Source organism: Gordionus sp. m RMFG-2023, chromosome 1 (assembly GCF_954871325.1).
Source record: "Gordionus sp. m RMFG-2023 chromosome 1, tfGorSpeb1-WG-v2, whole genome shotgun sequence".
Lineage (NCBI taxonomy): Eukaryota > Metazoa > Nematomorpha > Gordioida > Chordodea > Parachordodidae > Gordionus > Gordionus sp. m RMFG-2023.
The window spans coordinates 6,015,553-6,078,500 of NC_088775.1; the positions used below are offsets into that span (position 1 = coordinate 6,015,553).

At 27.3% G+C, this 62,948-nt stretch overlaps 3 protein-coding genes and 1 non-coding gene across 4 annotated transcripts; 3 read left to right on the top strand and 1 right to left on the bottom strand.

Annotated features, from left to right (window-relative positions):
• The first annotated feature begins 22,599 nt into the window (after positions 1 to 22,599).
• LOC135923068 (U2 spliceosomal RNA) lies at positions 22,600 to 22,794 on the top strand. The gene has a single exon (XR_010571126.1). It is a non-coding gene; the product is annotated as a U2 spliceosomal RNA (small nuclear RNA).
• Positions 22,795 to 29,767: 6,973 nt separating this feature from the next.
• LOC135930944 (uncharacterized) lies at positions 29,768 to 31,418 on the bottom strand. Its single transcript, XM_065467748.1, has 6 exons — positions 31,383 to 31,418; positions 31,011 to 31,169; positions 30,671 to 30,957; positions 30,255 to 30,619; positions 30,095 to 30,194; positions 29,768 to 29,873 (listed from the first exon to the last, which is right to left on the bottom strand). Exons 1-6 carry the CDS (start codon positions 31,416 to 31,418, stop codon positions 29,768 to 29,770), a joined length of 1,053 nt encoding a protein of 350 aa, XP_065323820.1.
• Positions 31,419 to 36,209: 4,791 nt separating this feature from the next.
• Positions 36,210 to 37,096, top strand: LOC135930952 (uncharacterized). Its single transcript, XM_065467757.1, has 2 exons — positions 36,210 to 37,027; positions 37,090 to 37,096. Exons 1-2 carry the CDS (start codon positions 36,210 to 36,212, stop codon positions 37,094 to 37,096), a joined length of 825 nt encoding a protein of 274 aa, XP_065323829.1.
• Positions 37,091 to 37,685, top strand: LOC135922613 (uncharacterized). The gene is made up of 2 exons (XM_065457019.1): positions 37,091 to 37,425; positions 37,479 to 37,685. The coding sequence occupies exons 1-2, from the start codon at positions 37,116 to 37,118 to the stop codon at positions 37,667 to 37,669; spliced, it is 501 nt and encodes a 166-aa protein (XP_065313091.1). The 5' UTR covers positions 37,091 to 37,115; the 3' UTR covers positions 37,670 to 37,685.
• Positions 37,686 to 62,948: the final 25,263 nt, after the last annotated feature.

Genomic DNA, 62,948 nt, shown 5'->3' on the forward strand with positions numbered 1-62,948 from the left:
TATGCTTCGACATGGTTATTTGTAATTGACCCTCTAACATTATATTTGTTTCACATTTCATATTTGAACTAAACATTACTGTTAATCCATGTATTTCAAAATAATTAAAATAATCAGAAATAGAACTTAATTGAAAGATTGCGCTTAGCGAGTTAATTACTTTATAGATGGACAAATGTGTCACTAGCCTTCTATTTTATACTTTTTTAATTGAAATTTGCAAACTCAGAACATTTAATTGTTAGCAACCTCCATTGACAACTGTCATTACACTTATATAACGTTGTGTTACCATTTAAGACAATGTTTAATAACATGGAATAGTAAGGAAAAATTTGTACGCAATACCATATCAATAATTCCTGAAGAAAAGAAAAGAAACGACTAGTCCAAATTATAAATATATCCTTAGATGCTATGCTAGATAAGTAGAGAAAATTAATGCGAGATATTAAATTTCTAAATTATCCTACAATTTTAATAATATATAAACGATTAGACAGTATCATAATGACTCAACTAAATTATGCAATCAGATGCTCTCAGCAGTACTATAATAATAATCTTATACATCGCTACACAAATAATATATGCTGTTTAATTTGTAGTCATAGCCATGACACTCATTATGTACACATCTATATTATAATTTTCCGATGTCCTCACTACGTCATTGTGACGTCATGTCATCGCTATTTCATGTCATCGCTATTTCATGTCATCGCTACGTATTTATTTATTTTTGTTAATTTATTTATATTTTATAAAAGCAAGACTCAAATTAAAAGCAATATCCTGGTAAATAATATTTATAATTTATAAAAAATTTTATTTATTTACTTTTTTTATAGGTGAAATATTTTGAAAAGAAAATCCAAGAAAGCATGACTCAAATAAAAAGCAACTATAATCCTGGTAAATAAAACAAATCCACAAAACAAACCATATTTATTCAAAACAAACCATATTTATTCAAAATATCAACTTTATTCATAATTATCTATACATTAAAAAAAATACATAAATATTATAAATCATATTTATCCCGATTCACATGTTCTTCACTCCCACAGGTCCATTCTTCATTTCTCCCGGCTAACATCTGCTCCAATTAATTCAAAATTTTCACTCCAAAATAGCTAACAAAGGAATCCTTAAAAATCAAAACATGTGATGATCCCCTTTTTCCCCTATCCACAAGAAAAAACTAATTCCCCTGTCAGAAAATAACTGACATTTGATGTATTAAATTAAATTTATTTCTTCTTTTTTTTAACAGCTTTTAATTTATGATATCAAAAATTAAATATCATTCAATTATTAATTCAACCCATATTCATTTTGAGAAGAAAGGGTAAATAATATTTTTTATTTATAAAAATGAGTTTTTACAATTCAAACAATCATACACCATTATTTTCCAAAAAATGAGTTGTTTTTACAACGGCTAATAAATAAATATCATTCAATTCTTTCAAGTAAATTAAATTATAAATGCTTATATTTTTTTTACATTTAGCAATTTTAGCATCTGATTATATTCCCACTCTTTCTAGAGAGTTGAACCTAATATTGATTCCTTTTCAGGTTTAATACATTAATATTTTTAAAATTATTCTTATGTTTTTATTTTAGAAAACAACCCCTGTCTTAACCTCTCTTAATAATTGTACAGATGATAATTAAACAACTATTATCCTGGTATTTTTTATTTATTGAAATGAGTTTTTACAAGGGTTGATATCAATAAATAAATATCATTCAATTATTAATCCAGCCCATAGTTATTTGAGAAGAAAAGCAAAATAAGGGTAAATAATATTTTTAATTTATAAAAATGAGTTTTTACAAATCAAACAATCATCATACACCCTTAGTTTACAAAGAGTATAACAATAATTTAAACTTTCCCATTCCAGCTACACACATTCAAAATTATTATAAATATTTATGAAAATAGTTTCAAAATACAAAAGATTAATCCTACCTTTTTTTAAACAAAAATGTGGTATAAAACAAGGATATGCCCCCCCCCCATTTTTAATCTACTAATTAGTGACATCATAAATACCAGTAACCTACAAGTAGACTGGTTATGCTACGCCGACAACATACATTATTGAAGATGTCACTAACATTAATTATTTTAACAATAGTCTCAAATAATGTGTGAAATCAGCCTGATAAAAAATTTAAAAAAACTATTCTATTTTCCTTTCCTTTCCTTCCCCTTTAATTTCTTTTATTATTTTAACCTTTCGCAAACTTTTTAATTTCCTATTTCTTTCTCTTTAGCTTCCTTTCCCATTTAGTTTTCCTATTTTCTTTCCATTTACAATACTTAGTATGATATTTTTTATAATTTAAATAAATTTTATATATCTATTTTAAGCATCCTACGTATTTTTAAAGCTATCCATTTTGTCGGGCCGCAATATGCCCTTTTATCTCTGATGAATATTTTGTCTAACTAACAGAAAAATATCCAAAGTACATTATTTTTAGTATTTATATATCAATTTTTAAGCTTCCTACTTTTTTAAAAGCTTGCCTTTTGTTAGATCCACAAATGCTCTATTCTCCATGCTGATTATTTTGTATAACTCACCAAAAAATAAATACATTATTTTTATAATAAATAATTTTAAATAGGATTTTATATTTATCCAAAAAATCGATATATATATTACAATCTTTTTATTCAATTAAAATTATATATTTATTCTTAAGGATCCTACCTTTTAACAATACTCCTTTTTATTCTTACTAATTTTTTTGTATAAATCAATAAAAAAGACAAAACGGGGTTTTCTATCTTTACGATTTTACATTTATTCCAAAACAAAATACTTACTACGGTATTTATATTATTTAAATTATTCTATATCTATTCACAAGGTTCCTATTTTTTATTTTAAATTTGCCAATTGGACTTTCCGAATGGTATTTTATTTTAATCCTACTTTATAAAATTAACTTGAGAATTGTTTTGTTTTTACTTTAGTTAACTATCCCCATCTTATTTCCTCTTTATAATTCTTCAAATATTGATATATTAGTCATTAATAATGAACAAATGTAAAATAAACCTTTAGAAGAACATGATAGGCTTGATAAGTCCCTCAATTTTTTTTTTTGATTATAGCCCCCCAACTACTAGAAATATACTTTCGACTCCTCTACAGGTTTACAGTATATTAATGTTTTTTTAATTTCAACAATAGTTTATTTATATTTGTGGCTGATTTATTTATTTGTCTAGGCTAACCCAATCTTAATCCCTCACATTGTTACAAAACATGATGAATCTTTTATTAAAGATAAGCAAAGAAAAAAATGGCGATTCAACAAACGCCTTACCCGTTCTAGAGTTACTGGTGGCCAAGATAATAAGGAACTGTGAACTCCTATGGAGGTTTATTTTGTTTTTTATCTAATGTTTTATATCTATATGTTTATTTTGTATTCACCCAGTTGCCTCCAAATGATATTTCTATCACCACTACCACAATCCCTATGCCACCTCTGCCTAATTTTTAACAAATATAAGCATTTAATTCCAAAATCATTCACCCCACTAGGAGTGAATATAAGAGGGATGTTCAAACGTGAATGTGTAGTGCGGCCAATTTCATTAACATTATTAGAGAAAATATGCGGTAGTTTTGTCATGGCCTTTATAACAATACTTACGACCGTTTTATGGTTGAGTTGATAATGTTCTTCATGATTCTATTTTAGAGGGGGATACCAAAACTGACACTTTGGCAGAAATATCATTTTGCGTTCTTATTTTACAGTAGCCCAAGGCCTCAGCTTTATCAGGACTCAATGGGTGTTGTACACTGATTTGGTAATCCGTCATTATTCATGACTTTCAGCTACAACCCTAAATGGGATGATATTATACATTAATTATTTCCTCTGCAGACGACTGCCCAGATTTATTTTGTCGCTTTTTCCATCAAAAAATTAAAATTTCATAAAGGATTTGCTCTTAATTTTATCAGACACACAGAATAATAATTAATCCTCATCGTTTTTTCAAAATTACCTAAATTTATATGGCAAGAAAAACAAATTTCTTAAAAAATATATAAATAAATTGCATATAAGTTTCATTAGTATTGAATGACATTTTTGTAATTTAAAAATAGCATTTGGTAAATCCGAGATTTCCCCTTCATGTGATGATAAATTATTTAGAAATTTAACTATCTCCGGGTTTGGGAAAAAGTTTTGAAAATTAATATGGGGTGGACTGGGCTTGAAAAATATTCCTCAAGATTAATATTTGCTTGCACCTGACTTGGGAATATCTTTTACAAATTATTATGAGCCGGGCTAGGAAAAATTTTCAAAATTATTTTGGGTTGAGCTAGGCTTGAGAAATTTTTTTAAAAATTATAAGGTCTTGGACGCTTAGAAATTTTTTCCAAATATTATGAGCTTGGACCTGGCTTGAAATTTTTTAATGTTAAATGTTAGTCTTATGTAATCAGTAATATATTTACAAAGAATTTTGATATTGGGTACAAGCTCATTTAAATATATTTTGACTCAAAAAATAGTTTCCACTCTTAGTCCTAATGGGTTGGACTCAATGACATTGGTTGGACTTGACCTAAATGGGGAGGGGGGGGTTAAAAATAATATAAATTGGATATGATTTTTAAATAAAAGGTAACATCTTTCTTAAAAAAAAGGAATAAAATTCTCATTCTCCGTCATTTTTGACGGGCAATCTACTAGTATCAATAATGTTAGATAAATTGATAAAAAGAAACACTAAAAATCTTTAGAAAAAATAATTCAAATATATTGAAGCCATGTGTTAGAAATGAATCATATTTTTTATTATTGTCACACCATCTCTAGTTGGTATATAAAAATATAATCGTATTAAAAATTTAACTCAAAACTTGTTTTTCAAAGAAGATACAAAAACACATAAAAAAAGAGAAGGAAAAAAAGATATCTAATAAAGATTACATCCATTATGACAATATTATGAATAATTTTTAATTTTATGTATTCTAAATAAATAAATGGCGTTAAAGAATTGAATGCAAATTGTTACTTATATTTATTATCAAAAGTGTTGATTAGTAAAGTTTATTAAAATATTAACTGTTTTATATTCTTTAACTGTCAAATATGTCTGTAAAAGTAGCATTTTATCTAATATTTTGTAACCAATTCTATATAATAAAGGATTATCAACTATATGTCTACTTATTTTTATAAAGAAATTGTACTTGTTGGATGTAAAATATTTTTAGGAAGAGGCATGGTCATTAAATTTAAAAATGAATAATATAGTTTAATAGTAATTTTGAATTCCACTAAGAAATAATAATAATAAAGAGATGATGCTGACGCCAAGATAGATTACAGAGATGGTTGTTACGAGGGCATTTTCGATGCAACTCTCTATTTCAATCTAATGTCTTATTAAAGTATAATTTAAGCTTATTACGACTGCGTGAAGAAATGAATATAACAGAATACTACCAGTGACGCTAGAAACAGCATGAATGAGAATGGCAAACGTTTAACAATAAAAAAATTAAATAATGGTAATAATGATAATAAATTTGTTGAATCCTTGAGATGTATTAAAATTTGCTAGGCATATTCAAAAATACTTCTCCTTACTCCAGGAGAACTCCGACTTCAAAATAAAAATTGACGACCAAGCCTAAATCTCAAGATATAAAAAAATTGTAAAATAAAATTATGATCCTTAATTCAATTATAAAAATATTTTTAAACCGAAACCCTGAAAAATTATCTCCGGTTTCAAACACCTGACAAAACAAAAATAAAATAAGTAATATATGAACCCTCTAAATTAATAATAATTCTACCTATGCCTTAAAATTTTAGAAATGTTGCGTCTAAAAATTTCAAAAGAGAGGTATGCGGTTTCTAATTCCAATGATTTGATTTCGTTATTAACTCCTTAATTTTCATTTACAAAATTAAGGAATAACATGACTTCGTTTTATTCTTTATTTAATTTGTCATTTAAATGTTTATCTAATAAAGTAAGTAACAACTTGCAATGTTTTGATTTAAAACTTGTAATATGGTGTGATTGATAATTCCCAATCCTGTGTGTGTGTATCCTATAATATTGATTAACAATTTCCTGATAATAATTTAAGTTTAACAAGAGACACTGGAAGAAGACGTTAGTTAAGTTATCATAATAATTATTATTAGTGTTATAATATAATTAGTTATCGGTAATTGATTAATTTTTAGAAAAGTTAAATCTTTAACTATAGTGTTGTATTAATTAGTAAGACTAAATATCTCTAAGGAAACACTTTATCTAGTTATATACACGTGTTTTAATTGTAACTTGAAAATTTTTGAATAAATTTATCCATAACTAAATTTATACCAAAGGGTACCAAAAAATATTGTCAATTCATCGAAAAATGTTATTTTTATAAATAATAAGTGTCTTAGTATGTTAAAAAGATGTATATATATATATAAGCCTCAAATGTCAATCAGATGGATTGTAGACTTCTGATTGGAGGAAAAAAATTATTATTATTTAATGTAAAAAAATAATAATAATTATTATAATAATATATTTTTTTGAAAATATATATTTTTGTAAAATTAATTCATTGAAAAATTTTTGTTAAATTTATAAAAAAAGAAGAAATAATAATTATATAATTTTAGTTTTTATTTTGTAAAGATTAATTCATTAAAAAAAAATTATAAGAAATAAAGAAATTTTGAATAATTTAAATAGTATTTTGTTATACTTATTTTATCGTTTAATACAATTCAATATCAACTATGGGTATCCAGAATACACTTAAAAAGTGTTGACCGTTCTCCCAGGATTCGAACCTGGAAATTCAAGGTTATTCATTATTTTAAGGTAAAAAAATAAAACTTTTTTTTATTTTACATATTATAGGTTACCTTAGGACACAACGCAATAATAACGTTTTTGTGGTTTAAATTTTTTTTTGTGAATTTTAATTAACAAAGTAGTTTGGAAAAATATTTTTTCTTTTTGTAATAACGTAATTTTAAAGTAGAAATTTGTAATATGCGATGGTTGTGTATTTCGATAAGTATTCTGAGCCTACTTTTATTAATAAAATTGCCATCTTTAAGGATATGGGTTATAAAATCTTGTATCAGAACCTTAATGAATTGGATATAGGTCATCACTTAGTTACATTAGGATTAATAATAATTCTATATTCAATATATATACTTTTGAAATTTTTATGTGGAAAATGTACTTTGGTTGCGACCAAGGTATATGGTAATTGGAAAAAGGACACTCTGGTGTCTGTTAATTGTTTTAAAAGAATTTCGGACTTGGAAAGTAGTTTAAATGGAATTTTAAATGAAATCAAGAACGGCAAACCAGGAATGGTTGAAACGATGAAAGATAATATTGATGATCGTTTGGAATTTATGGAGAGATCAGTGGTTATCCTCCAGGAATTAAAAGATATAAAAGAATCTATTAAAGATATTTATAGTGATGTATCCAGGTTGATTAGTATGAATAATCAAGGGGATAAGAAACAATTCGGTGATAGAATTATTTCGAATGGAAAGAGTTTTCCAAAAATGATTGCTGACATAATTTGTAATCGGTGCGGTTACAAGGGTCATTATGCCAAAACCTGTATTGTAAAGGAACAGAATTTTAGAATGGGTTTTCCATTGCAAAAATCTAGTGGAGAAAATTCCAACGTAAGGAAGATTTCAGGCCTAGATGTAAATCAAGTTGATTCGTTGAAATCGGATTTGGATGGGTCTCGTTTATGTTTTAAATGTAAAGAGACGGGACATATAGCTATAAATTGTGCTTTACACTGACTATATGATAGCAAATGTAATCATATAGCAGTTGGAATACAGGGAAATAAAAATTTTAAGAAAGTATATTATAATAAAAAGAGATGGGATTCTCATAATTTTAATGGTTTTAATGAAAATGTTTGTTATCATGAAGATAAAGTTAAAACGGATTATAGTTTTAATGTGAATATAATGAAAAATAATGCTTTTAAATGGGAAAGATTTCCTGGGAGCATTGTGAAATATACAAATAGAAAAAATGTTGATAATTTTAAATGGGAGAAATATCCTCGGGATATTATGAAAAAATATGTTATATTAGTAAAAAGCCTCGAAATTCTGAGTTGAATTTAGGAGGAAATTTAAATTTTAATGAAATGCATATTTCAGAGGGAATATATAGCGATCAGCCCCTTAAAACTTGTGAAATTTTAAGGACTGATGGAATAAATAGACTGAGTCAATGTCCTAGGGTTAACTTGAGAATTGACTGCAGGTATATTGATATGCTATTTGACACTGGTGCGAGCATTTCGATAATGTCTTGTGAAAATTTTTATAAATATTGGCCTAATGGCGTGATTATTAAAGAAAATATGTGTTTAAAACAGTTCGATCGTTCTGAAATTGAGGTTTTGGGTAAAACTCAATGGTATGTGGTTTTTAATGATACTATCATAAGTTTAGATTTATGGATAGTGGGAAAAGCAGTAGAAACTATTATGGGGTGGGATTGGATTACCACAATTGGACCCTATAATAATTATTGGAATTTATTTATTATTGATAGCGGATTAGCTAGTGATAAAGGAGATTTAATGGCGGATAATATCCGAGATGAACTTCAGAAAGAAGGGATATCTAAATTATTGAACGATGAAAATAGGATTGTCGGTAATAATAATTTTATTGAAACTCCTGAAAGGGTAGGGATCAGTTCTGATCATACAGAAATAAATGGTAAAATTGATAGGGATCAATTTATGGAAATTGAAATCGATGGATTAAAAAAGATCGATCTGGCTATACCTGTTTTGGTTAGAATATATGGTATAATTTTTGAAGAAAAATTAGGACGTTTAAATGATTATCAAGTAGACGTTAAACTTAAAGATGGTTTTTCACCCATCTTTTTGGCTTGTCGAAGAGTTCCTTTTGAGTGGAAAAGGGAAATCGATGAAGAATTGGATCAATGGGTTAGAGATGGCATCATTGTTCCTGTGGAATATAGTGAGTGGGCCACACCATTGGTACCTGTTAGAAAATCGAATGGAAAGTTAAGGCTATGTGCTGATTTCCGTGTAACGTTAAATAGATGGGTAGTGGAGGTAAAATATCCATTGCCTAGGATTGAGGAAATTTTGGCCAGTTTAAAAGGTGCCAAGTATTTTTCCAAGGTTGATTTTTCTTCGGCTTATTTGCAATTGCCTTTGAAAGAAGAAATTCATTAATTATTTACAATAACGACTCCGAAAGGATTATTTGCCTTTTGTAGGCTACCGTTTGGATTAAGTGTGTCAGCGCCGATATTTCAGCGCACTATGGCATCAGTTTTTTAGGGCCTAGAAGGAGTTTATTATTATATGGATGATGTGTTGGTGACTGGTATAACACCAGAGCAACATAATCAACGTTTGGAAGAGGTTTTCAAGCGGATTCGTGATAAGGGTCTGAGGGCCAGCAAGGAAAAGAGTGTTCTTGGGGTAACGGAAGTTATCTACTTAGGACATCGCATAAATGGAATGGAGGTGAAACCTCTGGAAAAAAATTTAAAAAATATAACGAATATGAATCCGCCAACCAATAAAGCGGAGTTGCAATCATTTTTGGGAATGGTAAATTATTATCATCGTTTTGTGGAAGATTTTGCAAAATTGGCATCTCCATTGTATGGTTTATTAAAGAAAGGTGTTCATTTTGTGTGGAAAATTGAACAGAAAAATGCTTTTGATATTTTAAAAGGAAAAATTGGTGAGGAACCGATTTTGGTATGTTTTAATAATGATTTAGAGATAAAATTGGCAGTTGATGCATCCAACAAGGGGGTTGGAGGTGAATTGTTACATTTAATGGATGGTGTGGAAAGACCCATCATATTTTTTTCGAGAGTTTTCAGGGAAGTGGAAACTAGATATTCGGTTATTGACAAGAAGCCCTAGCGGTTATCTTTGGATTAACCAAATGTCGTGAATATTTGATCGGTAAAAGATTTATAATTTACACGGATCATAAGCCGTTAATTCATTTATTTAAAAAAGATAATAAAGAGTTAATGCTGTCTCCCCGGTTGCAACGTTGGTTGTTACTGGTGGGAAGTTTTAATGTGGAAATCAGATATCGCAGGGGCAAGGAAAATTGTTTGCCTGATATTTTATCTAGGTAGGATCCAGTGAAGGGGATCTTGACGGTAACAAAAGTATAATGGTGAATGAAGACAGGGTATTAATTTGTTCTTTATCACATATGTTAAAGGGTGGTCCTACGAATTGGGAGGATCTTAAAAGCAATACCTTAGGGGATAAGGAATTGGGTCGAGTAAAATTATTTTTGACGGGACAAGAACCGTGGAAAAATAATAGTAAAGTTTATAAAAAAATTGAAAAGGAATTGTCCGTAGTGGATGATTGTTTGATGCGGGGTAATAGAGCCGTGATTCCGTTGAAATTACGGAGTAAAATTGTACGATTGTTGCATGCAGGACATCAGGGTCGGGATAAAATGAAATCTTGGGCTCGTGAGTATGTATGGTGGCCTGGAATGAGCGATGATATTGAAAAGATTACGAGGAGTTGTATTCCATGTAATTCGTGTGCCGTTATGCCCCGGAAGGAAATAGGCAGTTATTGGCCGAGACCTGAAAGGCCGTGGGAGCGTGTTCACGTGGATTTCTTTGACTTAAACAAGAAGTCGTATTTTTTAGTTGTTGATGCATATTCTAAGTGGATTGAATATGAAGAGGTTCATGGATTAACCACTAGAATTGTTATCAAATTGTTACAAAGATTATGGGCTAGATTTTGGATTCCAAAGACAATAGTGTCTGATGGAGGTCCGGCCTTTGTAAGTGAAAGTTTCAAAGATTTTTGTAATGCGATGGAAATTAAACACGTATTAGCTCCACCATATCATCCCAGTTCCAATGGACAGGCGGAGAGAATGGTAGCTATCGTGAAAAATTGGATTAAAAAGGCCAAACAAGAAAGTAATGATGTTTGGATGGCCCATTTATATTATAATAATTCCAGAAACCGAGAGGGAATTACTCCGGTAGAGTTATTTTTGGGAAGAAGGACCAGAATGCCGTTGGATTTCTTAAAATCCAAAGATGGAACTGGTGTACCTTCGGTTGATAAGATTGTAATAAAATATCCTGTGGGAAGAATTATATGGACCCGTTTGTTTGATAACAAAGGGAAGAAATGGGAAAAAGGTCGTATAGTAGAAAACCTTGGTTCCAAATTAAATGAAATTTTGCTAATAAATGGAATAACGGTAATCAGACATAATGATCACGTAAGGTTAGGAGAAAGTAAGAAAGGATAAAGATAATGTGAAAATGCTTAAATATTAATCTTATCTGATTATTTTTCCAGAATCTTAGATTATTGGAATCATATAGCATAATATGTTAAAGATGAATAATGAAATTTATTGTAGTAATATAGCATAATATGTTAAATATGAATAATGAAAATATTGATTCTTTTGGGATACTCTGATAACGATACTTGCGTAGTATTGGGAGTAAGATACTATCATAAAGATAGGGGTAGGCTTCTTTGTGATTAAGTGTTAATGGAATCCATTAGAGGATGCTTAATTGAAACTTTGAAAAGCCTGGAAAATAAAGGGATTTTTATATTTCGGAGGGAGAACTCAACATCCTATAATTATACGGGATTATAATTGAGTCTCAGGGTATTGAAGGGCAAAGACAATTTTTTTTGTTTTCCCTTGAAGGAAGAGATTCCTTTGGTTATTTAAATAATCACGTAATTGATAAAATTAGTGGATTACAAAACAAAATTATATAACTTAATGAATTAGTTGAATACTGAACAACTGGGGGTGTTTTGGTAATTTATGCTTCGGTTAAATGGTATTAAAGTCCATCGGAGGAAAGTATTTTATTAATTTATTGATTATTTTATATACTCGAGTATCCTCATTGTAGAGTGATAGGAGTATAATATAAGTAATTAAATGGTATAACGAGGGAATCGTTTATGATTATGTTATATACCGAGCAGTTGTTTTTTTTTTCAAGGAAAGTAAAGAAAAAGTTAATAAAAAATGTAAATTTTTGTGATGGATGGTCAGTGGAAAAAGAAAGTTATGTTTTTTTTGTTTTCACGGACGGTTTACTTTGATGTTGCTATGGTATAAAGAAAAAAGATTCAAATTGTGTTAGACAATAAAGAGACTATTAACTTTGACCTTATGGTTGAACTAAGACTATAAACTTTGACCTTGTGATTGAACCAATGGGATTCACAAAAGTGAGAAGACAATTCGGGAAAAATTTTCGGTCGTTTCAATTGATGTTATGGAGGGCCAGCGTTATTCAGATCAAGCCAACGATTAAATGCTGACTATCGTTATTCGAGTCAAGCCTGCAATCGCATGATGATTATCGGTACAACTAGTAATCAAGCTCAAGAGTATATAAATATGGAGTAAAAAGGGACAACTGGATATCCGTATTTTTCCTTATGAATACATTCTAAAGAAAAAAATTCTCTTATTATAACAACATAATTAATAATATAATATTTTTCAAAATATATATTAAATATTATATTTAATGGTGAAGAATGTCGTTGACCCATAAAGGGGTGACATGTCTTAGTATGTTAAAAAGATGTATATATATATATAAGCCTCAAATGTCAATCAGATGGATTGTAGACATCTGATTGGAGGAAAAAAATTATTATTATTTAATGTAAAAAAATAATAATAATTATTATAATAATATATTTTTTTGAAAATATATATTTTTGTAAAATTAATTCATTGAAAAATTTTTGTTAAATTTATAAAAAAAGAAGAAATAATAATTATATAATTTTAGTTTTTATTTTGTAAAGATTAATTAATTAAAAATTTTTTATAAGAAATAAAGAAATTTTGAATAATTTAAATAGTATTTTGTTATACTTATTCTATCGTTTAATACAATTCAATATCAACTATGGGTATCCAGAATACACTTAAAAAATAAGTACTATGCGTTTATCTAGAATCTAGTATATATAATAAAAAGACTCGCATATGATAATAAAAAAATACATTTAAAATTAACATTCATTTATATTCGGTGAATATCGCAAAAATTCATAATTTTTCATCATTTTAAATAAGTAATGTTTTTAAAATATGCTAAACTCTCTCATTGCACTAGATATATACATTATATATTCCATTTTATATTATACAATGCTGATGACGAATAAAAAAATAATTAGCTAAATTATCAAAAAAAATTCTGAGAAGTTAGTCTTCAAAGGATTGAGAATTACTGTATAATCGACAAAATTTTATTATATCTTCCCCATATTTGTTAAAGTCGCCGCAAAGATTTTTATCACGAATCCATACTTTAACAATGATAAAATCATCTTCATCCCCTTTTATTAGAAGGTAGTTAGTGGAGGAGACAATTGTACATTTTCTGCCATATTAAATAAAATGATAAGTCAAAACATCTCTTTGAAAACAATTCCACCTTTATTGTTTATCCTACCGTTTAACTAACAATTCCCAACTAACTTTTATTCTTCACATTTATTTGATTTAAAAAATAGTGAGGGTGCAAAATACCCATCTAATAAATTTTAACGTTCTACCTAATTATTATTCCATAACTATTTAACTGAAGAAATGAATGGACAGATGATAGAAATTAAACAAATAAAAATAAAACTTTTAACAATCAGTAAAATTATTTCTCGTAATCTCTGATCTTATCTAAGATCTTGGCACACCTTTTAAAATTGCATAAGAGGATAGTGATAGTGTTGTTAAAAAGTCGAGTTCACCAGACTCCGACTCAGAGTCTCGAGTCGTTAGTCGAATATGTCGACTAACTCAAACTCAAGTCGTGAACTCGAGTCGTGAACTCAAGTCGACTCGAGTCGTGAACTCAAGTCGACCCAAGTCGTGAACTGTTCTAAATTCGTCCTCTAGTCAACTCGAATGAATATCGTGAACTCAAGTCGACTTAAATCGTAACTTAATTAAATATTCATCCTCTAGTCGACTAGAGGACGAATATTTTATGAACTTGAGTCGACTAGAGGACGAATATTTCAGATATATTATTATTGATATTTGTTGTTATTTACTTTTTACTTTAGATCCAACTTGAGTTGTGAATACAAAATATATAGTTATCGACTAGAGGACGAATAGTTCTCTGAACTTGACTCGTCAATTTAAGTCGATTAGAGGACGAATATTTCAAATTAATAATATTTATTAAATATTTTTTCTGCTTTTTACATTTTTTACTTGACACTTCTAATTTGAATTGTGAAAACTGAAAAGAATTATATAAATGAGTCGACTATATGATGAATATTCCAAATTAGTTATTATGAAAATATTTTTTGTTTTTTATATTTTTTTACTTTAGACTTCCAACTTGAGTCTTGACGTGAATAAGAATTATATATTTGAAGTTGAGTCGACTAGAGGAAGAAAAGTTCTATGATAGAGGACGAATATTTTTAATATTATTAATTAAGATATTTTTTGTTTTTACAATTTTTACTTTAGACTTCCAGTTGAGTCGTGAATACATATATAGTTGAGTAGATTAGAGGACGAATAGTTCAAATTAATTATTATTATTTAAGATTCTATTATTTACATTTTTGTACTTAAAAATTTCAACTTGAGTCGTCAATTTGTGTCGACTAGAGGACGAATATTTTAAATTAATTATTAAGATATTTGATCTGTTATTTACATTTTATTACTTAAGACTTCCAACTTGAATTATGAATACCAATTATTTACTTCATTAACTTATTCCTCATTTTACTTGATCAAATAAATTTATTAACATTTTTTGATTGAATACTCAAAAAAATTCTTATTTACATTTATTTGATTGAATATTCTCAAATAATAAAATATTTTGCAAGTATCTGAATATTTTGAAATTATATCTCAACCATATTTTGAATTTTATATAAGACAGACATGTGATAATAATCAAAACTATGAGATGACGGGTGAATCTTCTTTAGCATTCCTCCTCATCTGTATTTAATATATATTAAGTATATTTATAGTCCCTCTTTTAGGTAATTTTTTTATTTAGTCATTAATGGTTAATAACTATTAAAATATTTTAATAATATCAAATGTACTTGTCCAAGATACATATATAAAATTAGAAGAAAAAAATAAATATACGTGTTTAAAAAATAGCGATAAAATTAAACAAATCTGGCCAGAAAGTTCGTACTTAATTCTGAACTATGATAGGACATAGCGATACTATTAAATCTAGACATACTGACACATTTAATGAAGGTGTCATGACTGGTCTGTTGTTTTGAATCCTCTTTTTCTAATACCGGAAATTATTTTAAAACTCAAAAAATAGAAGATTTATTATATTTAAATTTATAAATATAAAAAATAAGAAAAAAAATTCTATTATGATTATTTACTAGATTAGATTGAAAATATATTTTATTTTTAAACAAAATATTTTTATCTGGGATGGCATTGTGTGTTTTTATTGATTCAATCGATCCTCATGTGTTGAAGTTGAGTCAATTTTATGACATTTTTTTAAAAAAATTTTAAATATAAAAAAAACAAAAATGCATGCATGTGTTGTATATATTTTATACAATACCATATATGGTATTGAATCTTTTTAATTAAATATATTTAATCTAATAATTAATTTAATAAAATTCTAAGATATAAAATAAAATTAAAAGTAATTTAAAATACCATATTTTGTATTAATATTTTGTTTTAGATTTATTATTTATATGACTGCAGCATATATTAATTTTAATCTTATTCGAATAAATACTGATATAAAAAAATAAACAATAATAATTAAATTTTAAATATTTATTTTATTAAAATTCTAACTTATAAAATAAAAAGTATTTTAAAATTCCATATTTTGTATTGATAGCTTGAAGATTTATTTTTTATATGACTGCGGCGTATATTAATTTCTTATTCGACTCTGTGAATGACTCAGAAAATGTTAGTAACTTTGACAAAAATGAGGACGTGAACGACATTACCCTAATGCCTGATGATATAGACCCTTATTCGGAGGTAAAATTATAAGTTTCACGTCAATCGGCGGAAAATTCGGCGCACGACAATTCGGCGCAGAAAACTCGGCGCGGCGTTAATTCGGCGCATCGTCAATTCAGCGCGGAGACAACTCGGCGCAACGTCAATTCGGCGCGTATCTAATACAGTTGCAATTTATTATAAATTTATTAGTATAAAAAAAGGATGATTAAATAGAAATGATTTTGAATGTTTATCATATTAATTATTTCTTCATATTTTTTTTACAAAATCAATAAATATATTATATTATATTGTAATTTTTAGGGAGGCATATGAATTCCCTGATCTTATAAAAGATGAGATCAAGGATTATCTCGATGATAAAGTAGCGTCCCCTACAACGAATATACTAGATTGGTGGGAAAAAAATAGCCTTATCTATCCTACATTGTCGCTGATTGCAAAAGATTTTCTTGCCCAGCAATCATCAAGTGTGCCGAGTGAGAGAGCCTTTAGCAAGACAGTGGATTTCCTGACGAAAAAAAGAAATAGGATGTCACCATCCACCTTAAAGCATTGTTTATCCTTGAATAACTGGGATATCGATATATGGCAATAATATTTATATTTTTTTCTTATGTTATACCATACAATATTTTTTTCTTATGTTATATTTATATTATTATATCTTATTTAGACAGCAAAATAAAGTAAATTATGTAATTATTGTTTGATTAGATTAAGATAAGATAATTCTTTACTAAAGAGATGATTTTTTAAATATTTTAAAAGCTATTAACCATTAATTATAAAATAAAATAATTATCTAAAAGAATGACTAAAGAGAGACTATAAAAATACTAAATATATATTAAATACAGCTAAGGAAGAGTTTTAAAGAAAATTCACCCGTCATCTCGTAATTTTGATTATTATCACACGTATGGTTTTCTTATATAAAATTTAAATCATGGTGAGATATAATCAAAATATTCAGATACCTGCGAAATATTTTTTGAGAATATAGTATTCATTCAAAAAATGTTTATAAGAATTTATTTGATCAAATAAATAGAGGAATAAGATAATGAAGTATATGAATCTTAAATAATAATTAATTTGAAATAAAAAAAAATAATTACCTAAAAGAAGGACTAGAAATACTAAAAATAAATTAAATACAGATGAGGAGGAGTGATAAAGAAGATTCACCCGTCATCTCATAGTTTGATTATTATCACACGTCTGTCTTATATAAAATTCAAAATACGGTTGAGATATAATTTCAAAATATTTAGATACCTGCAAAATATTTTATTATTTCAGATTATTATTCAATCAAAAAATGTTAATAAGAATTTATTTGATAAAATTCTCAATCCACTTCCGATTCGGATTCACGAAAAACTGAGAACTTTATTATTCGAGATGACTCACTGGATTAGGAAAAAATAAATTTTATGCCTAAAGACATCATGACTTTTGTTACTTTTGAAAATTCACAATCTCGGCCAACTTCCAATTTCGATTCAAAATCTGAAACTTATATTCAAAACGACTCATATGAGCATACGGTATCTCAATTAGTGATCTGCATCGGGCCTAATTTTTCAAGCCCGGCCCGAAATTTTTTTAAAAAAGTTTTGCCGGCCCGGCCCGACCCAAAATATTTTTAAAAATGTTTTGCCGGCCCGTCACTAACCCGAAATTTTTTTAAAAAAAATTTACCGGCCCGGTCCGAATTTATTTAAATATAGAAATTAATTTTTATAATTACTCAAAATAAAAGACATATGTTATATGTCGTTTAGTTTCAATAAATAAAATCAAATATTTTTATTTTACATAAAAAATACAATATAAAATTGAGAAATATTTAAAAAAAATACCAAGGTCCGACCCGAGCCGGCCCAAATTTTTTTTGAAAAATATTAGGCCCGGCCCGAACCCTATTAAATTAAATAGAATTAGGGGCCGGGCCTAACTTTGCAGATCTCTAATCTCAATACAGTGTCTTAAATGCCAATGATCGAATATTAGCGGACATTGCAAATCAATTCAAAGAAAAAACTGTTAATAATAATTCTCGAATTTTAAAAGACTCTAATAAAAATTTTAAAAGACGCCTTGCTATAAAGTTCAGATGAAGACTAGGCAATTTTATATAAATCATAATCGCTGTTATGAATATCATCATAATTTTATATAAAAAAATATATTTTATAATTAAAATGTTGTTTATGCTTTATGTATTTACCTAATATGGACGATTTATTATTAAGAATTTTATAGAAAAATCAAGATCTTATTTGATCTTAAATTTGTATATAATAATCATCTACATTTTAAAATCGCTTTATATATTAAATAATAATTTAAATGGCTATTTGTATTAGAATGATATAAGAAATTACAAAAAAATATTATTTACATAATAAAATATAGTTTTTAAAATATTACAAAACTAAATAAGGTTAATTAAAGTTAACAAAATTTGATTTAAAATTAAAGTGTTTCAAGAATAAATTGTAATAATTAGAAAAATAAAATATAAATAATATAGGCTGAATAATGAGCAAATTAAAATAAATATATATTGAAATTTTAAAAATTGTATTTAACAATTTATTATGATAAAAGTTTCTTCCTTACTACTCGTGTTAAGTACTTCCTTTTCCAACCAATTCTCGTAATATTTTTCTTGTAATAGCAGGTTACTTCGTCATATTCGACTGCTCGCAAAGTATCAAAAATGTTTTAGACCTCGTCAAATCTACGATTAAAAGTAAGAATAACCCCATCATTAATAAGTCACCAATAACATCGCTCAAAAATTTAATTCAGGCATCATAATTTAGCATGAGCGTGTATAAAACTTTATGTAGACCTGTGCGCCGACGAAACTTATGGCGGTCGGCAATTTTCAAAAATCTAATCGACGGCCCGTCTACAAAATCGGCGCATTATAAATTTTTATAACATAATTTTTTAATTGCTTAATAATTTTAAAAAAATATAAAATAAATATTCACTACTCTACAGATATCTCGGCATATTTTTTAAATATTTATTCAATAGAAAACTAGTTATAAATCCAAAATCTTTAGTTTTATAATTATCATATATAAATATTATTTATTAAAATTTTTGGAACATAATGATGATCTCCTTGAATTTTATGTCATCCAGCGGTAAACTCTTTCACCAGGTATGCTAGTCGCCGGAATGCAAATAATTTTTATGGCGAGCCTGGATAGATTGGGAAGCCTCTTCTTTTCTCTCCAAAAATTTAAAACGTCCATATTGTGAATGTAGTTTTCCAAGAAAAATGTGGCATTCTTGTTCTAGTCGCCTAATGTGGAATCATAATTTATATTTGTTGAATGTTTATTTGCCAATTTTGTCAAATAACTTGAATTTTATAATCCCTCTTGATCCTCAATTGCTATATTTACTATTTGAATATCATAATTTTCTATAAGTTTAAAATGTTTTATTATAAATTCTAAAGCTGAATAATTTTGCTCTATTATATACTGACACAATTGTCAATTTTTGAAATCTTGGATCTAAAAGAGAAGCTAATACCTATATAATTTTAAATAAAAAATAAATGAATATACTTATATATTATTACCTGCAGATCACAAACCATAAATCGTAATGCAAGTTTTTTTAGCATATTTTTCTTAAATGAAATGATAACGCCAAGTTTAAAGTAGGCCCTTTTGGTACTGAAAGAAATTCGATAGTTTCTTTAAATTTGGAAATGCCAATAGTTCTTCTACCAGATTACATTCATAGTTTGATAATTTGAGAAAGTGTTTCAATTCTTTTCAAAGCATTATTAATTAAATTCTTATTTATTCCAGATATACTTTCTAGCATAATTATTATACTATGCCACCTGGTTGGGACATTTAATTTTAAGGTTTTCACATGCGTGGTATTATTGCTATTATCCTCATTAGAATTGCCAATTTGAAAAAGAGTATCTGGGTATGTAACATTGCTATAAAGATATAATATGTCTGATTTAAGATCTATTTCTATTGTATCAAGGCATCTTCTTTGATCTGCCTCGAATTCAACTCTGCAGTTTTATATTTGAACAGTAATAATTTCTCTAATTTTTTAGATCAGATTTTTAACAAAGAGTACCATTTTAATACCATCTACTGTAATCAGATTATGTAAACCACAACCCAAACATATGTGGTGTTCACAATCACCTAATTGAACACATTTTCTAACATTAGGCTCAGAATCTTTGACCATTTGTATTTTTTTAAAAAATTAAATTCCTCTTCTATTTAATCAATCTCAGTTAGAATAGTCTCACCTGTGTGTTTTTGGGTTATATAATGAGTTGCTAAAGTAAAGTAAATCATTTCAAAATTATCATTTATTAAATGTAGTTTCTTCTTCTGTATTGATCTGTCCATATATCAAATGTAATTAAGCAATTTTGGCTCTGAGTAAATTTGTTCTTGTACATGTACTTTCATTGATAGGTAAACATCATTAAGAGCAGTACAGCTTATTGATGTCCTGTCTAGCAAATCAGAATTGATAACTTGATTAAAATAAGTATTATAACAGAAAATCATTATATCTTTAATTTATATTAGACAACAAATTAGAGAAAATTTATCAAGAAGAAATTTATTTTGGTTGCAGAGCTACACAAAAACAGAGATGATTAGGACAAATGAATAAGCAATTATCCAATATTATTTAAATCAATTGTTAACATGGCTATGAAATTAACTATTGTAAATAGCCAATGCTATTACAATAGAACAAAAAAGTCATAAAGGTAAATCTATTATTATAGATAATATATAACATCATATTAAAATTTTGTCTAAACAACTTTAAAATAATCATTTTTATTACTAATTTTAAAAAACTTTTTTTATAAAAATTATTTTGAAGATCAAAAAATAAAATATTTTTTTAACAAAAGAATGACAATTTTTTCATTATATATAATATAATCTCTAGAGATTTTAAATTTCGACCAAAAAGAATCTTTTAAACATGCACTATTTTTTTTAAGAAAATATTATTGAATTTTAAGCAGTTTAATAATGAGTTCCAAAATTAATCAAAATTTTCTCAACCAAAATGAAATGTTTAATAAAATTAAATATTTATTTCTTATAATTTAATATTCTCCTTAGAAACTCATACCAGCCTTCATAACCATATTTCCAAATATATCTTTTACTCTAAATTATAAGGCATAGCTTTATGGTTTTAATTAAATTATGATAAATAACATAAATCCATATTTATTATTTTTATAGTTATTACATGGAATCATTATATTGCATAAGATACATTTTACAATATATTATTAATCAATTAAGTGTAGATATATTATATGAAGGGCTAATCAAAATAATATACTTTCCATAAAGTCAAAATAATTTTAATTCTATAATGGTAGAATTATAATATTTGGACTCTTTTCTAGTGTGAATAAAAAAATTATTTGCAGGGCAGATACTCTTAAGACATATGATTCAAATGATCTTTTAACATTAACCTTGTATAATCAAGTCATAATTTAATATAAAAAATCATTTTCATATCTATAAACCGTAAATTTTGGTTTGACACATTCGATTTGTTTTGAAGTTTCTATTTTCATGACTAGGTCTAGTTCGAGGAAATTAATTTTAATCACATGATCTGTCAGATATTATTTGTATAAAATGATAAAAATTTATTAAAACTCTCTAAAATATATCTCGTCCCTAACCCATACCTCACCAACCCTTAATAAGCCTAACCCATATCTTTCTAACCTTTAATCCTACTTGTTTAGCATTATATATAACATCCAGTTAAAAAAAAATTGAGTTGCTGTTTCCTTGAGTTTGGTTATTATCATATTTTTATATCATTAATCAGTATATAAATATAAATTTTATAATAATATATTCAAAAACCATTTATATAAAGAACCAAAATGATATATAGTTTAACCACCATAAAAGACTAATATTATCGGCAAAATATTGAAATATATTATTTTTGAACTACTAAAATGGCAAATATAGTTATTTTTAATGGGATTTATAAATAAAAATAACAATAGCCCAAAAAATATTATCTAAAATATTAATATATAATTAATTTATTAAAAATTAATCCTATTTATTTTTACAAGTGTTCCTAGTTCATCAATAATAATTTATCGATAAATAAATGTAAAATAGATGGTGTTCGTTTTTAAAAAGGTTATATTGTGCTATAAAAATTATTTATTAATAGAATAGTAACCGGTTTAAGCGATTCAAAATTATAAAATAAATATTTTTAGGATAAAATTCAACTCATAATATAGAATATCGATCGAAGTATTTTATTTCATAAAAATCTCAAATGCAACTAGATTCTAGGATAAATAAAAATGACATATATTGGAGATGGGTTTCTGCAATAAAAGTTATCGCTTCTCGGCCTCTTGGCTAAGATCAAAGTGTAGTATCTGTTCTTATCAGCTTAATATCTGGTACGTCCCCTAATGGGGACCAGTATATTAAACTCATTTTTGGAAATTTTGGGGAGGTGCTCTGGGCTTGCTCATCCCTCCCCTAAGGGTCAACCTGGTATTGCAGTACCTCCAGGAGTGGCCCAAACAATAAAAAAAATTAATTTAGAAATTTAAATAAATTATCTATTTGTTATCCATTTTTATAAAAAAAATCTTTAGTTTTATTTATATATGAAGTTTTTTAAAATTTTATTTATATTACTTCTAAACTAATTTGTTGGGACCAGGGTTGCCATGTCTCCCCCCATCAGTGGGAGTCTCCCACAATTTTTTAGTTTACCCACATACATCTCACTCCAACAATTAGAAAGCTCCCACAATTTTTTAATTTCTCCCACAATTTTTTTTTTAGCATTTTAATGTTTTTAATATATAAATAATAATTTTGAGAGACAGTATTTGATTATTTTTATATTTTTAAAATAAATTTTAAATATTTATTCGAAAAATATATCTAGTTCTTTTATTTTATTTTTCCTCTCTAAAATATATTTTTTATAAAATTCTTCAATTCTCCACTCGACATTTTCAAAATTTTTGTGTTAGAAAGAATAGAAGTTAGAACAGTATGTATAATTATTTTAAATATATTTTAAATTACTTAATATATTTTATATCGTTATCTAGAATTGCAGTGCTCCACTCGACATTTTCAAAATTTTTGAGTTAGAAGAATAGAACTTTTAGAAGTGGATATTATATCCCATATACCAAACAGATTTAAATAATAAAATGTTCTATTTTGCTAATAATTTTATCTTACTGTAAAATTAAAATAATATATTAAGCACTAAACATTGATAAAATTTTCAGAATAAATGATTTCAAATGGCTGTTCTGGCCAAATTAATAGATATTTAATATAACTTTGCAAGAATATATTCACAGGGCATACTTTTTAAATAATTTTTTACTTTATTTTAAATTTACAAAATTTCGATTTAAATCAATTTTGTATATGCCATATACTGCATAATTCTTGCAAGAAGGCAATGAATGTACTATCTGTAGATGTCGAAGTAATTGTGATGAAATGTTTTAACGAATTTAGTTCATCAACTGAAAGAGTCACTGAATTAAAAGAATTGGTGGAGTGGTCTGATTTGGAATGGTGTGAGTTGTTGCGATATGTACCTATCAGGTAGTTATCATTAATACCAGCCATCGAGAGAATTTTAAAATTTTACGAACCCTTAAAGAAATACTTCTTAAATAAAGATTTTAAAAGCTGTCCTAAAATTTTGAAAAATTTTTTCGAGGATGAAATGTCAGAAGCATATTTGGGATTAGTTTCACATGTAGGAAATCTACTTCATGTAGTTAATATTCAGTTGCAATCAGAAGATTCTTTATTGATAAAGGTTCACAAAATCATGCTACAGCTCTGTTCATCTCTACAGTTAAAAATAGATAATAAATTTTATGGCGATATTGCTAAAAATATCATATTAAAATGTTCAAATATTACTATAATTAACGTATTTTTAAATGAAGCAAATATTTTTATTAAGGCAATTTTGGAATATTTACAATCAAGATTTGATTTTAATAACTCTATTTACAAGTGTATAAATATTATGACCTTGGAACAGAAACCATCATTTGATGGTTTTTGTAATTTAATAAATATATTAAAATTACCGGTAGACATTGAAGCCTTGTTTGAAGAGATTGTAATTTTTTCCATTTTTTATGATTCGCCAGAATACTTAAAGTTAGATGGTCTAAAAGCAGAGGAGAAATGGGTGGAATTTTTTCGTAATAACGATAAATCCCCATGCTTGGAAAAATTTGCGAGTAAGTTTTTTCCTTACCTCATTCTAATGCCTCATCGGAGAGCATTTTTAGCCTGATGAGGACTGCCTGGAGAAAGGAGAGAAATCGAATTGCTTTAACAACATTAGAAGCCGAGTTAATGGTTAAACAAAATTATAAAATGTCATGCCAGGAATTTTATAAATATTTTAATAACGACGGTAAACGTTTAGTTCCATTATTTAAATCTCAAATAAAATATAATTAACTATAACTATTTGACTTTCTATATTTTATAAAATCTTATTTATACATTTGCATAAAATCAAATAAATTTATTTTTTACATTGTAAAATTAATATTTTGGCAAATCATAAAAATAAAGAAGCATTACAATCTCCTCAAACATGACATCATATTAAATCTTATTAATAATTATCCAATAATAGTAATAATATTCTTACTTTGGTATTTCTGCAGCATAATTTAGTGAACCTTTATTAAATTATATTCTTCTGATTGCAACTACATATTAACAGCATATAGTAGATTTCCTATATGTAAAATTCCTAAATATACTTCTGCCATATATTTTTGAAATTTTTTTTGAAAATATTAGGACAGCTTTTATAATCTATTTATTTTTTAAAGGTTTGTAAAATTTTAAAATTCTACGATGGCGCGTATTAGGAGGAACCTGTCAACCAACATTATGCTGACTCAATTCTGTAAATACACTCTGGTTTTTGCCAAATTCACTGAAGAAATATCAGATCAGAAAGCTGCCATGCAATTCATTGGTAATGCCAAATCTGTCATATTTACCATTATATATGGTTAGCTATGTCTTTAGATATTTCATATCCGGAGAAAATTTTTTTAATAGTTTTATTGAAATGACATTAATTTTGTTGAAATAGGGGAGGATCAAGGGAAATGTTTTGATATCTCCTTATTAGATGCATCTGTTAGAATTGCATATGTTTGCACATCTTTCAAATCGTCAAGAATTGACCTTCTGGATTTATATCCTAAAACATTGATGATAGCCTTGCTCATTTGTGTTCTACAAAGTATACTTTTTATTTATATTAGTCGTTAAATATTATGGGGAAAGATTCTAACAACATTGTGATGTTAAGTAGCTCTCTGAATGTTGTACTGCATGATAGGTATTTACCATTTCCGCAACTGTAGTTGCATCTGTATTATTTCTTATTTTTGAAGAATATTTTTGTTTTGGATGTTGATAGACTGTCCTGTACTGATTTATGCTTTGAAGATTTTTGATGCCTCAAAATATCATATTCCATTCCCCCATTGTATTAACTAAATACTGTAGAACAACTTCCCCGCACTGATTATTAATATTTTTTACATTGTAAATTTAAAATTGTTTGTTTTTTTATAAAATCTTATTTATACATTAGCATAAAATATATTTTTTTACATTGTAAAATTACAATTTTTTTATAAAATTTTATCTTGTTTACATTCTTTTGTATTTAAAAAAGATCGTTGGTTATTATTTTAAAACAAAATTAATATATTATAATAAATCAATATGTTATTTTAATAATAAAGATAGTATTTAAGAAATTTTGTGTCGTACTATAATTACCTATTTTGAAAAATAGTTGCGTATTTTATTTTGGAAAATAGTTACCTATTTTATTTTGAAAAAGAGTTGGATATTTTATTTTGAAAAATAGTTGGCTATTTTATCTTGAAAAATAGTTGGCTATTTTATCTTGAAAAATAGTTGGCTATTTTATCTTGAAAAATAGTTGGCTATTTTATTTTGAAAAATGGCCCGCAAATTTTTTTTTTTAGCAATTTTCATATTTCTCCCACAATTTTTATATTACTCCCACAAAATACCGAATTTCTCCCACAATTTGAAAATTTTGACCTGGCAACCCTGGTTGGGACATGGAATTATGTGGGATTCGGAATCCCCACGTTTTATTCGGGATCTTTTTTTTAATATTCCAAATCCCCATGAAAAAAAATAATAAAAGAATGTAATTTCTTTTTCTTCCCTATTTTGATGCTGGCACCATATAATTAAAAGGCCAAATTAAGGGATTTAAAAAGATAATTTACAAAAAAAGTAAATAGTATAAAATTAAGGCATATAATAAATGAAAAGGGATGAGGTTAAGACTTTTTTGTTTTAAAAAATATTAATATATATTTATAAAAAATCCGAATTTGAAAAAAGTATTAGATATATATTTTTGAAATTTAAAACGACTATAAAACTAATAGAGTGGAACAGAATGAGATATTTGCTATAAAAAATGATAAAGTACTTTTAATTTTAATAAGGTTTGCTTTTTAGGGCTCGACAAGACCCAGGTCTCCTCTAATGAATGAAAAGGGATAAGGTTAAGAAGACACTTTTATTTATATAAATTTATATAAAATCTTTACATGAATAAGTTGAACCGAACCTTTATAAATTTCTTCTCAAGAACCTTAACCAAAACGTACCATTATAATTTTTTACATACTGAATCATAACCAAACTGAACCGTTATAAATATCGATTCGGGGGACCAGTGTCCCCTACAACTTTGAGGGTCCGAAGCAACTGCTTCTAAAAATTTGAATTTTAAAAAACAATTAATTTAATTCTTTTATTGTTTTACTTCCACAACCAAGTGATTTCTGGTTTATGATATAGGACTCGACCTCGTGATTCCGTATACATATTAAATTAAATAATTAATGGGGGGTCTTATTACATTTTAATAAATTTTGGTCGATGTTAGGCAAATTAGGTTGATTTCTTGTCATAAAATTATTTTACCAATTTCAAAATATGCCTAAAAATATTAACCAAAATAATACAAATGCTTATTTAATAATTGAACATGGCATAATATAAGAGATGATAAATTCTTACTACCTCATATACTGCCAAGACTTCTTAATACCATGAATAATAATTTGACCATTTTATAAATGAAAAAAAATTTATCTAAACAATTAAATATTGATTAGAGGTGGGCGCGGGTCGTGAAATTACACTTGACTTATTGTGTAACGGTGGGTCACGGAGGCAGTGTGAATAAATTTTAAATTATTAGAAGTGACGGGCCTTCCCAAAATTTTTCCCGGGCGTGATCGAGCGTGAACATGAATTTCCCGCGAATCACGGAAATTTTTATATTTTTTTAAAATATAAATTTGCAATTTTATAATTAAAATACATATTTTCTAATTTAATTTATCTCTTTTTAAAAAAAGAAAAATTTTTAAAAATAAAAAATATTCCAGCATTTTATAATCAACATCCGGTGTCACGCTCCTAGTTCTATTTTCTTTTTATGTTTAGATGTTTTGTCGCGAGATTTTTTACTTAAACTATAAAATTTATTCTTAAGCACTTAAGGTAGGCTTATTTCTAGATCCTAATTTCAAAAGCCTTACATTTATTTTTTTTTACTATTAAAACCATTTTTTCGAGTATTTAAAGATTTAAAGCATAAAAGTAATACATAATAAATATAATACATATTAAATATCTCTAAAAAAATAAAATTTTATGGTGCCAGCCAGGCGGCAAAAAAATATAATTTAATTCTTGAATCCCCTTAAATATTTTTTTTTAAAAAATTTATTTTTGTTATAAATATCTGAACAATAACCGTAACCGAGTATAATTAACCATTATAAAAAACAGTTAAACCGGTTTAAACCGGTTCAGTTTTTATATTTTAGAAATGGAAATAATTTGGATATCCAGAATTATATAAACGTGCTCTTATAGTACTGTCGGCTCCCGCAACACAAGTTTCTATGGAAAGGGCTTTTTCGGGACTATTTATAAATTTCTTTTCAAAAACCGTAACCAAAACGTAACCATTATAATTTTTTACATACTGAACCGTTATAAATAACGGTTAGGGGTCCTGCTTAAATATTCAACGAAAATTGTTGCAATAATTCGGATTTTTTATAAATATATTTATAAATATTTTTTAACAAAAAAATCTTAACCTCATCCCTTTCCATTCATCATATGCCTTAATTTTATACTATTTACTTCTTTTTTTAAATTATCTTTTTAAATCCCTTATTTTGGCCTTTTAATTATATGGTGCCAGCCGCAAAAAGAGAAGAAAAGGTAATATATTTTAATTTTTTAACAAAAATGTCTTAACCTCATCCCTTTTCATTTATTATATGTCTTAATTTTATACTTTTTAAATTCTCTTTTTAAATCCTTGGCCTTTTGATTATATGGTGCCAGCCGCAAAAAAGGGAAGAAAAAGTAATTATATTCTTTTATCTTTTTTTAACAAGTAATGTTGTTTTCATTGTATTATATTTTAAAATATAATTATACCTGAGCACCGACGAAATTTATTTTTAAAAAATATAATATACACTACAGATATCACGGCATATTTTTTATTCTTTATTTAAGAGAAAACACATTACAAATCCAAAAATCGTTTTCACAATTTTCTAATTATCATGTATAAAAATAATTGTATTTTAATTTTCAGAACAAAATGATGAACTTCTTGAATTCAACGTCAATCTAGCAGTAGAAAAAATTCCTTCCACTGGGTGTGCTAGTTGACAGAAATTTGGAGAGCTTGGAAAATCAGGAACTTCATTTTTTTTTTCTATCCAGAAATTTAGAAATACATATCTCGTGAATGACGTTTTGCCAATTTTGTCAAATAAATTTAATAATTTACTGAAAATAATCATCCTCTATAAGTTAATAAATTACGAAGCTGAGCAATTTTGCTTTTTTATGTACATTGACACAATTTTCATTTTTTGAAATCTTGGATCTAAAAGGGAGGCCAACATCTAACTAATTTTTTTAAAATAAATTAATTAAATAAATGAACATCATACTTATATATTATTACTTGCAGATCACAAAAAGGAAATAGTAACATGTTTTTTTGCATATTTTCCTTAAGAAAAATTATTTTTGAACTATCATTATCATTTAGGGGAGACCGGGGTAAAACGATAGGCATTTTGCATATTTACCATAAAAATTTTAAACAAGAGTCAAACACAACAAATTATAGATCAATGTGTAGCCCCATCCCTCTTCTACAAGATAAAAAAAAGTGTAGCCCTCTATCTATAATATTTTAGGAGCTATGATTTGTTATGTAAAACTACTCATTTTCGCCATTTTACCCTGGGTACAGGGTAAAATGGATAAGCACTAGGGTAAAGTGGTTAAAATAATATTTGACACATATTTATTGTTTTATTTAACAAATATTACAAATTTAAGATTTATTTATGATTTTTATTTAAAAACTAATCGATACAATAAGGACATGTAAAATAATTATCATAATTAGCACATTTAGAATGTGCCCATTCAAGGCACATTGTACATTTTAGCCATTCATCGCCCTCGCGACTATTTTTATAGTTTTTATTACAAATAACACATAAACAATTATTTTTTGATATCTTTTTTTTCTCTGAATTAATAATTTTTTTTTATAAGGTGTAGATGTTAATATTTCTGAATTCTTTTTTTTAGATATTTTATCCGATGAAATATTGAATAATTTTGGAATAGGTATTAAAGATGAAGGATTGAATACTTTATTATAATTTTTTGAGCATGATGGTAACATATCATGATAGGGTTCATCAATATCATCTGGAACATTTTCGTTCAATAATATAGATAAATCACTATCATTATTTTGAGTCACTGTAAGATTTTGAGTCACTGTAATATTTTCATCATTATTTTCAAATTAAATATTTGAGCTAGCATTTGAATTATTACAGCAGATATAATCTTGTTCTGTAAATATATTTGGGTTTAAAGGAAATATGCCACATGCTAAGAACCCATTTAATATATTATTTGGTGTCACTGCCCTTGGTATTTCATTTTTTAACACTCCTGGAATATCATAAATCTGAAATTGTTGCCCCACATGATTTCTCATCCATGTGTCAATAGCTCCATTATAAAACTTTTTCAATGGCCCATAAACTGCTTTGTCTAATGGTTGGAGTTTATGCGAGCAATGTGGTGGAAGTGTTAGAATAACAATCCCATTGGAGCGACAATAGTTTATAACGGAAATTGAACAATGAGAGCTATGGTTATCTAAGATTAATAAGACATTTTTCTCATTGGATGCACTAGAATATTTTTTAAAGTGTTCCAAAAAAGATAAAAATTCCTCCTCTTACATGCAACCCGATGTGTTTCCCACACCCTTAGATCCAATAGGCCCATCACGAATAAAGTGATCTTTGTATCGTTTTCTTGGAAAAATAAAAAATGGTGGAATGCTATGGCCTATAGCATTGATGGCTAAACATATTGTAACTAACGTTCCTCTTTCTCCTGACGTTATAGAGCCGACTTGTTTGGCACCCTTCTGTGCTATAATTTTTGCAGGAGTTTGAACGGTGGTGAAACCACTTTCATCTGCATTCCATATATTATGTGGTTCAAAGTTATAAGAATTATATAGCTTAATTAAATTTTCAAAAAATTTATTGACATTTGTGGATTGAAGCCATATGCTCTTGCTAGACTAGTAGCTTCAGGGGTACGAATCGAAAGTTGGGAATGTCGTTTTCTAAACCCCATAAACCAGTTCTCTCCAGCCATACCATTAGTTGTCCAGCTTTCTGGGAAAGATTTGCCATATTCTTTAGCAAGCTGATATGCAAATCCTCTTATCTTGTTTATTTATAAAATAAAACTATTTCATTTTAATAATTAACAATACCAGTTCCATAGAGTTAAAATGATATATAATTAATTAAATAAATTGAATTAATTTCATAATTTTAATAATGCTCAATTGGTAACTTTAATATTAAATATCAATATTTATTTGATTATAATAAATGAATGAATGAAAAATTTAATGTGAATAATTTATATTTTAACCGTTTTACCCATAACAGCTTTACCCCTAGGTGACATATATTATATATATCGTTATTGCGTGACTTCTAATATAGCTAAAGATGTCAGATAAATTTTATTTTATAGTTAATACATTAAGGAACATGTGTGCCAAATTTTGAATCCTGAGGATATGTAAATTTTACTAAAAGCAAAATATACTAGAGATTGATTTTTATATTTTTTGGGTAAAAAACAGTTTTGTGACAAAATATATAAAACCAGGTAAGTTTTTTAAAAGATGAACATAGGTAAGAAATTAGATATAAAAATACATCTTCACACCAAATTTAAGGTCTTTATACTCAATGGTTAAAAAGTTATTCGCATTAACATTGTTACCCCGTCAATCGCTTTACCCCGGTCTCCCCTACTATGTGTTTCAATTCCACTTCTAATAAGTAATGCTAAGTTTAATATAGGGCCTTTTTATGCTGAAAGAAATTAGACAGTTTCGTTAAATTTTGAAAGAAATGCTAATAGCTCTACCAGATTAGATTCATAGTTTGATAATTTGATAAAGTGTTTTCCAATTCTTTTCAATATATTATTAATTACATTCTTATTTTATCAAGATATGCTTTCTAGCATAATTAATATACTATACCACCTGGTTAATACATTTAATTTTAAGATTTTCATATGCTTGTTATTATTGCTATTATTATCATTGGAAATGCCAATTTGGAAAAAGGGTATCAGCATGTGTAACATTGCCATCAAGATCTAATATGTCCGATATTAGATCTATTGTACCAAGGCATCTTCTTTGATCTGCCTCGAATTCAAATTCAACCTCTGCAGTTTTATATTTTAGAGAAGTAATAAATTTTTCTAATTTTTTCAGATTTTCAACAAAGAGCACCCTTTTTAATACCATGTTTTATTATCTCTTTATAAAAAAGTATCGACTCTTATAATACCAAAATTATTCGTGGATTTATTAAATGTGGATGCATTCATTTTAAAAATGTGAAAAATTAAGGAAACTTTTGAATCTTAGATTTTTGATTGATTGAATTCTAAAATGACGTCAAAATAATTTTGATTTTTAAAATAAGAGTTCATCAAAATCCTGATTGACTTATAAAAAAAAATATAACAGTGTTGTTGACCAATTAATAGAATAAAGATTGTATAAAATAAAATAAAGTGATTTTGGTAAACGGTGGGTGTAACCTAAAAAGTCGGCGGCCGATCAAATTTAATCAATAATATAATAATGAATGATAATAAAAATTTAATATATAAATGATAAATTAATTGAGGGAGATTGGAGAAAAAAATATTTTATCATGAATTAACAATTTCCTCAATAAAAAAATTTTTTTTTTCAAATTAAAATAAACAAAAAAAATATCGTTGAGCTATTGGTATAATAATTGTGGTTCCACGTCTTTATAGAGAAACCATTATAGAGAATGTATTTTATAGAGAAACATTTATAGAGAAAACAATTATAGAGAATGCATTTATAGAGAATTGTTTTATAGAGAATGTAATTTATAGAGAATGATTTTAAAGAGAATTATTTTATAGAGAATGTCCTTTATAGAGAATGACTTTAAAGAGAATGATTTTATAGAGAATGCCGTTTATAGAGAATGGTTTTATAGAGAATGCCGTTTATAGAGAATGGTTTTATAGAGAATGCAATTTATAGAGAATGATTTTAAAGAGAATTATTTTATAGAGAATGTCCTTTATAGAGAATGACTTCAAAGAGAATGATTTTATAGAGAATGTTGTTTATAGAGAATGATTTTAAAGAGAATTACTTTTATAGAGAATTATTTTGTGGAGAATTATATTGTAGAAAATTACATTGTAGAGAATTATTTTGTAGAGAATTATTTGTAGATCTTGATTTTATAGAGAAATATTATATATGGGACAATTATAGAGTTCAAAAATTTTATGCAGGATTTGAAAAAAACACCCACCCCCCCCTTTCAACAGAAAAGTTTGAATAAATAATTAGTCCTAATGATACGAAGAAATTTAAATATTAATGATAATTATACTTGCTTATAACCAGATCTATCTACCAATAATAAAAGGACACTTAACCATTCAAACAATGTTAAACAGGACCTTTTACCACAGGGTAAGGGGTTATAATTCAAGTTAGACATTGAAATTAAAAGGGGTAGTTTGTATTTGGAATTCCGTTATGTTTAACAAGTGCAAAAACCCTATAAAAAACATTTTAAACTTTTTGATTAATCTTTCTCTAAACTGATAAGGAGTTTACGGCTTGTAATAAGAATTTTCATTTTACTAAAATCAATTTAGAGAAAAAGGTGTATTATTTTAAATTTTGTCGATGTATAATTTTTAGGTAAGAGTTTGAACTATCATTTTGTATTTTGTAAATTCAGATACAACTATTTTGTGACCTATGATGATTTCGACAGAAATTGATCCAACCCAGTGGCGTAGCTACGGGGGTGGTTTTCGAGTTTGGACCCCTCCCAGAGCAAAAATTATTTTTAGATTATACGTTCAAAAGACTTAAAAGTGATTTTATATGAATTATATTTTTCTGTTTTGATGTTTGTGGAAGGATATTATATTACTATTGAAATTATTCTGGATAGTATTATTATAAAGTCATTGAGAATAATCTACTAAATTATAATATAACATATTATTGATGCATTTAAAAAATATATTTATTATATATTATCGAAGATATGATTATGATTTATAAGATAAACCCGGCCGCCCCCCAGCTTTTATATGTATGGACCCCCTCTAAGGAAAATTCCTAGCTACGCCACTGATCCAACCACCCCCTAGTGTTCCCTCCTACCATGTGAATACTAGACAGTACTCTAGTGATCTTAACTTAATTTTGGTAAGGCGATAGTTTGATGGGTATTGTTTTATTTTTTGTTGTTATTTGCATTTAATATCATTAATTGAGTGCGTTTTTTAAATTTAAAATCTGATTTTGCAAGAAATGCACCTGAATAAGTGTAACATACCCACCCTTAATGTTGCGCAATCGGTTAATTTTAGGCAATTCCAAAACGGTTAGCCAAGTTTTTAGGCCAAAAAATCGGCTAAGCATAATTAGGCTTAACATAAAAATAGGCGAAAACGAATAGTCAAAAATTAGGCATCGGCTAAGGAGCTCGGTTAATCACTCGTCATATATCGTTACATAATAAATTTATAAAATAATTTTAATAAAGGCTAGGCTTAGTGTTGCATAACGCAGACGGGCGATTAGCCTAGCTCCCAGTCCCTACATTTTGTCTAATTAATTTTAGGCGATTTTTCGGTTAAGCCAAATTAGGTTTAGCTGATTTTTAGGCTACTAACATTACTTATAAATTTCAGATTAATGTAAATTAAAATTTCTTCAGAAGTTCAATATAAAATCTTCTGAAATTTATAGGGTGGGTATTCTACACATATTGGAATGCATTTTCGGCAAAATCAGATTTAAAATTTAATAAAACGCGCTCAATAAAATGCAAAAAATAGAACAAAATACCCATCAAACTATCGCCCTTACCTTAATTTTTACAAAATTATATAGATTTTCATTATAAATTATTAAATACAAAAAATTTTGGCGAAATCGTATGAAATTCCCAGGGTAGATTCTCTTCGGAATAGATTTGGTAAAATCAGATTTATCAGGGAAATTAGAAACGCGCACTATAAATCAGAGACCTACAGGCCCTTTAAATCCGGCCCGGATACACGGACTGGGCTGTATTTTAATTTTTTTTAAATATACCCGGGCCGAGCCTAAAATTTTATTTTTTTAAATGCACGGGCCGGGTCAAAAAAGCTTTTTTTTAAAAAACCCGGGCCAGGCCATATATTTTAAAATCAAATATTTTAAATCACCATTATTATCTAGGCAAAAATATATAATATATTTTTAAAAAATCGGGGCCGGCCATGCAGATTAAAATAATGCACAAAGCAACTAAATATTGACAAAATTTTCTAAAAAAATTGGCGTAAGGCTGGCTTTGTTGCTAATAGTTTTTTTTAAAAATTGCTACTCTACTAGTTAAAGCAAAGCACTAATAGAAACTAATGCATATATACATTGTATATAAATATAAATTTAATTATATAATTTAAAAATATAATTTAAACATTTAAATTAATATTGTGAGACAATGCCCTTAGGTAATCTAACATGGGCCTTGAATAGTAATCTTCGACTATTCTATACACCCGAAATATATTTAAGGATATTTATTTGGAAAATCTACTCAATAAGAGGCTAAGGATATTTAATCTGGAAAATCTACTCAATAAGAGGCTAAGGATATTAAATCTGGAAAATCTACTCAATAAGAGGCGATAAAGAAGGGAATATTTTCATAATTTTAACATTACTACTTCTAATTGTTCAGCGTATTTTAAAAAAAATAACAACAGGAAACTTAAAAATATTATCATAATTATTCATAAGCAATTGCAAATCAGGAACGTGAATAATTTTTTTTAAGATTATTTTTTACTATTTTTTTATTCAAGGGTTCCGAGAATTTATATGACGGCGTCTGTCTTGTTTTTTTTTATGTAAAAATATAAAACATAGAAAATATGGACAAATATAATTCTTGTTGAGAAAAAAAAATCTAAAAATTAAATGGAAATAAAAAAAATTTATATTTGATTGAGATTTGCTCTATGAAAATACAAATAAATAAAAATTATAATAAAAGTTTAAACTTACAATTATTTAAGTTTTATTTTATATATAATAGGATTTAAGAAAAATTATCATTAATTTTGAAATCTAAATTTTTTTTAAAGAACTTATAAATTTTAATGGCTGAATTTATTTTAAGCAGTCAAAACAATCAATTACTAATTTTTGAATCATTTATATTTCAACGAGAAAAGCTTATTAACGATACAAGTTATTGGCGTTGTGTTAAATTCCACTTGGAGGAGTGCAATGGAAGGGCAAGGACAAAATCTGGAGTTATATTTCATAATCAAATGCATAATCATGTTCCAGACATTGCCGAAATTGAAGCAAGGAAAGAAATAAATCAAATAAAGGAAAAGGCAACTACCTCGCAAACTCTACCCAATAATATAATAGCGGATATAACAACCAATATATCTACAGCAGCTATGGGGAGAATGCCAAGTTGTTCCTTACTCAAAAGAACAATTCAAAGAAAACGACGCCTAGTAGGAAGGGCGCCTACTGTTCCTGTTAATTTAATTGACCTAATAATCCCTATTGAATATCAAATAAATAATAACGGGCAACAATTTTTATTATATGATAGCGGTCACCATGATCATCGATGCCTAATATTTTCAACAGTGAAAAATATACAGTTCCTATCAACGTGCGACAAATGGTACGCAGATGGCACCTTCAAAACATGCCCTCCACTCTTTCAACAAATCTATACCATCCATGGGATGAAATACGACACGATTATTTCTGCCGTTTATATCCTTATGGCGTCGCGTCGCCATCAAGATTATTTAAATATTTTCGAAAAAATTAAAAATTTTGAAATTCATCTTGATCCTAGGTCTATAATGACAGACTTTGAATTGGCAGCCATATCAGCTTTCAACCAATCTTTTCCGTTGGCTGATAACCGTGGATGTTTCTTCCACATGTCTCAATGCATATGGCGTGCCGTTCAAAAAAATTCAATAATTTGTATGTCATATATGACAGAGCCTAATTTTGCTTTACAAATTAAGATGTTATTATCACTGGCATATGTGCCAGTGGATGACATAATCCATGGATTCGAGGTGCTGGTTGGTTCCGAATTCTATCAAGAAAGGCGGGATATTCTCCAACCTTTGATAGAATACTTCGAGGAGACATGGATAGGCAAAATGATAGCAATGGAGAGGAGATCCCCATTGTTTAGTATTTCATTATGGAATTGCTATGATTCCACTCTGTTGCGAGCTCCAAATACCAACAATGCAGTAGAAGGTTGGCACCGGAGTTTTTCTTCCCATATAAGTTCCCATCATCCAACCATTTGGAAATTTATCAAAAGTATGAAATATATATTATATTAAAATATTTTAAAAATCTTATTTAATTTTTAGCTCTCAAAGATGAAGATAGCCTTAATTGCTATAAATTAGAGCAATATTCTTTGGGACTATTGGCCCCACTCTCAAAGAAACAATATCGGGAAAGAGCTCAACGGGTATATAGAATAGTCGAAGATTACTATTCAAGGCCCATGTTAGATTACCTAAGGGCATTGTCTCACAATATTAATTTAAATGTTTAAATTATATTTTTAAATTATATAATTAAATTTATATTTATAATGTATATATGCATTTGTTATGAATAAAAATTATATATTTTGGATTATGGAACTATTTTGAATTAATTTTATTTGATCGAAAAAATTTGAATAAAGAATTTATGCAATAAAATGTTAAGTTATTAAGATTATTACTAACTTAGTAATTATTTATTTTTGTGAATAACTTAATTTTTCTAACTTATCTTATTGCTTTCCAAGTGAAGGTGTAGGACATTGCTTTTTTGGAAATTTTTTTTAAGCTTGATGTTTTCCTTTTCTAAATGTATTTGATATTTCGCATCAAATATATATAATAATAAAATATTCTACATTGTAATTAAATAAAACTCAAAGCCTCTTATTGAGTAGATTTTCCAGATTAAATATCCTTAGCCTCTTATTGAGTAGATTTTCCAGATTAAATATCCTTAGCTTCTTATTGAGTAGATTTTCCAAATAAATATCCTTAAATATATTTTTAATAAATTATATTAGATTAAATCTGATTTAATAAGTGCCAAAAAAAAGAATTAGACGGTAAATGGTCATATTTGAGAAAATTTATTTCTAAAATAATTCATTTTCTATAAAATCATTCTCTGTCTTCAATATAAAATTATTAATCCTTCCCTATAAAATAATTCGCACTAAAACAATTCTCTGTAAAATAATTCTCTGTAAAATAATTCTCTGTAAAACAATTCTCTGCAAAAATATTCTCTATAAAATCATTCTCTATAAAAGAGATTCTCTATAAAATCATTCTCTGTAAATGAGATTCTCTATAAACGACATTCTCTATAATTGTTTTCTCTTTAAAAGTTTCTCTATAAAATAAATTCTCTATAAAATCATTCTCTATAAACGAGATTCTCTACAAAATCATTCTCTGTAAACGAGATTCTCTACAAAATCATTCTCTATAAATGAGATTCTCTATAAACGACATTCCCTATAATTGTTTTCTCTTTAAAAGTTTCTCTATAAAATAAATTCTCTATAAAATCATTCTCTATAAACGATATTCTTTATAAACGACATTCTCTACAATTGTTTTCTCTATAAAGGTTTCTCTATATTTGCATTCTCTATAAAAGATTCTCTGTAAAGACGGGATACCAATAATTGTTATTATGATGATTTTATTAAATATAATTTATTACATTGCTCAGAAACTGGAGGTTTATCAACAATATTATTTTTTCGCATTTACCTGATTTTGGCAAAATATTTTCTATATTTTTTTTTGATAGAAAGCGTTTTCTAGATTGAATTAGGATACAAATTATTTATTCTGCTTTATCTAATAATTGAGCATCATTAATTAATTAATAAATTTATTTAGAACTCTCATTAAATTATATATCGATATGTAAAATTTTTTTTGTAAAATTTAAAAAATATATATATATAAATTTATATATTCGAATTAGAGATCTGCAAAAGTAGGCCCAATTTTTTTAAAATATATATAAATTTATCAATTTTATGTTAAATTTTTAATGTAAAGTAAAAATATTTGATTTTATTTATTGAAACTAGTCGCCATATAACATATATCTTTTATTTTGAATAATTTCTATATTTAAATAATCAGGTCGGTAATTTTTTTTAAAAAAAAATTCGGGTTCGAGCAGGACCGGCAAAACGTTTTTAAAAAAATTTCGGGCCGAGTTTGAAAAATTAGGCTCAATGCAGATCACTATTCGGAATCACCATGAAATTCGCAATTTAATGATGTATTTTACTAAATTTAATATTGTTTAAAAATTTTTTTTTGTTGATTAATTAGAAATATTTTAGTAAAATTTTTTAAAAAAATATAGAAATTTATATATTTTATCCATTATACAATCATTAAATTGCAAATTTTCAGGATATTTTAAATATATATAAATTTCTAAATTTTCTTAAAACTTTTTACAAAAACATTTATAATTAATTAAGAATATATTTATTTTTATATTAAATATTATATATCGATATTAGACAGGCGCGTACGCAAGAATTTGGTCTGGGGGTGGGGGGATAAGAAATATTATTGATAATTAAAAATACTAAGCATAAATTTATTAGGACTATAACTTTTCTCATACACAATTTTAAATTAAAGTGAATTACAAATTATATATATAAACCGGCATTGAAAAACTATAAAATAATGTGAATTATAAAATATAAAGTGAATATAACCACGATTTGAATCACTTAAATGACCCAAAATTGAAATTTTAATTTTTTGAGCCTTTAAAATATATAAAGTACAAAAAATTTAAATGTTGGAAATATAAATTAATACACAAAAACTTAGGAATAATTGTATTTTGTACGTTTTGAACTAATTTTTCAATTATCTATCCTTGCTTGGCGTTAAATACCTATGAATATTCAAAAGATCCAAATCATTCAATATACTTTCATAAGTTGTATTTCATAGGTATGTTTTTCAGAGACCTGCAGGCCCGGCCCCCGACCCAGACAGTATTTTAATTTTTTTAAACATACCCGGGCCGAGCATGAAAATTTTTTTCAAAAAACATCCGGGCTGAGCCTGAAAATTTTTTTAAAAAAAATATACGGGCCGAGTTATATATTATTAAACCTAATATTTGAAATCGCCATTATTAGCTATAAAAATCAAAAATAATTATAATTTATTTTTAAAAAATCCAGGAGCCTGAAAATTTCATTTTCAAAAAAATCGGGCCGGGCCTCAAAATTTTTTAAAAAAAATATGGGCCTTGTCCTGCAAATGGTACTCTGCAGGGTTCTGTTATTCTTCTTAAAAAAGAGAATGTTCTCTCATTAGTTTACTGGGAAGAGTTGCTAATATATACATAACCATTTTAATACATTGGGAATATAATCTAAAATGTGTTTGAAATAATGCAAAGCATCCATAGCATTTTTTTGGGACTGTATCAACCATAGTTAATTTTTTAATCATAGTTATTCAGCTAATAAGGCATCATAAGATATTTTAACATCTTCATGATAAAAATCTAACAAATATATATTATTTTTTTCTATCACAATCTGAAAAAGGTTGGAAAGGCTTTTGTGGAAGTTATATCTACGTAAGTGCTGCATGATGAATTCAAAACTATTCATTTATTTGGATTATAAATGTGTCTAAGAGATGGGACATTTGTTTTATAATACTCTTCTACTGATCCAATATTAATTTGACGATGAGCTTGCTTACTGCAAGTAGAGGGGGACAAATATTAAACACAACAATAACATATAAAATTCTTCATCATCATTAGCTCTAATTTGCTTGAGTTCTAATAAAATGCTCTCCGCTATTCTCATCTGCTTCATCAAGTCATGTCATGTTTTTGAAAAGTATTACATAAAATAATTGTATAAATAAATAAACATTCTAATGAGAAAAAAAATTTGGAGTAAGTATTGAATCCAATTTTTTTGCTTATGAGGAAATATTTCTTTCAACTCATTGTGATATTTCAGTAATAGCATTAATAATCGGCTCTTCTAACTCCATAAAAGCTGTTACTGCTTGATGGCGGAGACTCGATCTTGTTGGACATGCAATTTCTTTCTCCCTGTTGGATTATTATTTGACTAGAAATTTAGATAAATAATACGATACTAAAATTTGAAAATATAGGTAAATTATGCCTAGGAAAACTTGAAATCGAAATTAATTGATAAAATAACTTAGTAGATTAATGTGCTAAATAAATGGAAAAATATAATCCGGCATCTGCATTTTTAAATTTTTTAATTATAAATATTTAAAAAACTGGAAGTTTTTATTAATATAGAATATTTTTTTACATTTTCTATATTTTTTTTTTACATTATCTAAATTTTTTGCCAAATATTTTTATGAACAAAATTATTTTTTAAATATTCTTATAATTCTTAAATTATTTTTTACATTTTCGTGATTTTGACCAAATATAATTTTTTTTAAAAAAATAAAAAATATCAAAAAATTTTCATATATTTTTTGATTTTAATTTCGAATTCCATTTTAAAAATAAATTTTTTTTAAAAAAGGAGATTTTCCTACATTACTATTATTAATTAATAGAGTTGTTAAAAGATACTTTTAAAATGGATCTAGATACAGATACATAGTCTCAAAAATTATCTAGATACAGATACAGCGTCTAAAAAGTTATCAATACATTTTTTATTATGCTATTATAGGTTTGCATAAAGCTAAATTAATATTATATTCTGAAAATTCATGAAATGAGCTAAAAAATTTATTGACGCGATATAACATATATCAGAATATAACTAAAATAATGATTTTAATATAATATATGAAAATATATGATTAAATAATTATAAATAATTATTAGATTTCAGCAGAGTTGTTAAAAGATCTAGATACAAGTATCTAGATATATAAAAATGTGGTATCTGTATATGTATCTAGACAGATTTTTGATTAAAATATCGGTATCTAGATATTTTTTAGACGATGTGTCTGTATCTAGATCCATTTAAAAAGTATCTTTTAACAACTCTGGATTTCAGTAATAAAATATTTTCAAAATTTTGATCATTTAGGCATCCTCGTTTATCTGTAAAGACATTTTTAGCAACACTAAATAGTCTTTCCACAGGGGCGCTTGAAGGAATTGTAGTGTTATATCTAATAAATAACAATTTTATATCAGGGTATTCTTTAAAAATGCTAAAATCTCTACATTCATTTTTGAAAAAATTATTTAAAATTTGTTGATTATCAAAATTTAAATCATTATTAGAAATTATATCTGCTGTAGGATACTGAAAAAAATCTGAAATTAAATTATTTGTTTTTTTTGGCAGGTTATTTGCTTGCAGTCAGTTGATGACTTTGATAATTCACCAGCTTATCTATGTATCAATTGTTTTTTTTATTTTTCTTCCATTTGCAACCATATCCAATCAAGTTTAAAAAAAGGGTGGAGCATGGTTGCTATAATATTATCATCTTCAAATAAGGTCACAATAAACCTAGAATTATAAATATTTTTAATTTTTTATATTAATTTACCTATCCTCAATCCCTTTAAGTAAGGCATCTAAGAGTGGTAAACAGATGAAATAAAATAAATTTTACAGTCAAATATTTTATTTATAATAAAAAAAGGGGTATATAAAATGTATCTTAAAAAGTATCTAAAACAGATACAGATACCTCTAAAAAAATATCTAGATACAGATACCTTTCTAAAAAATCTATCTAGATACAGATACTACATTTTTATATCTAGATACAGTATCTAGATACTTGTATCTAGATACTTTAACAACTCTGTTAATTAATATTTATTTTATTAATAATGACATAATTGTTTCTAATTATATACAATACCATAACTTAAGCTTTAATTTTGGATCGGGCACAAATAAAAGGATCTTAACTTCGGTCCGGCTAAAAAAAACCCCAATTAAAAAATCGACCCAGATTTTGGGTATGAGTAATTTTTTATGCTTGCAACCGGTATCGAATTTGTAATAACGATCAAAATTTTGAGTCGGACAAAAAAAATTGACCCATGTTTTGAGCGGATGTCGTTTTTCAAGTCGAGATCGCAAAAATGACCCAAATTTTGTATCGACGTCTAAAAACCGGTTTTATGTAGAAGGACCTGAATTTTGGATCGGAGTTGCTACTCGCGACCTTACACAAATTATGAAAGTGCTGGGGCATATTATTTCCCCCTTAACAAATTTGCCATCTTTTTTAAATCGTTATCATAAGTTAGTAAAAATTATTTCTTTACACTCCCCTAGCCTCCTCCACTTATCCCTAGAAAATAAGATTTAAAAAATATATTAATATTTATGGTGAAAACAAAAATATCTCCCCCATTAAATGAATCCTGATCTATATTAACATAATATTATCCTTATTTAGCAAAATATAAAATAGTCAATTTAAAAAATTTTTAAGAAAATTTAAAAGGGCATACTTGAAAAGAGAGGATATTTTTTCCCTGAATGGAGAATTTATTATCTTCTAACTTATAAATAATTGTGCGAGGAATAGTTGATTTCCAAAACTTTGATTATTACAAAATATTAAAAAAAATTTAAAGACAAGAATTGAAGTCAGTTTATTCCAAATTAAATATATTTTGAAATGGCACGTTCATTATTTTTAGGCAATATTCTTTACTAATATTGATAACATATGGAGAATTCCTTCTATCGGGTTTTTTTCCAACCCTTTTTCGGCTTCATTCCTTTGATTTAATGCAATCTAGATAAATTGATAAATTATCCACTATATTTTTTTATCGTCAATCCATTGTTATGTTTTTTTCAATTCGGAATTATCCTTTTTGTCCCTCCTTCTTTGATTGACAATGTAATCGGCCAAGGGGTCATCGCAATATTCGGGAATCCTTGTGAATCGGTATAACGAGGTAATGCATAAATTGAGGTCTTGCGCCATTATTTTTATACTGGCCTTCATGTATAGGTTTACTGAGCCATTTTTTGGCTATTGCGAATTTTTCCTGACTCCAATTTGCCATATATCTTTTGTGGTTTGAGGATAATAGGTAACAGAATTTATTGTAGAACATCTTTTTTTTTGATTGGGCAAAGAATTATTTATTATGTCATGTCAATAAAAGCTGAGCGTGAAATATTTTGAGAATAAGATGGTTCTTCCTATGAGTAAACAATCTAAAAAATCATATATAATAAACAAAATAATATTTAATTTTTTGCAAACCTGAACATGTAGAAAGATCTAAGAGACATGGGTGATAGTGAAATCATTCATTATAAATAAATCAAGTAAGTTTTTTAAAAAAAAAATTTAAGAAAAAAAAGTAGAAGGACTGTTTTAAATTTTTTTTAAAATAAATAAATATGTTTTAAAAATTATTTTCTGAATAGGTTTTAATATTATCAAACAACATGTTTCATAAAATCATCATAATACTTTTAAAATAAGTTTTCATATCAATGTAAAAGACAATAATAAAATTAAAGAAATTTACATCAAAATTAAAAAACACATTAAAAAAAACATGATATACATAATTATTTTTTTATGTAAAATTTAATTAATTACTATTATTTTGTTTGTACTTTATATCCGGCGATTAAGTAAATTCTGTTTTGATAAATGCGAGAAAAAAATAATTTAAAAAAAATGGAGTCAGAAACTACGGTCCTAAGCATAATAAATACTGATCAATAAATAGTACTATTTTTTTTATTAAAAAAAAATCACTAGCTTGAGCAAGCTCTTGTAAGAATAAGATTAAAACTAAAACCTCACTAATTTCCGGTTATATCCTTTTAAATGTATCCAAAGACAATGACTTACTTATCATCCTATCAACTCTTTTTATTAGTCCCATGTAGAGCTAAAAAAACATGGCGGTATCTATTAGTGCTTGCCGTAGAAAGTCAGCAATACATGAGAGTTAATATATTTCTACGATTTTCATATTTGAGCATCTCCCACCCCTGATTCTTAGATCATAATTATCGAATAAAAACTAGAATAGGTTTTTTTTAGCCGGACTGATTATGCACAATATTCCTTTAAAAAAATATCAGTTAAGAAATGGCATACAGAAAAAAAGGATAATGTTTTATAAATTTTATACCATTAAAATTTAAACCTCGACATTAATGAGTGATTTTAAAATATACAAATGCAATTTATTTTTTTTGATAGTCAATTTTTTTTTCTTCTTTTTCCCAATTAGATGATTCGTTGGTGCTTGTTAAAAATATCAACTTTTTTTTGAAAACATCTCTATCCGTCCCCATAATGTCCTTTATCAGCATGACCTTAGTTTAGATCTTAACGAAGGAAAAATAAAATTACATTTAAATATAAAATTGCATTCTTCAAATTATTGTTAAACGCGCCAAAGAAGTAAATATTTTTTAAAAACTTTAATATAGGTATACAAATAATCCTCTAGATAAGAGATTTCGCTCTGTAACCCGAAAGGTTAAATTTTCGTAAATAAATTTTTAGCGTTTTTAATCATCGTGGCAATGGCAGGTTTAGGAATTAAATTTGGACGAATTCAGGGGTTGTTTTTGTTTTTAATGAAAATATTAAAAAAAATTAAATGTTTCATTTATCATTATTATAATTAACGATTTAAATATTTTTATTTCATAAAAGAATATATTAAAGTGTGTTGGGCAGTAAATTGGGCTAGCATTGAGTAAAATATTAGAGGTGACATTGATAATATAGATTTAGCATTTATTTTAAAAAAATGTACATAGGGGAGACCAGTGCTATACGGCATGTGCGGTAAAAAGGCAAAAGGTTATAAAATTTTGGGCTAATTATTTCAAATACCAGCTAATAGCCCGTCATGAACGACTGGGAATCAAAATTTTCTCCTTATGGATAAATAATAAATTTTACCTTCATTTGACGATAGATGAATCAGAATAGTCAAATGAGAGAAATAGATTATCCATATTCATTTTTCCAAGATTTCTATTTTTTAAAGATTATGGAAAATATGGAATAAATAAATATGATTTGTGAGTTATTATATTTATCAATTCTTTAAACAAATTTTCCACATCCAGACAAAATCTACATTCATCTCAAAAACTCATTTAAAAGCTTTTAAAACCTTCCTAAATACTCTCTTAAAAAAGACCTGCCATCATAGATTCGAATCAATTATGGAGGCAAGCTTAAGTATCTTACAAACACTGTGGTGGTATTTACTCCATTGCAGCTATTTAGAAGATTATTAGCAAATTAAGTATACAATTAGGATTTGGTGTTAAGGGAGAAGGCAAATAGCTTTACATGCTATTTGTATTATATCAATAATCCTCCTAACATGGTTATTATTTAAGTATAATTTAAAAATGCTTTCAGTAGCAAATTTCGCACCATTTCATAAATTGATTTTATCCCAAATTTCCTGAAGAGACATGCTATAACATTAAATCTCACATGTCATAGATTTTGACGAAAGGATACAACAGAGGTCACACGTCCTCATTTATTTTACCTTGGTATTCATGATCTCATCCATTATCTTAAATCTAAACTTGATTTGGATATAAATATTTGGTATCTTGATGATGATGGAACATACTGTGGTGCTTTTACTAAAATAATTGGTTTTCAATTTCTTGAACCAATTTTAAAAGACTCATTTTTAATAAGATTGCAAAATCTTCAATGATAACAATATACAAAACCTCTCATCTAACAAGATTAAATTTTTTATCGAGTACATATAATAAAAATTAAAAAAATAAGGAAATTAATATCATTTAAAAAAATTATTCAAACATGTTTCAAATATTTGTTCATATTAAATGCAATAAGTATATATATATCACACTTCATTAACATATTATGAATAATGAAAATTTTGGAATTAACTATCATTAAAATAAGGTAAATTTCTAATTCACACCTCATATAGGCTTATTTCTGATTGATTGATCATCAAATTAAGGAGAATACTAATTCCTTTTCATTCTTGTGGGACATCAGCTACTAATCAAATAAAATGCAAATATTTATTAGATTGTGGAGGTTTTTTTTTATTAACAGTGGAAGCCACAAAGCACTCCTTGATAAATTGTTATCCATAGAGTTTTGAGTTTGCATCTTCTCATAATATGGATTCATACTTCAAGATGATCTTTCAAATAAGAAAATATTTTGATACTGTAATAAATTAATAAAATATTATATATAGACATTATATATAAAAATAGAATGGAACATTCGAAAATTAATTAATATAAAATTTGATGATTGAAATAAATTGAAATATAAATTTGTTATATATTCAAATTTGTACTGTTATTTCATTTTTACTTTTTGACTTACAATTCAATTTATCCAAATTTGTACTATTTCATTTTTACTTTTTGACTTACGATTCAATTTTGTATAATCTAATTTTATAACTTTACCTATTATTATTTTGTTTTTCGTTTTGATTATATGTATTCTAATTTATATTTTTAGATAATATATATATAGTGTGTGTACGAATATAAGAACAACAATAAAATATATTTTTTATACTTTCCTAAAAATCTCTTCAAAATTAGTAGTCGTATTGTTTATAAATTAGTAGTTGTATTACTACAAATGGCAACGAGGATGGGATAAAATAATTCCTTAAATGGAGATTCAAAAAAAATGGCAGATTTATCTACGACTAAATTTGATAAATTCGACAATGATACATCGATTTCTAGATAATTTTCTCAATGGGAATCCAATTTTCGGGTAAAAAACGTAAGCCCATCTGAATGTCAATATAAAGATATATTTTTAACATTTTTTGGCAATAAGAATATTGAGTTGGTGGACCGTTTTTGTTATCGTAGTTGTATTACTCCAGATACAATTACAGGGGTCAGTTTATAGCGATTAGCTTGAATGATTTGAACTTTAAAAAAAATAAAACAGTAAATTAATTGTTATTTAAAACAAACTCTTTAACCTTTAACTGCCTGCTCGAGTTGTAAAAAATATCTAAGGTGGTAAGAAACTAATTTTTTTTGTAGAATTAATTATATAAAAATTGTTTAATAAAATTTGCTTATATGCTAAAGTAAAGATTAGAGTTGTGCGATTATCATGTGACTATTTATTACACTTGAAACGGATTTATCTACTGGTTCTTTCCCTTGAATATTTTGCCAAACTCAGTTTGCCCAGTTATAATTCTTTCAAATTCTGCCCGGTCTGGACCTGCCAAGCCCGTTAAAAGATTGTACAAAAGACTCGATGGAAGATCGATTAATATCTTAGAAAGTACCACCCCTGGCCAGCCAATTATTCTATACGAATTTTCCGCCACCATAATTTTAATATCTGTATCTAATTTTTTCACAACGTCAATTAAATAGAATCATTTATATCACTGGAACAGATTTATGTTGATTTTTTTCTTTAAGCACAGTTTCCGAAAAATCTACTTCTTTTTTGAAGTTATATTTCAAACATGGATAGTCAAAGGTAATAAATATTTATTTTGATAATTGCAAAATATATATTAGGTGAAAGAAACAAGTTATATTTTGTTTTATATTAATTTTATTTCTACTTTTAAAAAAATCAAATAATAATAATATGTATAACAATCAACTGGTATCAGTGGCGTAGCTACGGGGGTGGTTTTCGGGTTTGGACCCCTCCCAGAGCAAATTATTTTTTTAGATTATACGTTCAAAAGACTTAAAAGTGATTTTATAACAATTATATTACTATTGAAATTATTCTGGATAGTATTATTATAAAGTCATTGAGAATAATCTACTAAATTATAATAACATATTATTGATGCATTTAAAAAATATATTTATTATATATTATCGAAGATATGGTTATGATTTGTAAGATAAACCCGGCCGAAGGCCCGTTAAAGGGGGTCTGGGGGCGAAGCCCCCAGCTTTTATATATATGGACCCCCTCTAAGGAAAATTCCTAGCTACGCCACTGACTGGTATGTATAATAAAACATTTTAATAGATATTCAAATTAATACTCAATTAACATTAAAATAAATTATTTCAACTGATCACAAATTTAAATTAACATTACAATAAATAATGTTAATTGAACACAATTAACATTATTAACATTACAATAAATCATGTTAAATGAACACAATTAACATTCCCCTCTTCGACAAAGTATCAAGTTGTTGCTCGGTGAGCGCATAAGTCTATGTTTGAGTCGCGTGAGTCCATACGTTTTCGTAGGTTTGATAAAATTGTTGTACGTTATCATTATCATAAGGAATGATTGATCAAATTTGAATATATGGAATACGGAATAAAATTTTAAATTTGGGAAAAAGAATTTGGAATAAAAATTTTGAAATATGGAATGATAAATATGTAGAATTCCGTAAGAATGATAAGTCAAAAAAGATTATTATATAATATTTCGCGTTTTTTTTTAATTTTGCGTTTTATATATTTTATTTTAATAATTTAAGTTGCGTTTTAATATTTTATTTTAATAATTTAAGTTGCGTTTTAATATTTAATTTATTTTTATTTATTTTCAATCTCCGAGGTTAAAATATGCAAATAAAATATTATTCACATTTCCCTCTCTTTAAATAAAAAATTTAAATTTCACACCCTAGTTTTAATTCAAAAAGTGTTATTTTAAATAAAAATTCTTCATAAGATAATTTTTAGAAAATGATCTCATCACATCATTTAAATACTTATCTAAAATGAAGATGTTACATAACTTGTCTTCAAAAGCTTTATTTCAAAAACATTTTTATCATATTAAGTATTACTTATAAGGGTTATTTAAATCAATCATGTGATTTAAACCTTTTAATTCATGTTTTAATTACATTTTAATATATTTAAAATTAAAGTTTTATCTTCTTGTTTAGGATCTTTAATGGTTTATTTTTAATTATATCTAAAAATTCATCTTTAGGTTTAGTTAATTTACAACAATTGTCATCATACAAGAAATCCAAAAAATATCAATATTTCACTAAGAAATTAAGTAAATAATTTTTTTAAGGCTTTTTATGTGTTCAAATATGTCCATTATTGATTTACATTTAAGTTATTTTAATAAGTAAATTTACAACATGCCTTTATCTCGGCATAAAATTTTAATTTTTAATAACTTTTCTTCTTATGTGGATTAGAATAATAAGTAATCATCATTGGTCTCACAATATAGAATTCATAACCTAACGTCCAACTTCCATATTGGTTTTTTCTAGGTTGTCACATTAGGTTAGGTGCTGGTTATCATATTCCAATCCAACATCCAGAGCCAGAACACCATGAAGAAAGAAGCTTTTTGCATGAAAGAACGTGCTAAGTTTGATTCTTGGTCATCTCAATAGCTTAGGTAGTCATCTCAATAGATTAGGCAGTCATATCAATAGATTAGGTAGTCATATCAATAGATTAGGCAGTCATATCAATAGATTAGGTAGTCATCTCAATAGGTAGTCATCTCAATAGATTAGGCATTGGTCATATCAATAGATTAGGTAGTCATCTCATTAGATTAGGCAGTCATAACAATAGATAAGATAGTCATCTCAATAGGTTAAGCAGTCATCTCAATAGATTAGGTATTGATCATGTCAATAGATTAGTTAGTCATCTCAATAGATTAGGTAGTCATCTCAATAGATTAGGTGGTCATCTCAATAGGTAGCTCACTTTTGTATATGTATATATCAGAATAATATTTGACTATATATATATTTTTTTAAAAAAAACAAGTCATGTCCTTCGAATTTAATTTAATTTTTACTTTTTTTTTAATTTTAGGCAAATTTTATATATTTTCTTTTTTTTTTACAAAAACGTACCGGGGCGCCATGAAGGAAACAAGTTAAATTTGTGTTTTGAATTAATTTTATTTCTACTTTAAAAAAAATCAAATAATAATAATAATATGTATAACAATCAACTGGCATATATAATAAAACATTTTAATAGATATTCAATAGTGTTGTTAAATGGTTGGTTTTTTACGACCCACAACCCGAGCCGAAGTCGTAGAAATCTGCTCAACCCTGAGCCAGGGTTGAAAAATTGACCACGACCCAACCCGACCCAATGGGCCTGTTGAGCCGACCCATTTGGTCGGCTTGCTGGGTCGGCTTGCTGGGTCGGCTTGTTGGGTCGGCTTGCTGGGTCGGCTTGTTGGGTCGGCTTGCTGGGTCGGCTTGTTGGGTCGGCTTGTTGGGTCGGCTTGTTGGGTCGGCTTGCTGGGTCGGCTTGATGGGTCGGCTTGTTGGGTCTGCTCGATGGGTCGGCTTGCTGGGTCGGCTTGTTAAGTCGGCTTGTTGGGTCGGCTTATTGGGTCGGCTTGCTGGGTCGGCTTGTTGGGTCGGCTTGCTGGGTCGGCTTGCTGGGTCGGCTTGCTGGGTCGGCTTGTTGGGTCGGCTTGTTGGGTCGGCTTGTTGGGTCGGCTTGCTGGGTCGGCTTGTTGGGTCGGCTTGCTGGATCGGCTTGTTGGGTCGGCTTGCTGGGTCGGCTTGTTGGGTCGGCTTGTTGGGTCGGCTTGCTGGGTCGGCTTGTTGGGTCGGCTTGCTGGGTCGGCTTGATGGGTCGGCTTGCTGGGTCGGCTTGCGTTAAAATTTGTCATAATCGTCATCTTTAAATTTTTTCGAATTTTTTTGAAGCAAATAGGTAAAAATAAATGTAAACATGTTAAATTAAATTTTCAGTGAATATGTACCTTAGAAAAGTGACAATTGTCATAATCGTCATCTTTAAGTATTTTCGAATTTTTTTGAAGCAAATAGGTAAAAATAAATATTGTAAACATGTTAAATTAAATTTTCAGTGAATATGTACCTTAGAAAAGTGACAATTGTCATAATCTTCATTTTTAAGTTTTTTCGAATTTTTTTGAAGCAAATAGGTAAAATATATGTTGTGAACATGTTAAATAAAATTTTCAGTGAATATGTACCTTAGAAAAGTGAATTGTCATAATCGTCATTTTTAAGTTTTTTCGAATTTTTTTAAATTAAATAGTTAAAAAAATATATTGTAAGGATGTTAAAATATTTAAAATAATTTTTTATAGCCGGGCATAGGCTGGCATGAGATAACTCGCCTGTTGCTGACCTTTAATTTAAACATCTATCAGAAAAATCTAGAGGTTAAGACAATATTTTTCTTAAAATATTGGATGTGATAAAAATCGGATCATCGAGCCGTTTAACAACCCTATAGCTAATATTTTTAGAATCTTAAACTGAAGATTACTAGAACAATAGTTATTGCTCTTTAAATATAAGTAATATGATTTGAATCCCATATTATACCAAATATATCGACTCAGGCGCGTACGCGGGAATTCGGTCTGGAGGGGGGGGGATAATAAATTTTGAAGAAATATTATTGTTTTTTAAAAATATCAAGCATAAATTTATCAGGACTAATAACTATTTCTAATACACAATTTTAAATTAATGTGAATTATAAAAAAATTATATGTAAAAAATCACTTAAATGACCCAAAATAGAAATTTGAATTTTTTGAGCCTTTACACAAAAAGTTTCTTAGGAATAATTGCATTTTGTATGTTATATATTTACAATGTAAAATCCAATCTTCGTTGTGATTGAGCTAATTTTTCAATTATCTCATTCTTGCTTGTTGTCCTATGAATATTCAAAAGATCAAACCTTTAAATCTACTTTCAGATGTTGTACTTCTTGGTATGTTTTTCGGAGACCTGATTTTTTTAAATATACCCGACCAGGGCCCGAAAATTTTTTAAAAAAAACCAAAGCCGGGCTGTATTTTTTAGAACAGCCTATATTTGAAATCGTTATTATTCGCTATAAAAATCAAAAATAAATATAATTTATTTAAAAAAAATCTTGGCTGGGCCTGAAAATTTTATTTTAAAAAAATCCGGACCGACCTGGCCCGAATTTATTCAAATATAGAAATTAATTTTTATAATTACTTAAAATAAAAGACATATGTTATATAGCCTTTAGTTTCAATAAATTAAATCAAAAATTTTCAATATAAAATTGATAAATTTAGATATATTTAATAAAATTTGCAAGGTCCGACCCGACCTAGCCCAAATTTTTTAAAATATTAGGCTCGGCCCGAACCCGATTATTTTAAATAGAATTAGGCCCGAGCCCGGACCGAATCCCGTTCGGGCCTGACTCGAGCCCGGTACGGGCCGGGCCTAACTTTGCAGATCTCTAATAGGTATATTATACATGGGGGGTTGTCATCAGGAAATACGTATTTTTGGCAACGATTGTTTGTTTAAAGAAATAAAACCTTAAACCTGTCTAATTTAAATATAAAAAATGAGAGTATAAGTCATTTCTAATTTTTAGACATTATTAATACCGCTTCACACATATAAATGATAGTCTTTAGAGAATATCTTTAAGGAAGTTTAGATGTAATTATTGATCTATAAATATAAAGATCAAGATCAACATTAATAAATAAAAATCGAAGTAAAATCTGATATTTTTTTTCACTAACAAATTAGCCATTTTTTTCTGTCTTTTTAAAAAATGTGTGGTAGTAGATTTTTAGAAATTTAAAAGAAAATATATGGTAGAAGGGGTAGTTTGGCCAATTGTAATGTGGTATTATTCTATATATATATCTTCTTTTTTTTTGAGAAAAATGGGGGTTTCTTTTACCCTGCATTGACAGTTAATCTTTGATAAACTAAAAATAAAATCACAATAAATTATTAATTTATTAATTTTTTTAAATTATATATTAATCATCCAGATTGATGAATTGTTTATTTTCATTATAAATTTTAATTAATACAAAGTCAAAGGATTCATTTCATATTTTTTAAAAAAAATAAAAAAAAGACAATCAAATTTATATGTATACTCACAACAAAACAAACACATGTACGGCTCGAATTAAATTTAAAAAAATATGTTTAAAAAAAAGCAAGTAACTAATAATCAAAGGAGTATAAAAATTGTAAAAAGGCATTATTTGAAAAAAATTAACAATTAATATTATTGTAACACTACTATGATAATATATTAAATATATATGAAAAAAAATAAATAAATGTCACTAAAATCGATATTGAAATAAATTAAATTTCGGAGGACGAAAATGCCAATTGCAGAAAAATTGAAATTGACAGATAAATATTTTCGTAAAAATTAGAGTATTACTGTCCGGCGTTTTGTTCAATATGTCTTTTATTTTATCATTATACATTAATATTTAGAATATTCAATTATTTCTTAAAAAATACTTTTCTGAAATATGACTAACTAATCACTTTATAATAAAATCTTAGACATTACAGTATGTTACTTTAAAAAAAAAATGCATCATTGTATATATTTTTTTATTTACTATTATAATTACTATATATAGAGAAGACAGGCGTCAAGAGACCTATGAAACCAATTCCATTAATTTTGAAATTGATTGAAGAGGAGGTTTTAAATTTAATACTTCTTTAGATAATTATGATATACACCCCTCGGCAAAAATAATAGTTTGAATCCCCTGTTCTAAAATTTGTTGCTTTATCTTGGGATTTTTTTATATTTAACCCATAATTCATAGGAAATTATATATGTCGTATTTGGATAAGGAATTCATAAGGTCCCCTTTTAAATCATTTACTAGAGATGATTTCTAATTTATGTGTGTGATGTATTTCAGTGTATGTCTAAAATTTACAGAGCGTGTTGGGGAGACCGGGGTTAGACAAATCAATTTTTAATTAAAAAAAATCATCTATAATTTCGGTCTTTTTATATCTTGGGAACTGCTATATATTTATAAATATTAAATATTTACAAATATATTTTATTAAATTTGTGAGCATTGTCACATTTATTTATTTTTTTGTCAATTTTAATTTTCTCCAAGAATTTTGACACCCATTCCCCCTCACCTTGGATATGGTGCTTCCAAAACCATTACATTTTCTGCCATATAACGGAAAAAAATGTCATTTTTATTTCTTAAGATTGATATATTTACAGAATAATTTTAATATCTTAGCAGTTAAATGATAATTCTATATCCAAATAATAAAAATTCGTATAATTTTGATAATTTTAGATACATACTTTAAAAGTAGCGCGCTATCGCTACCGCTAACATTTTCAAAAAAGTAGCGTGCTATTATCTACTTTTTACGTTATTTTATAATTTTTTACAAAATATTTTCTAAGCATCTCTATTTCCACAAATTAAAAATATTAAAATTTCAAATATATATAGAATTTATTTATTTTTTTATTGCATCTCAATAATAATAACATTTCCATACTGTCTTCCTCAAGTCTAGTCAGACAATTAGAAAGTATAAGCTATGATTAAATAATCGTTCAATTCTAGCGCGCAATGTAGTATTTCTAATATACATATTTTTTATATAAGAAAAATCGTCAAAAAATTTATTTGAGTATTTTTAGATTTAAAAAAATGTATCTAGAGGAGTTTCAATAGTAGTGTAATTTATGTTAGGTGGCGTTTTTGATCTGGCTGATGTCAATCTAAATTATAATAGTAATAGTTAGAATAAAAATTATGTAGGCGATAAGTGGATGGCCATGTTTGCCAACAAGCCAGGTCACCACACTTTTGGCTAAAATGTGAAAGGATTGAAATATGTATATTTTAGCATGTTTTGATAAAATTTGAGTGGTTAATTAAGCATGCTTAACATTAAAATAATTTATAAAATATTATCAAAAATTTATTACAGATACAGCTTTGATTCAAATTTTATTTTAAAGATTTAGGATTGGGCTACACATTGATATTAAATTTGTTTGATTTATTACTTTTAAATGTTTCCTCGTTGAAGCTACTAGTCTTGCTTGATAATAAAACCTCAATTAAATTTTACTCTGTGTTAATTATTTTTATCGAGATTAAAGTATTTGCAAATTCAAGAAAAAGAAATTCAATATTCTCAACATTTTATAGGAAAATTACTGTCGATATGATCTGTACTAAAATTATCTATAATATTAGTCTCGTCATTTTAAATTATTTTGAAAACTTTAACGCAGATTTTTAAATATAAATTTCAAAATTAAATAAAATATAAGAAGATTGATTTTAGAATTATAAATGCTAATTCGCTTTCTAAATTAGTGGCGATCTACCGCTATCGCTATCGCTAATTTTTTTTCAGTAGCGGTAGCTCACTAAAGCTACCGCTACTGAAAAAAAAACAGCGTGCTACTTTAAAAACACTGGTGTCAGGCTTTAAACATAAATAAAATGTTTTTTTAATTTTTACATTTCAAGCGTGGTGTTAAAAAAAATGGCAATAGAAATATCTTTATAAAAATAAAATTTTTGAACTTTATAATATTAAAAACCACTAAGATTAAAAGAAAGCTTAAAAAAACTTAAAGATGACGATTATGACAAGTGTCACTTTTCTAAGGTACATATTCACTGAAAATTTAATTTAATCATGTTTACAATATATATTTTTACCTATTTGCTTTCAAAAAAATTCGACAAAATTTAAAAATGACGATTATGACAATTGTCACTTTTCTAAGGTACATATTCACTGAAAATTTAATTTAACATGTTCACAACATATATTTTACCTATTTGCTTCAAAAAAATTCGAAAAACTTAAAAATGAAGATTATGACAATTGTCACTTTTCTAAGATACACATTCACTGAAAATTTAATATAACATGTTAATATATATATTTTTACCTATTTGCTTCAAAGAAATTCGAAAAAACAAAATGACGATTATGACAATTGTCACTTTTCTAAGGTACATATTCACTGAAAATTTAATTTAACATGTTCAAAACATATTATTTGCGTCAAAAAAATTCGAAAAAACTTAAAAATGACGATTATGACAATTGTCACTTTTCTAAGGTACATATTCATTGAAAATTTAATATAACATGTTAATATATATATTTTTACCTATTTGCTTCAAAGAAATTCGAAAAAACTTAAAAATGACGATTATGACAATTGTCACTTTTCTAAGGTACATATTCACTGAAAATTAAATTTAACATGTTAATATATATATTTTTACCTATTTGCTTCAAAGAAATTCGAAAAAACTTAAAAATGACGATTATGACAATTGTCACTTTTCTAAGGTACATATTCACTGAAAATTTAATTTAACATGTTTACAATATATATTTTTACCTATTTGCTTCAAAAAAATTCGACAAAACTTAAAAATGACGATTATGACAATTGTCACTTTTCTAAGGTACATATTCACTGAAAATTTAATATAACATGTTAATATATATATTTTTACCTATTTGCTTCAAGGAAATTCGAAAAAACTTAATGAAGATTATGACAATTGTCACTTTTCTAAGGTACATATTCACTAAAAATTTAATTTAACATGTTCACAAAATATATTTTTACCTATTTGCTTCAAAAAAATTCGAAAAAACCTAAAGATGACGATTATGACAAATTTTAACGCAAGCCCACCCAGCAAGCTGACCCAGCAAGCTTACCCAGCAAGCCGACCCTGCAAGCCGACGAAACAAGCCGACCCAGCAAGCCGACCCAGCAAGCCGACCCAGCAAGCCGACCCAGCAAGCCGACCCATCAAGCCGACCCATCAAGCCGACCCAGCAAGCCAACCCATCAAGCCGACCCAACAAGCCGACCCAACAAGCCGACCCAGCAAGCCGACCCATCAAGCCGACCCAGCAAGCCGACCCACCAAGTTGACCCAACAAGCTGACCCATCAAGCCGACCCAGCAAGCCGACCCAGCAAGCCGACCCACCAAGCCGACCCAACAAGCCGACCCATCAAGCCGACCCATCAAGCCGACCCAGCAAGCCGACCCACCAAGCCGACCCAACAAGCCGACCCATCAAGCCGACCCAACAATCCGACCCAGCAAGCCGACCCAGCAAGCCGACTCATCGGGTCGGCCCAATGGGTCAGCTCATGTGGCCCATTGGGTCGGGTCGGGTCTGATCTATGGCTAAATGGGTTGGCTCGGGTTTAAGGTCGTTTTTTTCGGCTCAAACCTTTCTGGGTTTTCGGCCAAGCCGACCCGACCCAGCAATTTAACAACACTAATTCCGGCTAAATCGCGATCACAATCGCGCCTCTATTAATTCAAAAAAACCGTAAATATTGGTTTGACCCATTCCATTAGATTTGAAAATTTTATAAATAATGATATCTTTTTTATGGTCCAGCAAAATAAAATTATTTTAATTACATGACCTGTCAGATAAAAGTTGTTAAAAAATGAATTAAATTTATTAAAACCCTCTAAAATATATCTTATCCATAACCCATATCTTTCTAACCTTTAATTCTACTTACTTGCTAAGCTTTATATATATCATCCAATTAAAAACATTTTTTTTTGAGTTACTGATTCCATGAGCTGGGTTATAATAATTTTTCTTATCATTTATTAGCATATTTATATAATATAATACATTTTAAAATAATATATTCGAAAACCGTTTATAAAAAGAACCAATAATACCATATATAGTTTATAATTACATAAAGCAATTACTCAAAATAAATATTATCTATAAAAAATTTAAATACAATTAATTTATTGAAAATGCTTCATTATCATTGTTATATTTTTACAAATGTTCCTAGTTAATATATAATATTTATCGATAAATAAATGAAAAGTAGATGGTATTTGATTTAAAAAAATGTTATATTAGGTTATAAAAGATAATTGTTAGCACATCTTAAGCAAATCAGGTGATATATAAAATTATAAAATATTTCTATTTAGGATAAAATTTAACTTATAAGTTAGAATATCAATTAAAGGATTAGTCTCTTTGTAAAATAATCAATGCAACTAGATATAAAAATAATAACAATGTTACTAGATAAAGGGAAGAATAAAAACAGTATACATTCTCCATTTTGGATTCCATTTTAAATTATTGTAATTCAGGACTCCATCTTATTTTTCTATAATTTCGTCGAGTCCCTTTTATTATTATTTATTTTTATTTTTGTTTGTTTTCTTTTCCTTATATTTCCAAAATGACCATAACTTTACTTTAATTTAATTTATAAATTCTAGAAATTTGAATATTATAAATAAAACAACATGCAATATTAAATAAACAAATTCAATATAGACCATAAACTTAAAATTTACCAATACCCCTCCCTATAATATACATTTTACTTAATCGGGTACGGGCTTTTCTCTCTCTTCTTATCTCCCGTAGGCGTTTAAGCAAGTGGTTTCGCCTCTTGCGCGCACAGGTAACTGCAGCCTGCCCAAAAATTGTGGATGGGCTCATCTCATAGGCTACCCCCAAATTTCTTAACCCAATTAGATGGGATGAGATAGTCCAAGCGTAGCTCTGCTGTTTCATATAGCGATAAAGGGTAATTGCGCTTATTATGACGTATGACATACTTTCTCTCTTATGCTTTTTTTGTTAAGTATTTAAGATAAATTCTAAAAACTCAAATTTTTTTATTATATAAAATATATAACTATATAAATTGTATAAAATATTGCCATATATGCCATTTTCCGACCATCATCTTTTTTCAAAAACAACAAATTCACATCTATAATTCAGGATAAATGTAAAATATTTCTAGAAAAAATAAACATAAATTTAAACTCATTCAATTGGTCACTTGCTCAGCTACCTTCTAAACTAGGCGGTTTAGATTTTTTTCCACTCAATCTTTTATCCTTATCATCATTCGTATCTAGAAGGTCTGCTTTGGGCGGGTTTTTAGACCAAAAACCGGCCCATCCAATGTTTTAAAAAAAATTTTACCCGCCCGCCCAGTCCGCTGCTCATAGTTTTCAAAAAAATATATACCCGCCCGCCCCGCCCATTTGTCTAAAATTCCTTGCCCGCCAGCCCATTAGTCTAAAATTTTTTACCTGCCCTCCCATTATTTATAAAAAAATTTTAACCCAAACCCGCTTATAAAATTTAATTATGGTCATTCTTTCATTTTTTTAAGCATCTAATAAAAATATTTCAATACTCCTCTACAAAAAGTTTATAAAATTATGGACAATTTATTTGATCAAATTGAATATTTATGGAAAAATATAAATGTAAAATTAATACTATATGTATTTATAATGCAAAAATAATAATGATTCGACATTTTCTGGATTCAAACACCTTCTTCTTTGTTCTAAAAATCTTCCAGCAGTGCTAAATCCGCGTTCGTCAGAAGTTCTAGTTGCAGGAATTGCCAATATTTTTCTTGCTAATCTTGATAGCTTTGGCAAATCTCTTTCTTGTCGTTTCCACCAAAGTAGGATATCCGTTTTAAGTATATCCTCTTCCTCAATTGAGATCTTTAAATAAAAGTGAAACCAATAATAATAAATTTAATAAAGTAATTTAAAATTTAAATTAATTGTAATAAGCAACTTAAAATTTTGCTAAATTATACATATCAAAACTGGTTACTTTAAGATTTAAATATTTTGTTATGTCATTAGGTAAAATACTCTCCTCTGTAACAACCTCATCCTCCCATATGTTGGGGTTTAATTTTGAAGCGGATGCTATTTATTTTAAACATTGCATTTAATAAGAGCTAAGCAATTTTTAATTTATTATTACCCTTTAATTTGATTCTCTTTGCATTTGGGGAAAGGGGTAAAATCATATTTTCATCCACGTCGATGTTATATTCTTCGATGCAAATCAAATCCAACATGTTTTCAATATGTTTTTTTACTTCATTAATTTCTTCCGACGTCCACATCCTCATTTGTTGGAACTTTGGTATTAAAAATGTTGAAATTTTATAAAGCATATGGATTTCAAATTTTTCAAATTTAATATTATTAGCTCTTTTCTTTATTAAATCTATTTCTTTTTGACAATTTGTTTTTCCAATTATATCCATCATTTAAACAATTATTTTTTAGTTTGTTTTTGAACAAAAATTTTAAATTTCCTTAACCCGCTCGCCTATTGTTCAACTACTTTAACCAATCCCGCCCAGCCCGCCCAGAGTTTGAATTTTTTTTTAACCAACTCGCCTGCCCATTTTCGAACCCACTTAGATGGGCGGGCGTGGGCGGGCGGGACGAAACCCCGCCCAATGCAGACCTCTAATCTAAATTATCTAACAATTCTATGATTTCTGGCATGCCCTACCGACAGAGGCGAACTGGCGACGCTACGGCCTGTGGGAATTTTTTATAGCGGCCTCATTTATATGGGGCCTTCATCCCCACATCTCTCATGCGGGCCTTCGACCCGTTTTTACTCGGTCTTCGAACGGTTTCCCTTAAATGGCTTCTTTAATTTACATGATTTTTATTACTTCCTATATAAGTTCAAACGATTTACATTTTTAGTAAAAAAAAAAATAGTATTATACGATAATCATATATTTTATTTTAAAAAAAATGCACATCTAAAATCATATGCATTACCTATATAAAATAATATTCATTGCACATATATATTTTCTAACATATTTACAACCATATTACACTATAAAATCAAATCATACATTACATGTTAAATATAAAAAAAAATACATACTCGATATATTAAACCAAATAATTATGAATATAAAATTATTGCAGTTATACAATATTACAGAGAAAATTGCTGTACTTTTATAAAATCAGGCACCGATCATATTGTAAATAATATTAATAAGATTCTAATAATAGAATTAAGAAAATATATAATTTTCACGTAAATAAATCTCTCATTAACTTTGAAACTTTGCGCAAATATACAGTTACAGGAATATCTTTTAATTCAATTTACGCTAATAGTTCTCGTTCAACTGACATCATTAAAAATGCTTCTAATTTTTCTTGGTTAATATTAGCTCTCAGCTTATTATTATTTTCGCAATTAACCTGCGTAAATGACTAAGTTAAAATGTATTCATATGCCAAAAATAAATTAGTGTCACTTATATGCATATTGTATCTTTTAAATAATTTATACACGCATATTAAACACTTGTTACATTTATTATCACACTCTGATTTATTTTTATATTTTAATATTCCATCTTCTCCATTTGACTCCTCACTTGTACATGCGATATCCGTCCGTTTCATTTAATTCTGCTACCAAATCTTTGAATACACTGGCAAATGAACATAATTCGTTATGAAATTAAACACTCATTATATATGCCAATTGTGCCAGTTTTCAAGGTCTTTTTAGAAATACTTTTACTATTTATTTCATTAAAATGTCTTGAGTGCAAATATTGCACATTCAAGATTAGCTCTCAATTCGCAGAAAGTAGTTCCGACAAGCTGTTTATAATTTGATCAATTATAGGACGAAATAGTTCGAACCTATAGAGGTCAATCGATACTTGAGGACGTTCATCTTAGCATTTGTCACTATATATTCTCTTCGCTCGACCTATTTTATTTTGACAGAGCATTCTGTACCCTGATATCTCTTGGATCTTTAAATAAGAATTTTTAAATTAGAAGCCATTTTATTGCTTTATTTTGATTCGATGTAATAATCGATGATACAGAAGATTTAGCATCTTCTTTCATTTTCCATGTTGACAAAGTACCTAATTAGTTTGAAGATATGACAGTCATTATTTTAATTCAAAATATATCATAGCTGTACTTAGAGTCCTATACATAAATTATCAAGTTTTTGTCTCAAATTATTTGTTATCTATTTATAAATTGAAGTGCCTTTATCGTTATTGGGAACAAGCTCTCTTTATTATATTTCCATCTAAGGTCTTTTTCACGTGCTCACCACCTTCTCTCACCTATT

Coding starts and splice junctions, on each gene's coding strand:
- LOC135930952 (XM_065467757.1), top strand. CDS start 36,210: ATGGCTGAATTTATTTTAAGCAGTCAAAACAATCAATTACTAATTTTT.
- LOC135930944 (XM_065467748.1), bottom strand. CDS start 31,418: ATGTCACCTAGGGGTAAAGCTGTTATGGGTAAAACG. Junction 30,620..30,670: donor GGAAACACATCGGGTTGCAT/GTAAGAGGAGGA, acceptor AAAATATTCTAG/TGCATCCAATGAGAAAAATG. Junction 30,195..30,254: donor AGAACAAGATTATATCTGCT/GTAATAATTCAA, acceptor AAAATATTACAG/TGACTCAAAATCTTACAGTG.
- LOC135922613 (XM_065457019.1), top strand. CDS start 37,116: ATGTTATTATCACTGGCATATGTGCCAGTGGATGACATAATCCATGGA. Junction 37,426..37,478: donor CATTTGGAAATTTATCAAAA/GTATGAAATATA, acceptor TTTAATTTTTAG/CTCTCAAAGATGAAGATAGC.